Here is a 72,089-nt window from a genome sequence, read left to right as displayed (position 1 = left end):
TGTGACACAGCATTAATCCATAGGCCTGTTCCCCCCCTGAAATAGCATCCGCCTGTCCTGTGTGAAGGGACACGTGGAAGTGAGGTAATGCCGCTGACGTGTGCCGTGGCGGTCGTAAACCACTGTGCAGTCACTCATTGGTTATAATTGGGCCCTATGGAGTACAGTGGCCAATGGTAATCTACGCCGGCAGTGACGGTATGCCCCGCCGCGGACCTGACCCCCATTTTTCTATCATATGCACCATTTGTTTCCTGACCTTCCATAGGAGAGGACCTACACTGCATGTGCTGCTGTGACCTGTGTCTGGAACCTACCATGGCCCGTGTGACCGGGGAAAGGGACCCAGCCTTCACTTCTGAGGAGTTGGAGTGACAGGTGGATGGGGTCCTACCCCAGTACGGACTGCTGTATGGGTCTCCAGACCAACAGGTGAGTACACTGTGGGCACGATGCATGTGGCATGAATGCATGGAGTTGCGTGTTTGAAGGCCTCGTGTAAGGCTGGTGGGTAGCCTCTTGGCAGTGTACAAGTTGTGTGGTGGGCTACATATGTGCCAATGGTGATGGAAACTGGTATGGTGGGCCATTTGTGTTACCGGCTGGACTGTTTTTCTAATGGTGTTCTCCTGTCTGTATTGCCTCTGCAGGTCAGCAGTCATCAAAAGAAGGGTATATGGCATGCAATCGCCAAGGAGGTGCGGACCCTGGGGGTCTTTGGCAGGCGGAGCACCCACTGTCGCAAACGGACCCTGACCCCCCCCCTTATAGCCAGCATACTGCCAGTGGCCCATCCTGAGCTGCATGGGTGCTTGAGGGCATCACAGCAGCCTCAAGGGGGTGAGTACAGTGGCCATCATTGAAGCTTACAGCTGGAAAGGGTGGTATCTTGGTAGTGGTTGAGTGTCAGTGGGTGCCCCTAGGCCAGGCCAGACATATCAGCATAGGTCCTCTGGTGGCTAAGGGTCTGAAGCGGAAATACTGCTTACCTAGCTTGTTAGCATTCTCTACTTGTCAGGGCTGCGTGGGTTCCTGGTGGGCTGCTCTTGGTGGTCTGTACCTCTCCTCATTCCTTGTTGCGTATCCATTTCACTGGCACTGCAATGCATAGTGCGTAGACCTCTTCCGTGTGTGTGACGGTGCTGTGTATGCCAACGGTGGTGTTGGTGCAGTCATTGACCCAGTGTATCCTTTGTCTCTCTCCCCCATCTTGTTTTGTCATCCTGTCCTTATGTGCATTAGCATCATCTGGCAGAGGAGCAGAGGCACCGGCGACAGAGGGAGCTGCATCTCACAGGACCCTGGAGGCAGAGTCCACCGATGCTGAGGGCACCAGTGGGACGGAGGGCGAGGGGAGCACCACGGCAGAGACTGGAAGGGACAATACAGACTCAGATACCTCCTCCGATGGGAGGTCCCTGGATCTGGCGGACACCTCTGTGACCACCCCAGCTGCAGGTACATCCATCACCCCCTTACCAGCACCACCCTCCCAGTAGCCCTTCAGCGAGTTGCCCGTGCCCGCTCACCCAGGAGGGTGGGCATCTCCTTCGCCCAGGCCCCTCAGGCCCTACCCCAGTGAGCCCTGCTGCCTTGAGTGAGGAGGCTATTGACCTCCTGAGATCCATCTCTGTAGGGCTGTCAACCATTGTGAATGTCATCCAGGGGCTGGCAGCCCAGATGCAGCAATCTAATGCTTTCCTGGAGGGCATTCACACTGGATTGGCGGCCCAACAGAGATTGATTCAGGCTCTGGCCTCCTCTCTGATGGCAACCATTGTCCCTGTTTCAACCTTCCCTGCTCCAACTTCCACTTCCCAGTCCCATTCTTCTCAACTCAAACCCATCCCAAGCACACAACCAGACGAGCATACACCAAGACAACACCCAAGGGTGTCACAGGCAAACACAAGCACCACACTTCATCCCACAGGCACTCACATAAACATCATTAATTTGCAGTCACAACAACATCCACTATTTCCACTGCCTTTCCCTCCTCCTCCACCTCCCACCCAGTCACCTCCACATTCACACCTGCATGCACTACATCATAATCCCCTACCAGCATCATCACCACACCAAGCAGAACACACACCTCACTGGCAGACACCTCCACAACATCCAGGCACACATCCCCAGGTCCTCTCCCACCATGTCTGTTCCCCCTTCTAAAGTACACAAATGCAAGCACTCAGACACCCGACAGCCATACACCTCACAATGGCATACAGCCCATCCACCTGCACCCAAATCCAGCAGACAAACACCTCCAACAACCACTCCCTCATCCTCCACTCCCATTACTCCTCCCTCGTCCTGCCCCAATCTCCCTAAAAAGCTTTTCCTTTCCCAGATTGACCTCTTCCCTATCCCCCCACCCCCTGTCCTACAAGTATGGCCAAGGTAGCAAGGACCCAGCCAAGCACCTCAGCCAAACCGTCCACGGGCCCAGTGGTAGTAGCACCTACTCGTGGTGAAAAGACTTCCAGGCCACAAATACCATCCTGCACGTATGGCCAAGGTATCAAGGACCCAGCCAAGCACCTCAGCCAAACAGTCCACAGGCCCAGTGGTAGCAGCACCTACTCGTGGTGGAAAGGCTTCCAGGCCACAAAAACTGAAGGGGAAGGAGCCTGCACCAGCCACAAAGAAGGGGTAGGAGCCTGCACCAGCCACAAAGAAGGGGAAGGAGCCTGCACCAGCAGCTGTCACAGAGCCCCCACCGCCAGCCATGGTTGTGCAGAGAGTGCAGGGGCTGAACAGGAGCCTCCCACAACCACCACCACAGTGCAGCCATCGGAGGGTGCAGGGGCTGAGCAGGAGCCTCCCACAACCACCACCACAGTGCATCCATCGGAGGGTGCAGGGGATGAGCAGGAGCCTCCCACAACCACCACCACAGTACAGCCATCGGAGGGTGCAGGAGCTGAGCAGGAGCCTCCCACAACCACCACCACAGTGCAGCCATCGGAGGGTGCAGGGGCTGAGCAGGAGCCTCCCACAGCAACCACCGCAGTGCAGCCGTCACCGCCGGTGGACACCATATAGTCCAGCCTCCAAGGGCTGCTGTGCGGGCTGCCCCCTCCAGAACCAGTGGGCAAGTTACCTACTCGCGAGACTGTGGCCTTGACCTCCCCAGGACCAAGCACAGGGCATGGTGCCCCCTCCATAATCAGTGGGCAAGTCACCCACTCCAGAGACATTGGTCTTGCACCCCCCAAGACCAAGCACAGGGCATGTTGCCCCCTACAGAACCAGTGGGCAAGTCACCCACTCCAGAGACTGTGACCGTGCACTCCCCAGGACCAAGGACAGGGCATGTTGCCCCCTCTAGAACCAGTGGGCAAGTCACCCACTCCAGAGACAGTGGCCTTGCACTCCCCAGGACCAAGCACCTGGCATGTTGCCTCCTCTAGAACCAGTGGGCCTCCTGAGGCGCCTGCCTATTTGTCAAATGATGTCCCTGCAGTGTTCTCTCCGTATTGGGGCAGGATTCGGGTGGGGCCTTAGACTTTGCCCTTTGTCCATGTGGGCAATGTGAACCATGGACTGGGCAGTGTCCCTTTTTTATACAAGTGTACAGATCTTTTTAATGTGTAAATCAGATAATTGAATTTATTGTTGGACTGATTACAATAATTTTCATAAATTCCTGTTGTGTTCCCCTTATTCTTCAGATTTTCGTGATCAAATTGTTTTTGTAATGCATGTGGTTGTGTGTATGGTGTGTGTGTGTCGGGTGTGTGTCATGCATGTGTGTGTCACTCTCTTTTTCCTCTCCCCCCCTTGTGTGCTAGGTGGTTTTACTCACTGTCGTCGTCTTCGCCGGCGTTGGTGTTCCAGGTGGAGCATAACATAGAAGATCATCAGGAAAACTTGCATTTCAGGTTCCATGGCGGCGTGGTTCTTCCCTTTGTCTCTACTAGTGAGTCCTTTGACTTTTGTTCTCTGTTTCCGCCAGGCTTTTGATGGCATTGGTACCACCCCAGAAAAGGTGACAGTTGGCAGGGTCATTATATGGTGGGTGGTACTTTGTCTCCGCCTAGCTGTAGGTGACTATCGCTATGGTGCCTGTTGTTTCCACCCTGGCGGACGGTGTGGTACATTGGCTGTCTATCTGAGCTATCGCAGCCATGGTCATAATTTGGCAGTAGTTACCGTCAGCCTATTGGCAGTGTTACTGCCAATTTATCACCGATCGCCAGGGTCATAATGAGGGCCAAAATTCCTTACAATTTTCCATAGGTTTCTTTAAGCCGGGATACAGCAAAAACTGCTCTACGGAATTACACCAAATTTCGTAGGAACCTAAATCTTGGTCCGCAGATTGTGCTTTTTTGAGATTTGATGTAGATTGCTGAAGTCGTTTTTGAAAAATTAAAGGACAAATATTATTGTATATCTGGATGGTTGGGCTCGGGTGAGACTCAAGAGACTGTTGCAGGAGTGCCAGTTTAAAAATAGAGCATTCTGATTGGTCCATGGAGCTTTATTTCCCTTGGAACATCTCGCTCCTGTGGGAGTCAGACTCCGGTGGTGGTGAGACCTCTGACTGGCTACCAGCAACATGAGACAAATGTTGCTGGCAGCCATTAAAGGACTTGATGACTTAGGGGGTGATTCTAATCCTGGAGGGCGGCGGAGGCCGCCCGCCAGAATTCCGCCCCCATAATACCGCTCCGCGGTCAGAAGACCGCGGAGGGTATTATGAGTTTTTCCCTGGGCTGGCGGGCGGTCTCCAAAAGACCGCCCGCCAGCCCAGGGAAAAACTCCCTTCCCACGAGGATGCCGGCTCGTAATCGAGCCGGCGGAGTGGGAAGGTGCGACGGGTGCAGTAGCACCCGTCGCGTATTTCAGTGTCTGCAAGGCAGACACTGAAATACCTTGCGGGGCCCTCTTACGGGGGCCCCTGCCGTGCCCATGCCACTGGCATGGGCACGGCAGGGGCCCCCAGGGGCCCCGCGACCCCCCCTACCGCCATCCTGTTCATGGCGGCTTTCCCGCCATGAACAGGATGGCGGTAGGGGGGGTCAGAATCCCCCATGGCGGCGCAGCAAGCTGCGCCGCCATGGGGGATTCTGAGGGCAGCGGTAAACCGGTGGGAGACCGCCGGTTTACCCTTTCTGACCGCGGCCAAAGCGCCGCGGTCAGAATGCCCTGCGGGGCACCGCTGGCCTGTCGGCGGTGCTCCCGCCGACCCTCGCCCCGGCGGTCGAAGACCGCCAGGGTTAGAATCAGGGCCTTAGTCCCTTGTCCAGAAATTAGGTAAGTAACATAAGGAGCAGGGTAGGGAAACCCTGGACCCTTAGGCCCCAAGGCCAGTGGGACCACCAGGGTCAAAAAGAAAAGAAAATTGCAAAAAGTGCCACAATCCAGGAAGACACATGCAGGATTGAAAAAACAAAAATCAAAATGCCGTCCAGGCTGCAATTATTTACTATAAGCCCCGGTGAGCCCATCCTGGGGCTGTATTCATACATGGATGGAGGACTGTGTGACCTTCCCTGCCCTGAACTTCTAGAGGCCCTCAGATGCTCACCCTTGAGGCCGAAGACAATATTAATAGGGAGGGGGGCATGCAGACCACCCTCCCTGACCCTACACCTGGGGCTGAATATTTTATTTATGTTAAGGGAAGATGCATGCTTCCCTCTCTCAGCCTCCAGAGGAAGCATGGAGCCCACCCCAGAGCTGAGGATATTATGTACGGGGAGAGGGGATGTGTGGCCCTCTTCCCTGAACCATTAGAGGCAGCACAGAGCCCACCCCAATATCAAAGTCATTAAACAAAGGGAGGAGCGCTGCACAGCCCCCTTGCCCCCTCCCTGAGCCAATAATGGTCCAAGGGACCCCATCTACTGGGGCTGGCTCAGATGGTATGTCCCAGGGAGCCCACCCACAGGACATAGAGGTTTTCCTGCCTTCCCTGGCAAGCAGGGAAACCTGCATTTGCTCTCCAATGGTGGGAGCAGTTTCAAAACTCTCACCAAGGGGGAGAAAACACCAAGTCCTCTCTCAGCAGTTGGGAGCTTTGAAAATGCACTCATCTCTTAGGAGTAGACTTTTGATCTGTTTCCCTACCCACACTAAGGCGGGCAGGGATACAGATCAAAATATTGCTCCTGCACATAAGGAGCAGCATTAGTGCCTGCTCTCTGTGGGTGGGAGCACTGCCGGCTCCTGATGTATTCAGGGAGCCAGCTGGGGCTGCAGGGACTTTGGGGCTCTCCTGTTGACCCAAGCGACACTATGGTGGATACCATGGGTAGGCAAAGGGGCACCCAACTTTAACAGTGCTGCGCCCTGGGGGATGAAGTACCTGGGGCCGAAACCAGTCTGCAGATGGAGACCATGTGCCCTCGCCCCCCTCATAACCATGCACGTCCATGGGGGATGGGGTCCCTGGGGCTGAAATCAGCCTGGTGGGGGGTCATGCACCCCTAAAAATTATGCAGGGTCCCAGGGGATGATGGCTTTGGGACCAATAACATATGTGGGACACAAGCTTTTGCCCCTTTATTTAAAGAAGTGGCTATAGGGGATAGGGTGCCCAAGGCTTGGGAAAGGGGACCAAATGGCCCCACCTCCTCTTTAATGCAAAAAGCTGCCCTGAGGGATAGGGTTCTCAGGGCCTAATAAAGCTAAGGGAGGGGGCAGTGCAGGCCCCTCCCTTTTATTTGAAGTAGTTGCCTGGGGTGGTGGGAGTTCCAAGGGCCAATCAAGGCCAAGTGGCCATCCTCCTCTTTAATAAAAAAAAACATCTGCCCTGTGGGATGGGGTCTCCAGGGCTTACTGAGGCTCAGGTTGAGGCCCACTTACACCCTTCCCCTTTAAAGTAAATAAGGCCCTCAAAAAGGCCTGATAAGACTTGGGGAGGGGGCCACATGGCCCACCTCCCGAATTCATAAAGGCCATGGGGGATGGAGTCTCTGGGGCCAGGCCCTGTGGCCAACCTCCACCTCACATGAATGATGGCTGTGCGCAGAGTGGGTTTGGCTGCTTTTGGGGGTGTTGGTCACATGGTCTGAAGCTAGGCCTTGTGGCCAACCCCCCACGCTGCACAGTTGAAGGCTGTGTACCTTGTGGGTTTGGCTGCCTTTATGGGATTTGGCCACAGGACCTGGACACAGACAAGGCCTTGTGCCAACCCCCCACTGCACACAGTCGAAGCCTGTGCACTGCATGGCTGCATGTGGGAGGTTTGTGGCATGGCCTGACCACAGGGTGCTTGGTGTTGGATTATTGTATCTTAAATATATTTCACTTTGCATTATGAAAACCCTAGATTCAATGAGAAAAATCAAATATTAAGATAATGTTATAGTTAGGTGTGATTACAATATCTGTGGTTTTATAAAAACAAAAACTAGCACAGTAAAAAAACAAAGTTTAAATGGTGAATTTGTCAATGACAACATTAATGTTTTGAAGTAAAAATAACACAGAAATTCACCACTTATAGTTAGCAGCACTAACTATAACTTACACACCCACCATGCTTTTGGCCATGCACAGCCGGGGATTGCCTGCCGGCAGCCAGCCCCATGCTATGGGTTTGCCGTATAGTGTGGCCTGTGGACAACCACCCTGCAGGCAGCCAACCATGGGCTATGCATGGCCTTCGGCCAGGCCCTGTAGACAATCCACCCAAAGGCAGCCAAAACCCTTTTGAAGGCTGCATCACACAGCTTTAGCAACTCAGCAGAGGATCTGCCTTCGGGCCTCGGGGACCCCATTCCCTGGGCCTAAAACATATACATTAGGAGGCGGTGGGGAGTGTACCCCCTTCTTCAAGCTTAAATAGTCCCTGGGAACTCTGTCCCTTGGGCCAAATTAAACAAAAAAGAGGAGGGAACAGCACAGCACCCATCTTCAAGCCTTTTTAGGCCCTTGTGACCACATCACCCGGGTGGTATTCTAGGGGGAAGGGCCCCCCCTCTGATCCTTACCAAGCCCAGGTTTCCCCATCCCTTGTGGACGTAGTGATGAAAATAAAGGAGAGGGCACTTTCTAAAAATGATAATTTAGAGTTAGAGAAATGTATTTGAAATGTTCTTATTACTTTTCCAGTAGTTCACAGACACCTGCACTCTTTTTTAAAATACTTTTAATTTACAGTAATTTTTAAGTATTACCTCAGATCTCTATGTATTCTTTTTTGTGAATGTTTATTTATCTTAAAATTGTAAAATACACGGTAGTACATTAAATTGTAAATTATAGTGTAGTACAGGGTATTTTGATTTTTTGTGTCTTTTTTAAGTACTGTGGTACTCCCATGATAGGTAGGGTAAACATATCAAACCTAATTCTTACCCATATCTATTAGAGCTAATGTTTTAAAAACACAAACACTGTTGAAATTTGCCTCTGAACTAACTATAACTTGTGCCTCAGTCATACATTACCTATGACTTCAAATACTACATCACTCATGACATTGTCATTTGAATTGTCATAAGTGATTTTATTTACCATGACATGAGTGGTGTAATATATGATGTTAAATGCAGTCCATGATGGAGTGCTAGTTATACCGAGTCAATATACCTTTAACTGGTAATTTCCATTATTTTGTTTAAAAAAATTGTTTTAGTTACCTATACCTTATACCTAACTATAACACCACTTCAATATTAATTTTGTCAGTCAATTTACCTGTTTTTATATCATATTTTAAGTTGACTATATGCCTAACCCCTTGGGCAACCTGCACCCTGAGCCCTAGGGAGAGGCCAAACTCTCACTATGCTTGGCCCTGCATAGCACTCTCAAGTAACATCAAATACCAATGGAGCGGGCAACCATACCTGGATTAGTTGCAGTATCTGGACTGTGTACCCCTTCTGCGCATGCCTTTTATCTGAGCGCAATGGGTGTTGAACACAGGGCTTTGCCTGTGGACTGGCTCTGCACTGAATCCCCTAGACGTAGTCAACCCCCATGTTGCACATGGCATTTTCACTGCAGGACCTGGCCACATGGCAGACCCTTTGCCCATCCCCCTGGGTGTGGCCACCCCTTGCTGCACTTGCCAAAGGCCCTGAACCTAACATCTTAGAATTAACTTAAATTGAGGATCTCTCTGTAACATTCCTCCCACATGAGCCTGGGGATCACCGTGTGGCCACCCTTTTCCCTTAGGTGGCGTTCTATGTGATTTTTTCAAGATTAATCCCTGAGCCCTGTAATGGTGGCCACAGCATTTTCTTCAATTCTGCAGCACCAAATGATCTGATTGAGAGAGATTCATTCGATACAGCAGGAGCATCAACGGTACTATGGTCCAAAATGACAAACAGAAGAAAAAGATCCTTTCACCAATCAAAATAGGTATTTTTTACATTCCATTGATCCACATAGGTCCTGTGGGACACCTACAGGACCAACCACACAGATATACCTACATTGTTTTGCATGCTAATCCTTTTATACCCTGAGCCCTTCTTGAAATGTTCATTTCTTGAAAACAGCTAAACGGGGGACTCACCCCAAATCATGAAAAGTGTGCTTTCTGAGTTTGGTTCTAACATTTGCCAAATCTGAGTTATTTTGTTCACCTGTTTTTTTCTTGATCACGGAGCAAAGGTTTACTTTGGAAATTAACATGAGAAATCTTATTTTTGAGACCCCCTTTTTAACTCTGTTTGACAGATTAGTGATAAGCTGTCCATGGAGGAGCCAAACTAAATTTCTTTTAATGGTTTCATGCAGGTTCATCAAAAAGTGTCAAAAATATTAAAACAAATAAATGCTCTTCCTATGCAAACTGTGACCTAACTAAAACAACACAGTGACAACAGTCACTGTGTAAAACATATGTATATACAATTTCAATGTTGATCATATATACGATTAACTCCTCAGGGGTGTTAGTTAAAATCCTTCTGCCCATTGATTTCTATGGAAGTGGTTGGCTCCCTGTGATGCCAAAGGCTATACTAGTGTACAATTAAGTATATTTTGGCACTCTCAGGTCTGTAGTAACTTTGGACATATACTTTGTATATTACAATGCTCTTTTCTTTTAGGGGAGTGTGTTTTTATTAGCAGTTACCTCAGAAACCCCTCCTTCATCTTCCCTTAACCCATATCCTTCCAGTCAGAGAACATTTCAGGATATCGCTCATTAGTTCTCTAAACCTCCTCTCTATTGGACTTCATATAACAATTCTTGTCACTTAACTGTCTTTCACCTTTTACCAAATACTTGTCAACATCCAGAATCACCACATTCCCACTTTTATCAGACTGTCTGAAAACTTTACTCTTGTCTTGTTTTAAACTCAATAGAGCTTTTGATTGAGATTCAGATAAATTCCTTTTCGTGACATTTCTCGATTTATATCCAATACTCTTCAATTGTGTAATCACATCTCGTTCAAAAACTTCTATTGCATCACACCGTAAAGAAGGTAAAAATGTGGATTTAGGCCTGAATGGACTCAAACATATGGCATCTACCACCAGGCCCAATGTCTCAAAATTCAAAATCGGATTTTCATGCGGTACAAAATCATCATGTAGATCTGTCAATGTATGTAAGGTATCAATATCCGAAATATATATATATACCAGTGATATTCAAAATACAGCCCTGCGCCACATGCTGCCATTCTGATCTTTACATGCGGCTTCCTGATCTAAATCAGAACTGGACTCAACTCAGCACGATCATTAAAAAGGTGTTAAATAAACAGGCAAGCATTTATTTAAAGGTTAATTTAGGTTAAAGAAAGGATTTAACTAGGGTGTCTTGCACTACTTAAAATTTACAAACACCTTAATTTTTAATTTTTAAAAACATCTTGCAGGAAAAGTGAAGAAGTATGATAAAGTCTGTTAAAAATTCAAAAAGTATATATCATTAACATGCAGAACCATTTCACCTTGGTATATTAGATTATATCAGTGAATTAAGAAGCATTTTTTTAAGTGGTAGTTTTTAAACATGAAGGAATAAAAAAGAGGGAAAGTAAAATAACCATTGCCTTGGATCAAACAGTTTAGTTAAGTGAAGAACATGGGATTAGTCCCAGGTTTTTAGTTTCACATTGTGCAATTCAGACACTAGATATATATGCTTCACCTCTCCTACGCGCACCTTTCTGCCAATGTACCCTAACCTTCCTCTGACTCCCAATCTGCTGGCATCAGTGTGGCCCTCAGTTATATCACAGACCAAACTTTGTGGCCCCTGTGAAACTGTTTGCGGCTCTGTGCAGCTTGAGCTTTTAGGTGTTGTTTGTGCCCTAGTTCTAAAATTTTAATGTAAAATGTGATATTATTTGGCATCAAGATGGGTTTAATTAGGTGGAATGCTTGCTATATTCAATGTTCTAAACAGGAGAACCTGAAAAATATCTCTGAAATGGCACTGATCCTGCTACAAACTGTCCTGGGGTCTGATTAATGCCACACTAAATGAAAGTCTAGCAACACTTTGTTAACCAGTGACTATTGAAAAACCGAATTTGCCAATTGAAAATTTATGTTGCAGTCAGTTGACTTATTTGTGTTTATATTTATATTGGAATACATGTTCCCAAAGAGGAACAGAAAATCTACTGAGTAACACATAGTTGGAAATTTGTAAATATCAATAGGCACAAATAATGACTTTTGAGGTGTAGCTCAAATCAACTGAAAATTTCCATATTTCGGTTGTTGATATTCAAAACCCATGTTTATGGAATCAAATGGTGTGATGTGGTATATTATGTTGTGTTATCTACTCTGCCTTCAACTATGTTATGATATTGACATTCATTGAGTGCACAAAAACCCATAGGCCTCTTGATGCAAAAATGACTCAAATTACAACACAGTGGAGACTTCATATCAACTAGCGGAGCAGCTGAATTTCAAGCTTTTTCTGGAAAGTTAGATGCTCTGAAATAAGACTAAGTTGAATGGAGGGGATGGTTTTAATAGGGGTGGGTGAATACCAAGAAGTAAGGGTCTGCATAGACTTATCATCTACAAGTACTTACTTTGGTACAACTTATTGTCCAATCTGTAGTCTGTGGAGTTTCCAACTGGTGGACTTGGCCATTTCAGTACGGTCATTCCCAGATTTCTGACCTTCACCCTAATGTATTCTGAACATATGTTTGATGACTCTTTGGACTCTGCACACTTTACCACTGCTAACCAGTGCTAATAAGTTTGTGTTCTCTCCTTTGAACATGGTGACATTGGCTTACACCCAATTGGCACAATTAATTTCCTGTATGTCCCTAGTGAAGTCGTACAACATGTAACCAGGGCAAATACATTTAATGCTACTAGGAGGCCTGCAGCACTACTTGTGCCACCCACTTAAGTAGCCCTTTTAAACATGTCTCAGGCCTGTCATTGCCTGGCCCATGCTCCATCAAAGTCTACCTGAACTAGTGACTCTGTCCTGGTCCAGCATGACCAGATGACCACAGTTTGCGCTTTGTGTGTTTGGCCCTACTAATACATAAAACTTTGATTCCATATCTTCAGTTCTAGTGATTGAATTGTTGTCATTTTGTTTTCCAATCTTATTTGAATGGCAATCTATTTTTTCTAAATTAGTGTGGGATTTATCCTGTGTTGTGTGTGCACTTTATTACTGTTAGACCTGACAGCCTTAGGGTGGTCATCCCCCACCATCCTACCTGCCTCCCTCCACTTTTCTGACACTGTCTTTGCTTGTTTTAGGACTCTGCACACTTTACCACTGCTAACCAGTGCTAAAGTGCATATGCTCCCTCCCTTAAACATGGTAACCTTGGTTCATTCCCAATTGGCATATTTGATTTACTTGTAAGTCCCTAGTAAAGTGCACTACATGTGCCCAGGGCCTGTAAATCGAATGCTACTTTTGGGCCTGCAACACTGGTTGTGCCATCCACATAAGTCGCCCCTTAACCATGTCTCAGGCCTGCCATTGCAAGGCCTGTGTGTGCAGTTTACTGCTACTTCATCTTGGCATTTAAAAATACTTCCAAGCCCTAAACTCCCCTTTTTCCACGTATAAGTTACCCCTAAGGTAGGCCCTAGGTAACCTATAGGGCAGGGTGCTATGTAGGTAAGAGTCAGAACTTGTACATGTGTGTTTTATATGTCTTACAGTCGTTTTCCACTACTGTGAGGCCTGCTCCATTCATAGGATAGCATTAGGACTATCCTCATATACTGTTTGAGTGGTAGATTCTGATGAGAAAGGGGTATCCAGGTCATATTTAGTGTGGCCTGAACGGTAATAGAAAATACTGCTTATTGGTGAGGTTGGATTTTATATTACTATTTTAGCAATGTCACTTTTAGAAAATGAGAATGACTCTGTACTTAAAATCTATCTGTGCCCTACAGCTTGTCTCCAATTAATGTCTGGGCTGGGCTGGGCTGGTTTACACCTCCCTTGTGCATTTCACCCAGACAAACACAGGCCACTCAGTTACACCTGCACTCATCTGCATATTGAATGGGTCTTTCCTGGGCTTGAAGGGTGGTGGGCCTGACACTTACATTTTAAAGGCTAGTGGCCTGCCCTCACTTCAAAGGCATTTTTGGGTATATAAACTGGTTCCCTGACCCCGCCAACTCAGACTTCTGGACTGGAACCTGCAACCTGTCAAGGAGGAACTGCCTGGCTGCCCAAAGGACAAATCTGGACTGACTTAATGAGAACGACTGCTGCCCTCCTGTTGCCCTGCTGCTCTCTGACTTTGCTGAGAAGTGCACTTCACAGGCTTGGCTCCTGTTTTCTGAAGTCTAAGGGCCAGAAAGACTTAGGGGGTCATTATGACCCCGACGGTGAGTAGAAATGTGGCGATAGTACCGCCAACAGGTTGGCAGGGCATACCCTGTGAGTCTGCTTTCTTTAGAACAAGATCCCTCACTCACCAATTGGTGACATGCTTCATCATCGGGCTTTTGCTCCTCGTCAGGCCAGCACTGCAATGCCTGACAGACTCCTCACGGGGCTCTTTGCCGGAGATCTTTTAGATATAGAAATGCCGGTCATTGACTGCTGGTATATGGGATTGGTATAGAAAGATGTGAGTGTGTGAGAGTAGAAATGGCTAGAGGTCTGCAAAGCTCATATTTCATCAAAATCAGACCCCTGTCATGATTAAAAACCGTAATGTGGGGAAAGGATTAGTAGTAATGTCTAATCCACCCTCAAAGAACAAAAATTAAAGTTAAGTCTACAGTCCCTAGATTCAGAGAATGTTAAGAGTGTCAGTACAGAAATCCCCATACTGCTACTAAAAAGGACAACATGTTTCTCGCAAATAAAGTCATTTAAGATCAGTGCGATTCGTCAGGACCAAAACGTACCTAATCCACATGTTATAATCTAATTAGTAATCAAGTCATTTCACATGAACCTATAGAAGGAAAAAAAGAAATGCATAAACTTATGTCACAGATACAATAATGTGCATAGTGAGCCCACACAGGTGACTATTCCCTTGTGTGAAGTGTATCACACTGTAAAATATACATTGACAAGACATACAATCCTCTAAATTAAGAGGATATATCCTTACCCTCCTTGTATTAAAGGATAGGCCCCATCGGGATGGCAGCGAGCATCAGTGGTCCGAACTGGTCTAATTAACTAGGTATATGTGCAAATATAGATGGTTATTGACATGTTCTGCGTAAAAAAAACATGAAGAAAAAGGTGTTATTAAGAAAAGATATTATCCTAGAAAAACATGCTTAGAATAGTGATCAAAGCCAAATGTGTCCAGAAGATATCATAAAGAATATATATACATTAGTTGGAAAAAAACGTAGTATCCATCCCGTAGGCATTGCAGTTTAAATCCACCGGATGGTACTAGCGTCAAAGAGAGACTTATAAATTATGTGATAGAGGAAACTGTCCCATTAATGTTAGGTGCTCAGTTATCCACAACACAGAAAAAATTGCACAAATAGGCAAGCGTCAGAATACGATATGTACCATCAGTTATATATGTCAGTACATGGCTACAATGATGACAGCTCCCACCAAGCGTGGGTATGTAAAACTGGATGACGGTATTATGACCACTCGCGTCGAACAATACGCGAGGGCAAAGAGTAAAGCTCTCCCTATATCGGGAGCCCTTAAATCATTGCTGCAGTCAGGGTAACGAGGTAGAGAGAGGGACAGGGTTGAAAGACTTACCCCGCTCTTCAGATCCACAGGGTAGTAGGCACCTACCCCTGCTCCGCGTTCCTGGGAAAATAAGCTGGGACCGGAGTATGGCAAAAAAAAGGAGCCAAAAATCCATAGAAATAGAAAAGGGACTGGGCATAAACCATAGAGCAATTGCGGCCATTTTAAAGTGGAGTGTAACAACATAGAAAAGGGACTAAAAATCCGTCCCAAAGTGGCGGCCATCTTTAATACAGTCAATCAAGCTGGGCCAAAGGGCTTATCTCAATGGATGCATGTGCCCAAACAGTGGAGACAGGGTGGTTCTAATCTCACATGACCCCTGATTAATTAACTCGACAGGAGAGCTGCTGTTAGGAATTCTGTTTATTAAATCTGACAATTCCCTAGGATTAGAAAAGTGAGGATTAAAAATGTAAAACTGACCCAATAATCAGCGATTGGCAAATTCTAGCCAGGGTATGTCGTCATTTAAACCAGTCCGGTGTGTTTCTAATCTAAACACCCAACGTTGTTCTTTCTCAAAAAACCTTCTAGTGTAGTTTTTGTTATTTATTACACGTTCCAGTACTACCCATTTAAGGTTGTCAGGTGTATGGTGAAACTCAATGAAATGTTTGGTCAGCTTGGTTGCTACTCGCTGGCATCTTATGGTACTGCAATGTTCATTAATGCATGTCTTAACCATTCTAGTGGTCATTCCAATATATCGAAGACTGCATGGACAGGTGATCATATAAATGAAGTTCTTGGTACGACAATTCGTATATGCAAGCAGTCGCCAGGGTGTCCTCTCACCCAGGTTCACTTCCTGGGTATGCATAGAGAGAGTACAAACATTACAGTTACCACAGGGATAGTGTCCTACAACCGCTAGCCATGATATAGACTAAATATTATCTTGGTTTCTTTGTAGTGTTGGTCTATTGTGCACTACTAGATCTCTGATGTTTTGTGCGTGTTTAAAGGCAAATAAAGGGTGGGCTAAAGTCTCGCCTGAAATGTTCAAAATGGACCATATTCGCTGATTATTGGGTCAATTTTCAATTTTTAATCATCACTTTTCTAATCCTAGGGAATTTCCAGATTTAATAAACAGAATTCCTAACAGTAGCTCTTCTGCTGAGCTAATTAATCAGGAGTCATGTGAGATTAGAGCCACCCTATCTCCACTGTTTGGGCACATGCATCCATTGAGATAAGCCCTTTGGCCCAGCTTGATTGACTGTAATAAAGATGGCCGCCACTTTGGGACGGATTTTTAGTCCTTTTTCTATGTTGTTACACTCCACTTTAAGATGGCCCCATTGCTCTATGGTTTATACCCTGTCCTTTTTCTATTTCTATGGATTTTTGGCTCCTTTTATTTGCCATACTCCGGTCCCGGCTTATTTTCCCGGGAGCGCGGACCAGGGGTAGGTGCCTACTACCCTATGGATCTGAAGAGCGCGGTAAGTCTTTCAACCCTGTCCCTCTCTCTACCTCGTTACCCTGACTGCAGCAATGAATTAAGGGTTCCCGATATAGGGAGAGCTTTACTCTTTGCCCTCGCGTATTGTTCGACGCGAGTGGTCATAATACTGTCATCCGGTTTTACATACCCATGCTTGGTGGGAGCTGTCATCATTGTAGCCATATACTGATATATATAACTGATGGTACATATTGTATTCTGGCGCATGCCTATTTGAGCCGTTTTTTCTGTGTTGTGGATAACTGACCACCTAACATTAATGGGACAGTTTCCTCTATCACATAATTTATAAGTCTCTCTTTGACGCTAGTACCATCCGGTGGATTTAAACTGCACTGCCTACGGGATGGATACTACGTTTTTTTCCAACTAATGTATATACATTCTTTATGATATCTTCTGGACACATTTGGCTTTGATCACTATTCTAAGCATGTTTTTCTAGGATAATATCTTTTCTTAATAACACCTTTTTCTTCATGTTTTTTTTACGCAGAACATGTCAATAACCATCTATATTTGCACATATACCTAGTTAATTAGACCAGTTCGGACCACTGATGCTCGCTTCCATCCCGATGGGGCCCATCCTTTAATACAAGGAGGGTAAGGATATATCCTCTTAATTTAGCGGATTGTATGTCTTGTCAATGTATATTTCACCGTGTGATACACTTCACACAAGGAAATAGTCACCTGTGTGAGCTCACTATGCACATTATTTTATCTGTGACATAAGTTTATGCATTTCTTTTTTCCTTCTATAAGTTCCTGTGAAAGGACTGTTGTAACTTAATAGTGATTAGATTAAGCATTAGCAGAAGACATCCTGTATTTAGCAACTATTGTGAACATTTGGCGGAATCCATTTTGTATTCATGGCAGCCATTTTCTCTGCCATGTGCTCGCCATGTGCTCTGTCCTACCTTTCTGTTAACTACTCTTGAAAATCTGTCTAGTGACAAGTTATATTTAGCATCTCCCACTTTCGCACATGCCCAGTAAGATCTGCAGCTGTTAGTAATCAGTAACAGACAGTAATGTGTCAACTAGTCCTTGAAACTGTTAGCCCCTCCTACCTGTCGACTGTGCATTTCCATATGACCTTACATGTATGTAAGTCTTGCTTCTATAATTGTACCACCTTCTTTTAGCCCCTGCATGGGTATAAAAGCAGCATGCTCTCTTAGTTCAGTGTGCTACTTCAAACATTACCGAAGGGTGCTGTTTGAACTGTAGTACCACCTCATGAGGTTTAATAAACTTTGTCTTTTATTTCAGTTTCTGTGCCAACTTCTTCCTATATGGTCTGAGGACTTTGTGCAGAGAAGGATGAACCCCTTGCACTAGTAGGCCTTGCTGAGGCTAACTTCAACAAATTGGCGCCGAATAGGGACTCATCGGCGACTCGGATACCCGACGGATTGGTCGCGACAAAGGATTGGGATCTTGCTGCGGACGATCAATGCCTGAGGAGACCCGAGTCTTGGCAACCACGGCGCTTTTCCCTTCTTTCTGATTTGACCATCCAGGTGGCGCTGTTCCTCGACTGAGATCCTTTTTGTTCATTTGTCATGCAGTGACCATTTGGTCGATTTTAGAACTTGGCAGTTGGAACCTGGACACCCTGTGATTGGTAAGAGCCGTTTTACGGCACTTGCTGTGGGTTTTGATGCCTTTGTTTGGTAATGAAGCTTAGCACTACTTTCTGTGGCTCTCGTGTTTTGGGTGACTAGTCAATTTGTGTCCTTTAAATTGATATATAAATTGCAATTTATATAGGCAGGTAATGATGAGAATTTTCTCCAATTTAATTTTGATTTGAACAGCACCTTAAGTGCTACTTTGATTATAATATTGCATATTCTGCACTATTTTTGGCATGCCTGTTTTTAGCGCACTTCGTAGGATGTGTTGCTTTTGTAATGGTACCAATTTGAGACTGGAAGAATCGCAACCGGCACCCCCAGAGGGGACGCCCAATAGAGATATGTATGTTAAACATGGTCTTTCTTCTATAATGTACAGCACATTATGGAATAAATACACTTGTGCGGATCCTGAGTTACGTTGGCCTATGCATGGGTCATTTGATTTGCGAAAGATTGAATATGTGGAACAAGGTATGTGTAAGCAAAGGTCTAGGCAAGATATGTTTGACTGTGTATGAATGTGGGAGAAAGAAGTGCGTGGACGAGTGAAGCGTGAGCAAGCCTTGCTTGAGAAAGAGCAGCGGAAGAATGTATATGTGAAAGCATTGGAAATGAGAATGAATTAAAGGAGCTAGAAGAGAAAGAACATAAATTACAGGTAACTGGCCAATACACTGTTAGGCAACCTCTCTATCCTATCCTTTTATAAACCACACAATGATTTTTTGTTACTAGATTGCCCTCCACCTCCGTATGTTGTTCCTTCTGCCCCTCATGAGTTAGCTAAGGTCTCCGGTTCGGAGCAACAGAAGATACGAGACAGTCGCTGAATGTTGCCTGCTGACTGTGCGTCTGAGCTTAGATCTATTGCTCGTAAAACAATTTGTAGCCTTGTCTCTGCTTCTGAACTTTTAGACAACATGAAAGGGTGGACGGAAAAGGAGCAGCTATATTTTACTGAGGCATTTGGCACAGAAGTTATTGAACTATATCGGAAATATTCTGATGAGTTAGAGCCCGATGATGTAGCAGCTGATCATAAGCAAATGCGTGATGGTCTTTTTGTTTTCTCCCAGGTGGCTGATGCAGTCAGGCATTTGATGAAATTATGTGTTGTGGCAGTCCGTTTGCAAGAGGAGAAAAGGGCCGTGGACGTAGTTGCACGGACATCTCAGACCGGCGGGGTGCAAGCTTCTATCTTCGGAACAGAGAAGACTATTAAAGTTCACGCGAAACCAATGCAGGAGGCCGCACCTTTGTATGTTCCTCCTAAAGGATTGGGTACAAGTGATGATAAAACTTCTGTTGATGCCAAGGGTTATTTTATTTATAATTGGGTGTATACTCCTTGGAATAGGGCAGATGTAATGGCACTTAAAACAGCATTACCTGACCCGCGGAAAAATCCAGCCGCCTTTTATGAGGAAGTTGAGGGAGCAATTAGTTCTTGTACTATGACTTTGGCTGACATTGATTTATTTTTCGGATTGATATTACCACCAGATATGTGGATAACTGTTCGTAAAATTGATGATCGTGTAGTTTTTGGGGCGTCATGGAAAGAATTAGAACAGATGGACGGGGATAGGGAACCTGCGAAAAAGCCATATCAGTTGATTCTAGATCTTCCGCAGCCATGTTAGTTAAGTTAAAAATTATTATTCCCCCTAAAAAGATAGATTGGACTGTTTTAGTGTCTTGTAAGCAAAAGGCAGATGAATCGGTCTCTGATTTCTTTACACGCTTTGAAGAAGCATTTCCTGATTTTAGCGGCCAGTTATTGTCAGATGATACGGGCAGACATATGTTTGTCAATAAATATGTCACAAATCTGTTACCAGGAATAGCTAGTCGTCTAAAAGCTAGTGAAAGTTCATGGACTACCTCTACTCCGGTTTCTCTTTTGACTATGGCTCAGTATTATGAACGTCAGGAATTAGAAGCAAAAGGTAGCGAGGATAAAAAGATTAAATAATTAAAGACGAAGGTTATGTTGGCTCAAGCTTATGGTCCGCCTTTTAGAGGTGGTGATAGAGGTGGACGTGGATCTTATGGTTCTTCTTACACTCGTTTGAATTTGTCTTTTGATCAGTGTGCGTATTGTAAGAAATTTGGGCATTGGGCTGCCGATTGTCCAGCACTACGTGTTCAGCAGTGTTCACGTGGTCGGGGACAAATGAGAAATCGCTCAGAATATTCAGGGCCTAGAAGACGCACAAATTATCATGCTAGGGTTGATGCTAATGTACGAGGGCAGGATGGGTTTAACACTTTTGATAGACGGAACCAATACCAGATGTCTAACCAGGTGCAGCCTGATTTCCAAGATTCTGCTTATGAATAGGATTGCCTAGGATGGGGTAAGGAATCATTTGAAGTTCCAGTAGATCAGAGGGGCCCCTATGTTACAGCACATGTTTTGGGTTCTACTGATCAGTTTTTGGTTGATACAGGAGCTACTCGTAGCGCCTTGTCTAAACAATTGATTCCAAGGGCTCCCTGTCTGGCTTAACCATTACATCAATAGGTTTCGATGGAACACCTTCCCCTAGCCCATTGTCACAACCACTTGCATTCAATGTTGATAAATTTACTGCTCCATGTCCATTGTTGCTTTCTCCAAATACACCAGACAATATTGTGGGTCTTCATATGCTCAAGTATTTCAGGGCTACAATACGATGCTCTCCTGAAGGGGTGCGTGTTATTTTGAATGATAATCATCCTGTGATGGAAAGAGTTTGTCTTGTTAAAGAGGATATTGCATTAGCTTCACTCCCTAGTACTTTGTGGGCTACTTCAGATACTGATGTGGGACAAATGATTATTCCACTGGTACATATTATTGTCAAGGAGGGAGCTGTATTGCCACGTTTGCCTCAATACAAAATTTCACAGGAGGGCGAAGAAGCACTCACACGAATTGTGCATGATCTTGTTGCAGTTGGAGATGTTGAGGAAGTTCCGTATAATGTTTGTAACAATCCGATTCTTCCTATTCTGAAAAAGGATACTGATACTAGGATTTACCGATTCATTATTGATTTACGAGAAGTCAATAAGATTGTGATACCACAATATCCTGTGGTATCTGACATCACAACACTTCTTACTTTGGTTCCCCCGACAGCAACTACGTTCTCTGTGATAGACTTGAAGAATGCTTTCTTTTTGATCCCTATTCATCCTGACAGCCGATATTTGTTTGGTTTTACTTTGAATAAACGATCATTTGGATTTTGCAGAGTTCCTCAAGGCTATACTGAGAGTCCAAGTATTTATAGTCAAGCGTTAAAACGACAACTTGATTCTTTTGTTTTGCCTGAAGGTGTGGCTCTCATACAATATGTCGATGATATTTTGTTGGCAGCTGATACCCCTGAGCAATGTGAAAAGTGCACTTTGTCCTTACTTTCTTTCCTTGCTTCACACCATCATAAAGTGTCACGAAAGAAATTGCAATATTGTAGACCAAAGGTAACCTATTTAGGTCACCTTTTGTCTAAGGAGGGCTGTTCACTTACATCAGATCATATTCAAGCAATTTTAGACACACCAGTACCCTCTACTCAGAAAGATGTTTGTGCATTCCTTGGTCTTACTTCTTTTTGTAGGCAATGGATGCTAGGGTTTTCCCACATTGTCAAACCTTTGCTAGCACTTTTGACTAAAGATACTCCAATGCCTCTCCCATGGACAGATGAATGTGAGACTGCTTTCCGGCAGCTTCGACAAGCCCTTTGTTCAGCACCAGTGTTAGGTACTCCAGATTACATGAAGCCTTTTGCACTTTACGTACATGAGAAAGATGGATGTGCATTGTCAGTTTTAGTACAGACACATGGCGATAAGCAGCGTCCCTGTGCATATTTTTCAGCAGTACTTGATCCTGTCGCTCGAGCATTGCCTGGGTGTTTTCGTTCAGTTGCCGCAACAGCTGTGTCAATACGTCAGAGTGAAGGGATAGTTTTGTCACATAAGCTGTTGGTGTTAGTACCCCATGCGGTTGATGCTATTTTAAATCAAACAAAGACACAACATTTAACTAGCCCTCGCCTGACAGGATATGAATTGACATTGCTGGCTCCTCACATTACACTGAAGAGATGTGCAACACTAAATCCAGCCACTTTGTTGCCGTATCCGGTGACTCAGCCTCAGTCACAAGAAACACATGATTGTATATTCCTTACCGAAGAACAGACAAAGGGTCGTATTGATTTACAAGATACGCCCCTTCCAGATGTAGACGGGGAATTGTGGTTTGATGGGTCTTGTTTGAAGTTGCCAGATGGTACGACCTCAGCTGCATATGCAATCACCACAATACACACGGTAGTGGAGACAGCTCGTATACCACAGAAGTCAGCTCAAGCATTTGAACTAATAGCTTTGACACGAGCATGTGAGCTTAGTCCTGACTTATGTGTGAACATTTATACAGACAGCCGCTATGCTTTTGGAGTGGATCATGATTTTGGTTTGCTTTGGAAGGAGAGAGGATTTCTCACATCCCACGGGATGCAGATAATGCACGGAGAATTAGTGCATAACCTCTTGACTGCATTGACATATCCAAAGAAACTAGCTATTGTGAAATGTAGTGCACACAAGAAAGTGACCGATAAGATAGGGCAAGGTAATGCCCTTGCGGACAGCGTAGCACGTGAGACTGCGATGCAGCTAAGTACTACTTCTATGTATGTAGTGAAGTCACAAGCTGAACGTTGGCATAATGCTAGACAAGATGTATTAGATATACAGAAATCTGCTTCTGTGAAAGAACGTGAGCAATGGTCTGAAGAAGGAGAATTGGATGATGAGGGCTGTTGGCGGAATAAGCAGATGGATAAATGGAAATTGCCTATAGCTTTTGTACATCCTATGGTTCAGATGGCACATGGGCTTGCACATGTTGGAGCTTCAACAATAACAAAGTTGCTTACGCAAGTTTGGGAGCATCCAGAAATTTCCAGTACAGCTAAGAGAGTAGTACAGTCTTGTTTGATCTGTTTACAATACTATCCTGGAAAAGGGACACGTACTCCTGCGGGAGGGTTTGCTACACCAACTGCACCTTTTGAAGTTCTACAAATGGATTATATTCAGCTTGAACGCTGCAACAATTTAAAGTATGTCTTGATGGTGGTATGTGCCTTCAGTAAATGGATAGAGGCATACCCCACAAAGGATAATACTGCCATTACCACAGCGAAGGTGCTTTTGAAAGAATTTTTCCCTAGGTTTGGTGTTTGCAGACTTTTATGGAATGATAACGGACCTCATTTTGTTGGGGAAGTTGTTAAGTATGTCCTGAAAGGATTAGGGATCAAACAGAAGTTCCATGCGGTTTTCCACCCACAATCACTGGTTTGGTGGAAAGGTATAATGCTACTTTGAAGCTGAAGTTAGCGAAGATACAGGCTTCCACATCCTTAACTTGGCCGGATGCATTACCGTTGGCATTATTGTCTATTAGGTCAGTGCCACACTCTTGAATCGGCCTTAGTCCTTACGAAGTGGTGTTTGGAAGGCCAATGAACATTTGGGGAGTTCCTAAGCCAAATTCTGTATATGATGTACCTTGTGTCCTGATGAATGATTATTTGGCACAGTTAACCGACAATTTGGTTTCTATTCATCAACAGGTTCGAGAAGCACTTCCTGACAGATCTACAGGTGAAGGCCATGAACTCCGACCTGGTGACCAGGTGATGATTAAGTCATTTGAAAGATCAAGCAGCTTGCAACCAAGGTGGCGAGGCCCAGAACAGGTGCTCCTTGCGACAAGGACAGCAGTTCGAGTGACGAACCGAAATAATTAGGTCCATAGTACTCACTGCAAGAGAGTGCTATCTACCTTGGTGGAACCTGCTGTGCTGACCGATCATCAAGAGATTTTGACTATGGAGAAAGGCCGTGCTATATCACCTGACGAATCTAGGGAGGTCTTCCCGGACCATACGATTTCTGGAGTGTTGCGATATAATTTGAGACCGAGGAAAGACCCTGTAGTGCTGGAGAAAACTGGTTGAGCTACCGCCCTGGGTTAGTGAAATGGAGAGTCAATGTGGCAGGGGGGGGGATCAGCCATGCATTAGAGTAATGACACCCGTCTTGGCCTGTGGTGAAGAAATTAGCGGCTGCCCAGGGATAAGAGCTCCAACGATTGTTTTTAATTAATTTCTGAAAGGGTCGATTTGTTGCCACTACTCCAGTACCAGAGGATCACTATTACTTTACGCTTCCCTATCAGGAGCAGAAGCACCGTCAATCGTACTTCAATAATACTTTCATTCAGATGTTGCATCATACTCATAATGCTACAAATACTAACTGTTGGGTATGTGGAATGATACCTGTGCATCAAAAGAAAGGAGGAACACCTTTCATTCCTCTTCCTTTTTCACACAATGGTTCTTGTCAAGCTTGGTATACGCTTTTGTTTGCATCTGGAAAACGTACAGAGGGCGGACTTCTTTTTCCCCTTAATAAAGTATGCTACCAAGACAAAGATGGGTATCCCAAAGCCAAAGGAACTAAATGGGAATGGGAAGAGTACCAACCGGACAATGTTTCAATACCATATGTCTTCACAAATATAAGAGACTCTGACAAGAAAGAACAATTTGTGATTTCAGTTACAAAAACTAAAGCAGATTTATGTATACGTAGCATTGGGCGAATTCCAGTAGGGATAAGCGATTGTACCTTGATTTTAACTATTGAGGCTGTAAATAATAGTAGTTTCACAGCTTCACATAATACATATTTTGTTTGTGGTAACTATGGATATTACCAACTACCTGTTGGGTGGTCAGGTGTGTGTTATGTATCTTTTCTATTACCCCCTGTGTTTTTGGCCCCTGCATCATATCACGAGATTTTAAACTGTTCAGTTACATCATTAAAACTAGATATAGAAGGACAATAAGTACAAATGAGGTAGACCAAACGGATACTAGCCTGCAACAATATGTTGATTTTAATTTAGGGTTGTTCTCCTTTGTGGGTGCTGCGTTAAACAGTAGGAAAGTGAGACGATTGACCAGGGTTGTGGAAGCTGTTACCAATCAGGTAGCTCTGGCACTTGAGAATATTACCAAGGAGCTCCAAATTGCGAGGATTGTAGCGCTCCAAAATTGTATGGTACTAGATGTGATATTTGCTGATCGAGGTGGTGCATGTCGCATCATAGGTAGTAGTTGCTGTGTTTTTATTCCAGATCACTCACCTTCAGTATATGATGCAATATCTAAATTGCATAAAATTGCTGCAGAAATCCACACAGAGACTGGTACTTGGACTTTTTTTGGATGGTTTTGGGCTCTTGTTTCCGCTTGGGGCTGGAAACTACTGACTATCCTGTGTATAATGATTGCAATATTTTTCACATGCTGTATCTGTATTCAGTGTGGTCCAATGTTCTGCTCTATGTGTATTACTGCTTGTATGCCTACCAAAGGAAATATTACAGAAATGAAAGCACAACATGTGTTAGATAAGGAAATAGCTGAAATGATGAGCATAAATATACAAGATGAATATTTAGATTATCCCAGAAAGACGAATGTCTTCAGCTAATGCTGAAAGGGTCGTCTGTTGTAACTTAATAGCAATTAGATTAAGCATTAGCAGAAGACATCTTGTATTTAGCAACTATTGTGAACATTTGGCGGAATCCATTTTGTATTCATGGCACACATTTTCTCTGCCATGTGCTCTCCATGTGCTCTGTCCTACCTTTCTGTTAACTACTCTTGAAAATCTGTCTAGTGACAAGTTATATTTAGCATCTCCCACTTTCGCACATGCCCAGTAAGATCTGCAGCTGTTAGTAATCAGTAACAGACAGTAATGTGTCAACTAGTCCTTGAAACTGTTAGCCCCTCTTACCTGTCGACTGTGCATTTCCATATGACCTTACATGTATGTAAGTCTTGCTTCTATAACTGTACCACCTTCTTTTAGCCCCTGCGTGGGTATAAAAGGAGCATGCTCTCTTAGTTCAGTATGCTACTTCAAACATTACCAAAGGGTGCTGTTTGAACTGTAGTACCACCTCATGAGGTTTAATAAACTTTGTCTTTTATTTCAGTTTCTGTGCCAACTTCTTCCTATATGGTCTGAGGACTTTGTGCAGAGAAGGGCGAACCCCTTGCACTAGTAAGCCTTGCTGAGGCTTACTTCAACATGACTTGATTACTAATTAGATTATAACATGCGGATTAGGTACGTTTTGGTCCTGACGAATCGCACTGATCTTAAATGACTTTATTTGCTAGAAACATGTTGACCTTTTTAGGAGCAGTATAGGGATTTCTGTACTGACACTCTTAACATTCTCTGAATCTAGGGACTGTATACTTAACTTAAATTTTTGTTCTTTGAGGGTGGATTAGACATTACTACTAATCCTTTCCCCACATTATGGTTTTTAATCATGACAGGGGGCTGATTTTGATGAAATATGAGCTTTGCAGACCTTTAGCCATTTCTACTCTCACACACTCACATCTTTCTATACCAATCCCATATTCCAGCACTCAATGACTGGAATTTCTATATCTAAAAGATCTCCGGCAAAGAGCCCCCGTGAGGGGCCTGTCAGGCATTGCAGTGCCGGCCTGACGAGGAGCAAAAGCCCGATTATGAAGCATGTCACCAATTGGTGAGTGAGGGCTCTTGTTCTAAAGAAAGTAGACTCACAGGATCTATTTTCTATTCACTGCATTTATACATAATTCACAGTCTGGAACTGTGCACCCTTTGGCTCTTTTGAAGTTTGATGGGAGTGCTGTACACAGGACCAACTACCCTTTAACACTCCCGATGTACTAGCCCTCTCCTGTTTGTTTTTGACGGCAGTACATACAGCCACATTATAAGAATGGCAGGTTGGCTGCAGCCAACCCGTCACTTCTCTACTCATACTGCCATGGCGGTATCAGCCGCCGGGCCGGGGATGTCTATCTCCAGCCCGGCTTCTGGCATAGAACTGCCAGTGGCATTATAAGCCTGCCTACCACCATGGTTTTCGTGGCGTTAGCAATGCCACGAAAACCATGACAGTAGGCTCTACTGGTGACAGGGAATTCCTTTCCTGTCACCGGTAGGCAGCTCCCCCACACCCCAACATTCACCTGATGGCCCCACCACCCCTCCATCCAAACCTCCCAACCCCCTCTGATCCTCACACACACCTCCACCCCTCTGATCCTCACACTCCCCCAACCTCCCCTTTGATCCTGACACACACACCCCCACACCCACTCCCATACACGCACACACCCACAGACATGCACCACACATACACCCAATCACTCACACTGGCAAGCACGCATTCATACACACACTGGCATACACGCATTCATATATGCATACTTCCAGATATGCTCGCACATATTCTTACACAAAATCACACTGACATGCAGACACACACTCACTTCACCATTCTTACACGCATTCACTCACACGCATACACCCATGCAAACAACACAACAAACACAGACGCATTCACCAGCACCTGCCAGCAGAACACAGCCAGGCTGTATCACAAGTCATGGTTCAGCTGGTGGTAGTCAACTTGCATAGCTCCAGCTTACCACCGTCCACCAGTATGATCACTGCCGGATTTCCGCCCTTCTTGTGACGGACGTCCGGCAGAGCTCATAATCTGACAGATGGATGGTACCCCCGGTGATGGTATTTTGGCAACCGTCACCGGGGCGGTAGGCAGATTTTACCGCCATTGTTATAATGAGGGCCTTAATCTCTTCAGGAAACTCTTTGTGCTCTGAAAATCAACACACAGTCTGCTGGAAATGATGCCCAGCTTTTTTGCGACTGAGAAATTGCTGCACAGCTGAGCCGGAACAATGCAGCCCGACTTTCTGAGTGAAGATTCGACGCAGCGCCTGCCTTGCAACCATAAATTCGACACACAGCCCTACCGGATCGACGCACAGCTGAACCGGAATAACTCAGCTGATTCCCCGAGTGGAAAATCTAGACAGCGCCTGCCATGCAACAGAAAAGTCAATGCATCGCCATACAGGATTGACACAATGCATGTGACTCCTTCCCAGGCGTTCAGGATTTCCCTCCATAGTCCCGGGGTGCCAAAAAGATCCCTGCATCACAGTGAGGAACCAACACTACTCGCCAAAAAATGATGCGAAGCCCCTTGCAGCGTGGAAACAACGCATTGTCTGTGCCGGTGATACAACAGAATGTTTGAACCCCTGGGAGTCAAGCTTCACAAGCTTCCCAAGCCCCACCAGAATTGCATAAGTGCCCAAACCCCAATCACTCTCACATAAAAAATGACACAATGATATAATGCTCTCAAGCTATTCTCCTAATCCTAAGGATTCTCTTAATCTTTGAGTTTATTGACTGCTTCTATTTTTCATACACATAGACAGCATGGGCTGCTTCCTTAGAGTTGACTGGAGGAATGACTTGTCCAGATTAATAATGAACCGGCTGTCAGAGTCTAGTTATCAAGACTTAGTAGAAACCACAGTCGAGCAGGGCACACTGGAACCATGCAAGCTGCACCCATACCTAGCTGGACCGCTTCTTTGAAGACCAGGGCGCATACTCATCAGAGCCTGACTACAGCCATCACTGTCCTGCAACCCTTAGCCTGGGGGGGCACAAGCACGCTCTACTTAAGGGTCCTGGAGGTCCCGAAAATCCTGAAGGTTCTTGAATAGAGAATATAGTACTAGTGGTTCTTGAGGAAATTTTGAGGGTCTTTGGGGTTTTTGAAGTCTTTCCTGTTTGCGGACAGCTACCGGGTGAATCAGGAAAAACTAGGGAGGACCCGCACTCTCCCCAGAGAAGGCTCAGGGACGCTCTATAAAAAATGTCTGGGGACTGTAGGCCAGATGTTAGCTGGATTCAGGGGGGCTGCTGGGGTGGCCTGCTGTGGGAGCAAGACACACCAGCCTAATGGCGGTGGCTTCCGCTCCCCTCCATCGGGACAGCAGTTCTAAGCCTGCTCCCTCCCCCTATCTCTGGCTTCACTCACTGTGCTCACTGCTGTTGCTGAGCCATTGTATATCAATACTGGTGAGGAGCCCACAATCACTCCTCCACTCAAGCTCGCTAGTAGTAGGTAGTCACTCCTCCGCTCGGCCCCCGGAATGTCTCTGATGATCTCCGTCTAGTGCGGCCTGTTTCCCAAGGATCTCCTCCTGTCCTCCCCCAGCACCCCGTAAGATCCACAGGGGCTCAGGATGCAGGGCGCAGAAATCAGAATCAAGAGGAGGGGTTGTGGGAGAACTCCAAGTGACATGCTCCATGTCCCGCTCTTCTCCACCTCTTGCAACGTCCAGCGCACAACATCACTTCCTCTCTCCTGAATTATGTAATTGCTATTATGCACCATTAGTTTAGCATTGGTCCTTTGGCAATATTAAATTGTGTGATTATGGATATTGTGCAGATGCATGAGCACTTTGATCTTCAAGATGCATTGTGACATGTAAAGTGCAACGTCTGAAGTCTGAAGAGAGTATTCGCATGGATTGGTTGATGTACAGTTACCAAGTTGATCTTTGTATGAAATGTTCTCTTTATCTTTACACATGACGTCAGCCAAGAGGAAATACCACCGTCAGAAGGCAGATTAGCACAGGCACATACACAAGGTACAAAAAGCCTACAGAATATGGGGAAGACTTACAACCAAGAGAAGGCATCGGGGTCCCTGAAAGCATTTCCTCAAGGTGCTCCACAATTGAACAAACGTACCACCAACAAGGCTCGGGCGCAGGCAGTGTTGAGCCTGCAGGAACAGGACATTCCACATCCACCACCAGTCACACCAAACCGACAGTCTCTCATGCTCCATCACTAGTACTTCCACATGACTTTGAGCAGGATGTGCATAATGAATTGGCAGATTTAAAATTGACAATGGCTGGACTAGAGCTCAAACTAGACAGCATGCACATCCTGCTCCGTGAAATAAAGCAGGTGCTGCAGAGACATTGAGGGGCATGATGAGACCTATGTTAGTATAATATAAGTTATTATTATTATGTATTTGGTAGTTTATATTAGGGGTGGGTATATCTTTAGTTTTTTTTTTTATTGTTAGGAGGTGGAGGTTGATGTGTAGGGTATGTGTTTTGAAAAATGAAAAGAAATAGAAAAAATCCATTATAAAATACAGACAAATATATATATATTTGTTTTGGCGTAGTGTTTAGTTTGTTTATGTTTAGCTGTACTTACTGTTGACCTTGTCTGCAGATGTGTTTTAAGGGGGATGGGGTTGTTGTTCATCATGTGGCGTTGAATGTATTGAATAAGTTAGGTTACGTTAAAATAGACATGGGTATTAGAAATAGGTATTCAGTAGGATTAGATAGTGTATGTTAGGTTAGGGTAGTTCGAATAAGTACTTTAGGTATATTTTTAGTGACAGGTATTTAATGTTTATTGCATTTTGCTGTTAGCCACATATAAGCCTTCATCTTGATTTACTATGTAGAAGTTAACATGTCTGGTCAGGTATTGAAAGGGTACATGCCTTTGTATTTTCTAGCAGTATTTTGGTTCATGTGTGACTAGGTAAATTCCCTATGGGCAGGTACCTGTCATTTTAGCCATGAAATCACATGAACTATCTACAAACATTGCTGTGCAGTGCATGTGACAATCAGGTTGTGAATGGATACACATCTCAACACAGATATTTATATCTAGTTGATCTGTGTAGGTAAGTCATGGGACATGCATTGGTGGGATGTTGTGGTTCTTGTAGTCACCTCAATTGAAGGATTCTTTACTCACACGCGGATGCCTGCACCTTACAGTCTCACACTTGCATAATTTTCTCGTGACAGCAATGTTGTTTGTGTGCTACTATCCAGAGGTAGACCTACCGCCTCTGGTGTGAGTTACATCTGGTGTGAGTTACATCATCTTTAACAATGAATGTATGATACCTGTTGCACTGCATACTTGGGGACCTGAGGAACTGCTTACTAGTCACATCATGTTCATCAAGTATGTTTCACTGTGTGTCTTTGTCTCGGACTCCAATCCACACATGTCCCTTTGCTAAGTAGTCAGTGTGTTTTCTTCAAATAATTCAACATGTCCCAAATGGTCCTGCTTCAGACACATATACAACACACAGGTTGTAGCTAGTGGTTTTATTTACAGGTACAAAAGTTACATGATGTACTGGTATACATTTCATGAGCCAACAACCCCAACAGATGAATCAAGCCATTGGATTTCCATACAGAGTCCTTGGGGGGAACATGTCATGGGACATGTGTAGGAGAGGAGTGCTCTATTTAGGAGGAGGACAACATTGCCACTAGGGAATATTGGCCACAATGACAGTCCACAAATGTGAGAGGAAAACAGAGAGAAAGTCAAATTAAGGACAGTGCCAGGTGCTTGGACACTGGCATGATCTTAAGCACAGGGCAAAGGATAAAGTGGTTATGTGCCACAAGGAATTGCTACCGGACTGGTTTTCTGCTGAAAGGTGTGTATTCCACATCTTCCTCTAATACATGCTGTGCCTCCCATGGCAGGGGTGGTGTAGGTGTTGGAGTAGAGGGAGGCACACTCACATCAGAAGCAGAAGATGTGGATCCCATGTCCACTGCAGCTCTCATCTATGACAACACATAAGGCAGCACTGCATCAAGGAGGATCTGATGGTTTTGTAATACAGCAGCAACATCACAGTGGTAGGCACCCAAGCTGGCAATGAGGGGGTCCTGCTTCTGCTCCATGGACTCCAAGACGTTTTGTATAGCCTCCTGACTAATGGCAACCTCGCTGGTGCCACATTGGCTGGGCATGTGCTCATGTCTCTGCCTCATGACACCAGCAATGTCAGCCAGGGACTATTGGAGGCCATGGAGCGGGGAGTAGGTACCTCGTATGACAGCTGTGTTATCCTTATTCGGACATAGGCACCTATGGACTGCCTCTAGGTTCCCACTATTTTCTCCATCCCCATCGGCACCTGATCTGCCAGCTCATGTTGGACTTCTACAGCAGTCTTTTGGAATGTCAGTTCTAGGTCCTCAATGTCCTCGGAGACCAAGGTTGTGGGTGGACTGGCAAGTGGTATATGTTGAATGTTGTCAACACCAGAGCAATACGCGCTCTATTGGCGACAAAAATGCAAAAACCCAGCACTCTCAAAACAAAGTCATTTATGCATTGTGCTGATATGTTGTGGTTTAACCTTTTGCATTGCAGAGTTCAATCCTGAAAACTTATTTTTAATATGCTTACAAATACTGTTCCTTTGCAATGTATTGCTGCAGGTTTTCAGAGTGTGTTAGGGTGTGGCCCCTTTCCAGGGCCTTCCAGAGACTTTCCCTGCAACATGCCAGGGCGTGGTTCTGGGCTGGGCCAAGACTCTATAAAAGAGAGCCAGCCCAACTCCCAGTGCTCACTATTCAGAGGTCCCGGTGCAGAGCAGCAGCTTCTTCTTGACCTCCTGTCCCAGCGGCCTATTTGGATCTTCCAGTCTTCTGCCCTAATCCTTCACTGGTGATCATTGTTCCAGGCGGTAAGACGGTGGTTGAACTGTCCCAACACCATTATTTAGAATTTTCAAATTCTTGGCTTAAATTCTTAAATGAGTGACAGATTACTTGCGCGCTACCATTTCTTGACATTTATATGGTAGTTTACAAATAGGCAAGACGCGCAATTTATTTCATAAAGGTTTGACTTTGTTATTCATTGCGCGCTACCATTTCTTGACATTTACATGGTGGCTTAAGAATCGGCAAGACGAGCGATTCGTTTTATGCTGTTTATACATTGTTGTCCATTGCGCGCTACTATTTCTTGACATTTACACGATGTTTTACGAATTGGCAAGACGCACAACTCGTTTCATGAGCATTTAACTTTGTTGTTCATTGCGCGCTACCATTTCCTGACATTTTACATGGTGGCTTAAGAATCGGCAAAAGAAGCGTGATTCGTTTCATTGTACTTTGATCTTGTTATTTATTGTGAGCTGTTATTCCTTGACATTTACATCGTGTTTTACGAATCGGCAAGACGCGCGATTCGATTAATGATGATTTGACTTTGATATTCATTGCGTGCTACCATTTCTTGGTATTTTACATGGTAACACTCGAATTGGCAAGACGCACGATTCTCTCCTCTAGTTTAATTCATGTTGTTTATTGTATGCTACTATTCTAAGATATTTATTATGTAAAATTCGAGTTGACAAGTTATGTGATTTGTTTCCTGAATCCATATTGTGTTATTCATGGTGCACAATCCTTTTATGGTGTTTACTATATATATATATATATATATATCTGCAATATGCGCAATCTGTGTTGAAACATTTTAAGAGTACACAGAAGGCCAGAGTTTCTAGATGCAATATTGTATGGTCCTAGTATACATTCTCAAAACAGGATTTATATGACTTGTTTAAAATTTAGTCAGAATGTTTTTCTGATTCTCATGTAAAGGAAAGTACTTGAATAAGAAAGTTTTCATTTAATTAATCTAGATTCCCCTACAGGTATCTGGCCATCTTAAAACTTAGTAATTTTAAACTTAACTCTTAGATTGTTCATGTTTTCAGAGTGACTAGGCTTAGAATCATAGTCTAGTATTGATTTCAGGAGATATAATTTTCATATTTTGTGTTCTAACCTTTTTCTTACTACAGGTCTCCTTCCCAGCTGTTCCCTTCCTAATCCCCTCTTCCCCTCTTGGACTCTCTCAGTCTCTGTGATTTATCTATCAGAGTCTGGGAGCTGTTCAGTGGTGGACGTGTTGGGAACGTGCACAGACCCCGAGGATCTGGTGACTCTTACAGAATGATGAGCAAACAAATTATTATCCTCCTGGCTTGTGTATGTTCTCAGCATGGCCACGCTAGACGAGTTAGTCAAGGCTATCACCCAGCTCCAAACATAGGTGGTATCATCCAAAGAATTGACAACTAGCTTAGCAGAGAGAGTGAGTCAGTTGCAAGATAAGGTAGAGAAGAAGGAACAAAGTCCCACAGGTGTGTCTTGGCTAGGTACTTCTTCTCACGCTTCTGGAAGTAATCCAATTTCCCTAAATGTTCCTTCTGCAATTCCTTTAGCTCCCCCAGAACGTTTCTCAGGTGACCCTTTGAAAGCGCAATCTTTCCTCGTTCAAGTGGAACTACACTTCATCTGCAGACCAAATACTTTTCCCGATGCCCAGTACAAAGTAGCTTTCTTGTTATCATATCTGTCTAGGGATGCAGCTACTTGGGCAATTACTCTTGTGTGTAAAAATAGTCCCTTGTTGTATAACTGGAGAAATTTTGTTCGTGAATTTGAGAGAGTTTTTGATCGTAGAACTGTAACACAGTCAGCAGATCGTGAATTATTAGATTTACGCCAAGGAAATCAAGACCTAGTGTCGTATTTAGCCAACTTTAACCGGCTGGTTGCCGAGACATCCTGGCCTGAAGAAAAACAAGCAGACTTGTTTTACTAGGGACTCAACAAGGAATTAAAAGATAGCTTAGCGCAAATCGATCCACAACCTACAGACTGTCAAGAATTAATAAATCTTGTCTTGAGACTTGATCATCGTTTAGCAGAACGTAAAGGAACGCGCAAAAAGATTGAGAAATATTCATGGGGTGTTCTTGATAACAGAGACTCAAGAACTCCGAAAGAAAGAACGCCAGAACCGATGGAAATTGGAACTATCAGAAGACCTTTGACCAAAGATGAAAAGGACCTCCGCAGAAAAAATGGACAATGTCTTTATTGTGGGCGAAAAGGTCATTTTGCCAAGATTGTCCGATCAAACCAAAGAACAAGCAAGGTCCAGTTCAGAAGGTCGCAGCCAATGCACCAGTCGAGTTGGAAAACTAAAATACCCAAGATGCAGAGAAGGGTTGCTCTTGGGTGTCACCATGGACCCTTCACAATCTAGACATCTTAAACTGGAAATAGGAGTTCAGGTCAAGAAAAAGTTCTATTTCAAAAAAGCTCTAGTCGATTCTGCGGCTACTGGGAATTTTGTTGATGTCCAATTGGTTCGTGCATGGGGGATCCCATGTATTGAAAAGAAGACCCCAGAAATCATCCAGGCAATTGATGGAAAACTCTTGACTGGAGGGCCGGTAACTCTTCAGACTATCCCCTTGTCTATGATTTGTGAAGAGAAGATTCAAAGAAAGAAACATAAAGAGAAAATCATCTTTGACGTGATCCATGCTCCCCAATATGGGATTATCCTCGGCTTGCCATGGTTAACTCATCACAATCCGGAGATCAATTGGGCAGAACGAAAAATCGTGTTCTCATCTGCGCTATGTAACGAACAATGTCTCCAAAAGATTCAAGTACCAAAAGTTTGCAACTCTTACATAGCTACTACCGCGGAGAAAGAAATTCAGCTGCCCAAACAGTATTCATCTTACAAAGATGTATTTGATGAGAAAGGAGCAGAGACTCTACCTCCTCATAGATCTTATGACTGTCAAATTGATCTAGCCCCAGGTGCGATACTTCTCAACTGTCGTGTATATGCCCTGTCAGAACATGAAAATCAACATTTACGAAAATACCTAGATCAATTTTTGGAGAATGGCTTCATTCGCCCCTCTAAGTCTCCTGCAGCTTCGCCTTTGTTTTTTGTTCCAAAAGCTAATGGAGAACTTCGAACTTGCATCGACTATAGGGATTTGAACAAAGTCACCATCAAGAATAAATATCCTTTGCCCCTAATTCCGGTCTTATTGAAGCAAGTAAAGAAAGCAAAAATCTACACAAAGCTTGACCTTCGAGATGCTTATCATTTGGTCAGAATGAGAGAGGGTGACGAATGGAAAACAGCGTTCAAGACAAGATATGGCCTTTTTGAATACACCGTCATGCCTTTTGGCCTGTGTAATGCTCCAGCAGCATTTCAATTTTTCTTGAATGACGTTCTTGGAGAGTACCTTGACATATTTGCCATAGTCTATATCGATTACATTTTGATCTACTCAGACAATGAAAACGAACATGTCCAACATGTCAAGAAAATTCTTGCAGCCCTTCGAAAACACCATTTATATTGTAAACTAACCAAGTGCGAGTTTCATGTTACCACAGTTGAGTTTTTAGGGGTTATTCTTACCCCTCAAGGTATGGTGATGGCAGAAAAGAAAGTAAAAGCTGTATCTGATTGGCCCACCCCAAAGACTGTTCGTGATTTGCAATGTTTCCTGGGGTTTGCAAATTTTTACCGGAGGTTCATAAATCATTTCTCCCAGACAGTGACTCCAATCACTAAGCTACTAAGAAAGAAAGAAAACTTTGTATGGTCCCCAGAAGCTGATCAAGCCTTCTCGACTTTGAAAGAAGCCTTCTCCACTGCCCCAGTCTTGACTCATCCTGATGCAAATCAACCTTTCATAGTGGAAGCTGATGCTTCAGATGTAGCAATAGGAGCCGTCTTATCACAACGAAACAAAGACACTGGTCAACTTCATCCTGTAGCTTATATGTCTCGGAAGTTGAACGAAGCCGAACAGAACTATGTCATTGCTGAAAAAGAGCTTCTGGCAATTCGTGACAGCTTTAAAGAATGGAGACATCATTTGTTGGGTGCCAAATACACTGTTACAGTGTATACTGATCATCGTAATCTTCAATTCATGAGTTCCGCCAGACTTTTGACCCCTCGGCAATTACGCTGGATGCTTTTTTTGCCGAATTTGATTTTGTAGTAACCTTCTGGCCTGGTAAAGATAATCGCAAGGCTGACGCCTTGTCCCGTCAAGAGTCTACCACGTTGCCTGCATTTCAAGCCTCCAGAGCTATCATTGCTCCTGACAAGGTTCTATGTATCATAAAAACTGAAGATTTCTTTGAAGAAATTCGCCACTCTTTCACTGTTGAAAAATGGCAAACATGGGCCCAAGCAGATCCCAAAAGGTCAATCAAGCAAGGTTTACCCTTTCATGACGCTCGTTTGTTCGTACCCACTACCAAACTTCGCAAGACAGTGTTTCATTGGTTGCATGTTATACCTACGGCAGGTCACCCAGGTACTCCTAAAACTCTTGAACTGATCCAACGCTATTTTTGGTGGCCTACCCTAACAAAAGATGTAAAAGCAATGGTAAACAACTGTGAAGTTTGTGCTTGCATTAAAACAAGTCATTCAAAACCAAAAGGATTGCTACATCCACTTCCAACCCCAAGTCGTCCATGGGAGCACATTTCTTTAGACTTTATTACCGGTCTGCCAGTGGTTCAACAGCATTCAGTAATTCTGGTGGTAGTAGATAGTCTCACGAAATATGGACATTTCATCGCCTGTAAAAAATTGCCCACTTCTAGTGAATTGGCAACTATTTTACTGAACAGAGTGGTTCGTTATCATGGACTGCCAAAGGTTATCCTCTCCGATCGGGGGTCACAATTTTCCTCCAATTTCTGGAAGACATGGTGTAAAACACTCCAAGTGACATCTACGCTATCTACTAGTCACCATCCTCAAACAGATGGTCAAACGGAGAGACTAAATCAGACTTTAAAACAATACCTATGTGCCTACACTGAAAAGGCACTTCATTCTTGGACATGTATGCTCTGGTTAGCTGAGTTAGCTTACAATAACTCATTCCACACTTCTATTGGTGTTACACCCTTTTTTGGTTTATTTGGCTATCATCCTGACACCTTGCCCATCACAATTCCTCAAGAAAGTTCTCTTACTCCAGCTGTGTCAGAAACCATTCAGCATTAATATCAAACCCAGAAACTGATTCAACAGCATTTAGAAAAAGCCAAACAAAAATATAAAAGGCATTATGACAAGAAACATTGTGAGGGACCCCAATATCAACCAGGTGACAAAGTATGGCTTTCCACAAAACATATAGACTTCAAGAAGAAGCACATGTTTAACCCTAAATTCATAGGTCCTTATACTGTCCTTCAGCAAATCAATCCGGTGACCTATAAACTACAATTGCCCAGATCCTTACGGATTCATCCAGTGTTCCACACTTCCCTCTTGAAAAAGGCAGTCCAAAAGGTCCAGCCTCATTCAGTTCCTGTTCTAGTACAAGGGGAAGAAGAATACGAAGTCAAGAAAGTGTTGGATTCTAAACTGAGAGGGCATAATCTATGGTACTTAATCTCATGGAAAGGTTATGGTCCTGAAAGTAACTCATGGGTTTCCGCATCTGATGTTCATGCTCCAGTACTTATGAGATGCTTTCATTGTCTTAATCCAAGCAAACCAGGCCCTAGAGCACGTTTGGGAGAGGGGAGTACTGTCAACACCAGAGCCATACGCGATCTATTGGCGACAAAAATGCAAACACCCAGCACTCTCAAAACAAAGTCATTTATGCATTGTGCTGATATGTTGTGGTTTAACCTTTTGCATTGCAGAGTTCAATCATGAAAACTTATTTTTAATATGCTTACAAATACTGTTCCTTTGCAATGTATTGCTGCAGGTTTTCAGAGTGTGTTAGGGTGTGGCCCCTTTCCAGGGCCTTCCAGAGACTTTCCCTGCAACATGCTTGGGCGTGGTTCTGGGCTGGGCCAAGACTCTATAAAAGAGAGCCAGGCAACTCCCAGTGCTCACTATTCAGAGGTCCCGGTGCAGAGCAGCAGCTTCTTCCTGAGCTCCTGTCCCGGCGGCCTATTTGGATCTTCCAGTCTTCTGCCCTAATCCTTCATTGGTGATCATTGTTCCAGGCGCTAAGACGGTGGTTGGACTGTCCCAACACCGTTATTTAGAATTTTCATATTCTTGGTTTAAATTCTTAAATGAGTAACAGATTACTTGCGCGCTACCATTTCTTGACATTTAAATGGTAGTTTACAAATAGGCAAGACGCGCGATTTATTTCATAAAGGTTTGAGAATATGGCTTAAGAATCGGCAAGACGCGCGATTCGTTTTATGCTGTTTAAACATTGTTGTCCATTGCGCGCTACTATTTCTTGACATTTACATTATGTTTTACGAATTGGCAAGACGCACAACTCGTTTCATGAGCATTTAACTTTGTTGTTCATTGCGCGCTACCATTTCTTGACATTTTACATGGTGGCTTAAGAATCGGCAAAAGAAGCGCGATTCGTTTAATTGTACTTTGATCTTGTTATTTATTGTGAGCTGTTATTCATTGACATTTACATCGTGTTTTACGAATCGGCAAGACGCGCGATTCGATTAATGATGATTTGACTTTGATATTCATTGCGTGCTACCATTTCTTGGTATTTTACATGGTAACACTCGAATTGGCAAGACGCACGATTCTCTCCTCGAGTTTAATTCATGTTGTTTATTGTATGCTACTATTCTAAGATATTTATTATGTAACATTCGAGTTGACAAGTTATGTGATTTGTTTCCTGAATCCATATTGTGTTATTCATGGTGCACAATCCTTTTATGGTGTTTACTATATATATATATCTGCAATATGCGCAATCTGTGTTGAAACATTTTAAGAGTATACAGAAGGCCAGAGTTTCTAGATGCAATATTGTATGGTCCTAGTATACATTCTCAAAACAGGATTTATATGACTGGTTTAAAATTTAGTCAGAATGTTTTTTCTGATTCTCATGTAAAGGAAAGTACTTGAATAAGAAAGTTTTCATTTAATTAATCTTGATTCCCCTACAGGTATCCGGCCATCTTGAAACTTAGTCATTTTAAACTTAACTCTTAGCTTGTTCATGTTTTCAGAGTGACTAGGCTTAGAATCATAGTCTAGTATTGATTTCAGGAGATATAATTTTCATATTGTGTGTTCTAACCTTTTTCTTACTACAGGTCTCCTTCCCAGCTGTTCCCTTCCTAATCCCCTCTTCCCCTCTTGGACTCTCTCAGTCTCTGTGATTTATCTATCAGAGTCTTGGAGCTGTTCAGTGGTGGACGTGTTGGGAATGTGCACAGACCCCGAGGATCTGGTGACTCTGACAAATGTTAGACAAATCATCTTGAGACCCTGCAATGTAGTAAAGCTTCTCTGCAACTGGAAATGGTGTCTGGATGTCACCCAGGATTTGCTGGAGAGTTTCAGGGTTTATGGTTTGTAGCTGGTCATCTACATCATCGGAAAAGTCCAGAACTGACAGCCTCCTGGGGTTATGGGTTTCTCCTCTGCAATAAGATAGATATGTTAATGGTGATCTCTGCTAGATGTTGACATGAGTAATCAGGTTGACATTCAAGATTTCAGATGTAGAACTTTTAGCTCCTCATTTACGAGGCCCTAGCAGCACACTGCGCAACCACAGTGTAATTTCTTTTGACGCTCCAGTGGTACTGTGTCCCAGCCCATATTTACAAGCCCACACAAAGCCACCTTGTGTGGCCTTTCATGGCCTTGTAAATATGGAGCCCTTTCACACATGACACTGCATTTAGATTAATTCAATGGGTGTTGCTGTGGGTGTTCCCACACAGCACCCATGGAATCCAAAGCAATCTGACACATTCACAGATTTACAAGTCTGAGAATGCATCCGATTCCTGCACCACCTTAAGGGTTGCATTTAAGTTGTGTAATGGGGAGAAATAACACTTTTCTCCCCGTTTTTGCATTCTGCAGCACAAATTAAAAGTGGAATGCACCATTAATGATTGTTTGTGTGCAGGGAGGTGTCCCTTCCTGCACATATTCAATCATCTCAGCAACACAGGAACCCATGCACAATGGTGCAAGGGTGCCTTTGTCGGAGCCTGTGCTGAGGGACATTCAGAGATGCAATGTATTTCTGTAAATATGACACATCCCTGCACTTTGAGAATGACGCAGAGCCACACATCAAGATGGCTTGCTGTGCAGCGCTGTGTCATTTCCTCATATATGAAGCCCTCAGTTCAACATTGATATGTAGTGAACCTTCTAGGAAGGTGTTAGACCTGACATGCTTTAGAGTAGTCACCCCTAACTTTTTGCCTGCCTCCCTCCACTTTTTGGACTCTGTTTTGCTGGCTTTTAGACTCTGCACACTTTATCACTGCTAACCAGTGCTAAAGTGCATATGCTCTCTCCCTTTAAACATGGTAACCTTGGATCATACCTGATTGGACTCTTTAATTTACTTATAAGTCCCTAGTAATGGGCACTTTATGTGCCTAGGGCCTGTAGATTAAATGCTACTAGTGGGCCTGCAGCAATGGTTGTGCCACCCACTTAAGCAGCCCCTTTACCTGGCCTCAGGCCTGCCATTGCAAGGCCTGTGTGTGCAGTTTCACTGCCACCTCGACTTGGCATTTAAAAGTACTTGCCAAGCCTAAAACTCCACTTTTTCTACACATAAGCCACCTCTAATGTGTGCCCTAGGTAACCCTTAGAGCAGGGTGCTGTGTGGGTAAAAGGCAGGACATGTACCTGTGTAGTTTACATGTCCTGGTAGTGTAAAACTCCTAAATTCGTTTTTACACTACTGTGAGGCCTGCTCCCTTCATAGGCTAACATTGGGACTGCCCTCATACACTATTGAAGTGGTAGCTGCTGATCTGAAAGGAGTAGGAAGGTCATATTTAGTATGGCCAGAATGGTAATACCAAATCCTGCTGACTGGTGAAGTTGGATTTTATATTACTATTCTAGAAATGCCACTTTTAGAAAGTGAGCATTTCTTTGCACTTAAATCTTTCTGTGCCTTACAATCCACGTCTGGCTGGACTTAGTTGACAGCTCCTTGTGCATTCACTCAGACACACCCCAAACACAGGGTACTCAGCCTCACTTGCATACTTCTGCATTTGGAATGGGTCTTCCTGGGCTGGGAGGGTGGGGGGCCTGCTCTCACACAAAGGACTGCCACACCCCCTACTGGGACCCTGGCAGACAGGATTGAACTGAAAGGGGACCTGGTGCACTTCTTAGCCACTCTTTGAAGTCTCCCCCACTTCAAAGGCACATTTGGGTATAAAACAGGGCCTCTGCCCTACCTCATCAGACACTTGCTGGAGAAGAAACCTGAACCAGAACCTGCATCCTGCCAAGAAGAACTGCCTGGCTGCCTAAAGGACTCACATGACTGCTTTCTACAAAGGACTGCTGCATTGCTGTTGCCCTGCTGCCTTGCTGAACTCTTGTCTGGCTGTAAAAGTGCTCTCCAAGGGCTTGGATAGAGCTTGCCTCCTGTTCCCTAAAGTCTCAGGACCAAAAAGACTTATCTTTTTCATTTGGACTCTTCGTGCGCCGAAAATTTCGACGCACAGCTTGCTCCGCGCCGAGAAAATCACCGCACACCGACGCTGATCGATGCGACACCTCCGGGGCGACCGGAACTTCGACGCACGGCGCACGGCCTCGCAATGACAACGCCGCCCGACTTCCAGAGGGGAAATCGACTGCGGCCCTTTGCGGAGATTTTCCACTTTAAACCAGGTACTTTGTGCTTGAAAGAGACTTTGTTTGCTTTTTAAAGGCTTAAGACACTTTATATCACTTTTCAGTGATATCTCTACAATTTCACATTGCATCTTTATTCGTTTTTGACCTTCAATTATCCTGATAAATATTATATATTTTTCTAAACACTGTGTGGTGTATTTTTGTGGTGCTATATTGTGTTATTGTATGATTTATTGCACAAATACTTTACACATTGCCTTGTAATTTAAGCCTGACTGCTCGTGCCAAGCTACCAGAGGGTGGGCACAGGCTAATTTTGGATTGTGTGTGACTTGCCCTGACTAGAGTGAGGGTTCTTGCTTGGACAGAGGGTAACCTGACTGCCAACCAAAAACCCAATTTCTAACAGAAGGGTATTGATGCACAGTTTAACAGTATTTCTGTTACAAATGGCAGTATCTCTGCATTGTTCTCACAAGAATTGCACACCTACTCTGAGGGGATGGGCACTGTTCTACTAAGTAGTTTAGGCTCACTTACATTCCCGCAATTTTATCAGGATAAGAGTTCTTTATCTGCAGACTGTAAAATGTCATTTGATAGGGGCCCACCCCATTATATATGTCCATGCCTCCCCTGATTACCCAATTATCACACAGTGATCCTACCCAATCATACTTTACTTCTCAAGTGTCTACAACACATAGAATATGTGTGCCCATATAAACTGGTGCTGCATGTTGCTTTGTCATAGATCGCTATTGGTGCGGCTTCACCCCACATGGAAGTAGTGTTGTGAATAGTGGCAAGTAGCTGGACATGATTCCCATATCAGTGGACAAGCTCACTTCAGCCTGAGTTCTTCCACGAGTCTTGTAATTTGTGATGGCTATGTTGTTCTTGTTATCCCTTGTTAAGTCCTTGTTTGACATCCTACAGCTTTTACATGTGGCACCATGAGGCAATGTTGCATCACTCTCCCTCCTGGCACGTGATACATGTTCCCCCGAACCACATGACATGTAGGTTGTAGTCGCCCAATGGGCAGTTTACTGCAAATCTCCCCAGGTGTGCCACAAGTGTTGTACAGTCAGACCGAGCGGTGCATATGTATTTGTATAGCTACAATACAGCCACGTGTCCTTTCCCACCTCCTCAGTATACAGTCTCCCCATTCACAGCAAATATCCTTTGGACATGCACAGTCAGCACCTACACTGCACAGCAGCAGTAGTGACCCACCATGCCCACACATCCTCATTCGTTTGTACACACATGGGGGGTTATTCTGACTTTGGCAGGTGGAAAAGTCCATCTGCTGAAGTCTCGATTGGTAAGCTACTGCCAGTGTGGCAGTCTCCCTGGCGGGCCCATTAGTTTCCCGCTAGGTCAGCGGGCGGAAACACGTTTCCGCCCGCTTTGCCAGCAGGATAAAGCCTACAACCGGCAGCAATGCTCTAGGGTGTATGGTGGAGCAGCACTCATCGCAGTGTTCACTGTCTGCAATGGAATCTGATGCATTCCCAGATTTACAAGTCTGGGAATGCGTCTAATTCATACCCACTTCAGGGGGGGCTTCAGAGTGACTCAATGGGGAGGAATGTCCTTATTTCTCCCTGTTCTTTCCTATTTCTATATGTGTTGCATTCTGCATCACACTTAGAAAGAGGAAAACATCTTGTGTGATTGCTTTTGTGCAGGATGATTTCCCTTCCTGCACAAAAGTAGTCATTCCCCACAACGCAGGCACCCTTGCACTATGGTGCAAGGGGGCCTGCGTTGGCTTATGGTGACAATTTTCTCACCAGTGCAGCGGAAGAGGACAGATATGTGCCGTAACTTATATATACACTGCATTTCTGCCCTTTCTCAGTGGTGCATGGTGGCGCAGAAGAACTTGCTGCGCAAACCTGTGCCACAGGCTTTGTAAATGAGGCCCTAAGTTTAAGCTTGACTTTGTTTTTATCCCTTACTAATGTGTACGAGTGAAAATTGCAATTTTTTTATTATTACTATTTACTTTTAATGCAGGTGTACTCTAAGCCAAAGCAGTTTAAGACGGAAATTGTTTCAGAGAAGAACATTTTTATAGGAATAACCACTAAACACAATAAATAATTGTGTTATAACAACGAGTAAAACATTTACAGCGCTAAGCTCTATGGTGCACTTAAGATGATATGTTTGGTTCTTTATTCTGCCGATCTCAGAGGTTCTTTGAAACGTATAGGTTGGATATTCTGTTATTTTCCGCATTAATGTGCAGAACAACCAGGTGCGGGGTTTCTTTGCTCTTCTTCCTCTAGCATGAGCGCGCGCTCCATCATTAGCAATGCCTCGCTGTCATAATAAACCTTAGCAGTGTTTTATCAGAAAGTGAGATTGTAATGCTATCGTACTATTTTAGTTCAGCAACAATTAAGAGTATTTCACGCAAGTAATTTGCGTGAGTAAGAAACGTATAATGTTGTTATCTCGTATTGATTTAGTTCTATGCCCGAATTTCATTGTTTTGCGTATCAATTTCTTATTAGTTTGAGCGTACTGCTGCTGGTATATTCACTCATGCATGAGCATCAAAAACATTCACAATAAAAGAAAATAGTTCCTAATAGTGACCTCTCCAAAAACAAGGAATTTTCCACAGGCAGCTGCAAAACAACATTGTGCAGTAAGTAGCTCTTTCAAAAACAACATTAACACTGATACACCTGATCAAGATTGTATTGTATTGTATTGTAATAGTATTTATATAGCGCTTACTACCCCTGACGAGGCGTTAAAGTGCTTTTCAGTGAGTAGCACGCTACTCTGGAACCCAACAAAAATTAGTGATGGATTAGTATCGGGAAATAATGAGTACAGTTTTAGTATTATTATGAGTTAATTTGAGCCGCGGATATGAGAGTTTGTTAGTTAGATTGACTGGAGTAATGGAGGGGTGGGGGAGGAAAGAAATCCAGAAGTGTTAATGGGTTGTATATCCTTCATTTACTCAGCCCAAAGGCTTGGGATGAGTAAAGGGAGATGGAGGAGGGAAGAGTTTGTGGAAGGGTTAGGGAGAGCATAGTAGCAGGGTGAGTTAGATGTGGAAGCGGAGGGAAGAGCTTAGGCAGAGTTATTTAGGAGATGAAAGTAGTAGAAAGGATTTGGGATGAGCCAGAGTGGGAATGGAGGATAGTTTGTTAGAGACATGACATATGATGATGGGTAGATAAGTGTGATAAGATGAGAGCACAAATTCATAAATATCTAGTATAACAACCCATCCAGGAGCCATGCAATGACCCACGAACATGCCAAGCACAGAAACAACATATACACATGCATACATACATATATCTATATATATGTATATAGTGTATATATATATATATATATATATATATACATACACACATACACACACATATACAAGTTGTTTGAATATTGTGGTTATGAAGGAAAGAGCCAACTCTTGAGTAGTTTTCTGAAGACAAGAAAGTTATCTGTGGCTCTTATGGTTCGGGGTAATGAATTCCATAGTTTGGCTGCTTGAATGGAGAAGGATGTACCACCTATAGTCTTTTTCTTGTATGGTGGTGTTCTGAGGCGGGGTGCCAATCTTGAGCGGAGTTTTCTTTTTTGGATGTATTTGGTTATTTTGTTTCTGATAAAAAGCTGTCCTGTTCCATGTATAGCTTTGTGGGTGATACAAAGCAGCTTGAAAGTACATCTTCTGGCAACGGGTAACCAGTGTAGTGCTCTTAAGGCTGGAGAGATGTGGGCTTGCGGCTTTACATGTAATAGTAGCCTGGCTGTGGAATTCTGGATACATTGTAGTTTTTTTCATAATAGATAGAGATGATTCATGGTAGAGGCCATTGGCATAATCCAATTTGGACAGTACTAGCGAGATAGTAGCTTGCACCTTGTGTGGAAATTCGAGGTGGGGGAAGATGCGTCGTAAAGTCTTCAAGGTGATGAAGCTTGTTCGTGCTAATTTGTCCACTTGGGCATTCATAGTTAACTTGGAATCCATGGTGATTCCTAGGTTTTTAACTTCCTTGGATATTTGAGGAGGTGGTCCGAGATCGTCAGGCCAGACGTACAGAGGGTCATACTTTTTCCAGTCACCACATATGAGTATTTCTGTTTTGGAGGTATTTAGTTTGAGATGGCTCCAGGTCATCCACTGATCAACGGCTCTGAAGCAACTGAAGATTTGTGAGTTTTCAATGTTTTTGGGGCATTTTAATTTAAGTAGTATTTGTGTGTCATCTCCATAGTGGTAGCATGTGAGATGGAAATCATTGATCAGTTCTGGTAAAGATATCATGTAGATGTTGAAAAGCAAAGGTGAGGTGATTGATCCTTGGGGGACCCCTGCTTTTGTGAGGTAGGGTTTGGATGAAAAGGGGGGGCGAGTGGATGATATTAGATCTTTTTTGAAGATAGGAAGTAATCCAGTTGAGAGCAATCCCTTGTATGCCGGCTTCGTGGAGTCTTTGAATTAGGGTTTCATGGTCAACCGTATCAAAGGCAGCTGAGAGGTCCAAGAGAAGTAGTGCAGCAACTCCATTGTGGTCGACTGTGTTTTTAAGATCATCCCAGATTGCTATGAGTACCGATTCAGTGCTTCTTCCTGGGCGGAATACAGTTTGGAAGTCTGAAAGTATAGAATTGTCTTCAATGAATTGTGACATCTGGGCGAATGCTGCTCTTTCTATCAATTTGCCCAGGAAAGGTCCATTTGTGATTGGTCTGTAGTTGTTGGGGTCTTGCGGGTCTAGGTTTGTTTTCTTTAATAACAGTCGTATGTATGCCTTTTTCAGGTCTACAGGAAAAATTACTGAAGTTAAAGAGTTGTTGATGATTCTTCTTACAGGTGTGGCAGCAGAAGTAGATAGAACAATGTTCTTGAAGATTTGTGGTGGGCATGGGTCAGAAGGGCAACCGGAGGGTCTGCTTGCTTTGATCAAATCCATAAATTCACCTTGGGATATTTGTTTGAAGGACTGTAGAGGTTGGGTTGGTTTATTCTTAGAGGGTATTTTAGGAAAGGGGTTGGTGCTGATGGTTTTCTTCTGTTTTAAATAGGAGTCCAATGTGTCTGCCTTGGTTCTGTAGTGAATTGCCAATTTGTTTGTGAAATCCTGAGTAGTGGGATGACTTCCTTCCATGCATGTAGGTTTTCGAAATTCATTGAGAAGTTTATAAAATTCCTTGGTTGTAGATTGAGCATTTTGAATTCTGTCTGAGTAGTACCTTTTTTTTAGCTTTTTTGATTGATGATTTGTAAATTCTGTTAAGTTTGTGTAGCTGCAGTTTGTCTTGTCTGTTGTTTGTTTTGAGCAAGGTCCGCTGCAACTTTCTGATTTGTTGCTTTATCTTTTTATGTTCTGTGTTTCTCCAAGGTGTAGGTTTTCTTTTGTTGTGTTTAGTTTTTCTGAGTGATATTAGCATATAAAAAGCTTCCTGTAGCCACTCAGAAAGTTTTGGCACAGAATTAATTGTATCTAGATCTGTGTTGGCTGTTAGTTGTGTTTCTAAGTCATCCAAATTGAGTTTGCTCCATGGTCGATAGGTGCATGTATGTAAGTAGTTGTGGGGTGTGTTGATTTGTGGAGTTGTATGTCGGAAAGTTATCAAATGTGGTCTGACCAAGTGATTGGCGTGATGCTATGAATAGTAACTAGTTAAGGCTTAGCAAAAATGACATCTATGATGTGTCCAGTGATGTGTGTGGGATTGTGTACAATCTGATGTAGGTTCAATGCGACTAGGCCAGTGGTGATAGCTTTTGGATGGGGCATATTGGGTTTGTCAAACCAAATGTTTAGATCCCCAAGAATGCATAGGTTGGAGTATAGAGTAATAAGGTTTGAGACTGTGCCCAGAAAAGCATCTGGGAATGTGGAGTTGTTAGGTGGAGTTCTGTAAAGGAGGAGAAAGTTACAGGAGGAAGTTGGAGGAGGGTGGCATCTGGTAAGGAGGGCTTCACATCCTTGTATGGAGATGTTGTCTGTTTTACTGAGGTTCAATGCCTGTTTGAATATAATAGCTAGTTCACCTCCTCTCTTGCCTGGTTTTGTGTGATGGTTTGATAGCCTGGAGGAACGGCTTCGTGCAACACTGGGGCCATGTCATCTCCCAACCAGGATTCATTTATGAATAGTAAGTCAGGTTGTGTGTCTGTGAGCAGGTGGTAGATGTGGTGCTTGTTTTTTGAGAGTGATTGAGCATTTATGAGCTGGCAGTTTAGAAAAGGTGTGCGTGGAAAATGGACACACAGCCTGCATCACGGTGAGAAAATCACCGAACACCTAACCGGATCAATGCAACCCGACTTCCTAAAGAGGAAAACGACGCAGCATCAGCGATGCGACCGGAAATTCGATGCACGGCCCACTGGATCGACACAAAGCTGAGCTGGAACAACACAGCCCAACTTCCTGAGAGGAATCGATGCAACGCCCACCAGATCGACGAAGCCCCTGTTACTTTGTCCTGCACATCCAGGATTTCAACGCATCGTCCCTGGGGCGTCCGAAAACCCCGCAACCCGAAGAGGATCCCAGTATCCGTGCTGGAAATCGATGCAAAGCCTGCCCTGCGTGAAAACTCAACGATGCATCGTCTGTGTACGCCGGAAAAATTGACACACTCCTCCCCGTTTTCCATGCAACTCCTCCTCTGCGGTCCCTTGTGTAGAAATTGAATGCAAACCAGGTGCTTTGTGCTTGCAAGGGACATTTGTTGGTTTTTAAGAACTAAAGACTCTTTATATCATTTTTCTAATTTATATTTCAACATGTACTTATGGAACCTTAATTGTTTTGACCTGCATCTCACCAGATAAATATATATTTTTCCAAACACTGTGTGGTGTATTTTTGTGGTGTTCTACTGTGTTATTGCATGATTTATTGCACAAATACTTTACACATTGCCTTGTAAGTTAAGCCTGACTGCTCAGTGCCAAGCTAACAGAGGGTGAGCACAGGATAATTTGGACTGTATGTGTCTTACCCTAACTAGAGTGAGGGTCCTTGCTTGGACAGGTGGTAACCTGACTGCCAATCAAAGACCCCATTTCTAACACCTGTTGTTAAAGATTTCCTAGAGGGTTTGAAGAAGGTGTTCTCTCCTGTATGTTCCCCCTCTCCTCCTTGGAGTTAAATGTGATACTTTCAAATCTCATGGGTCCACCTTTCAAACCAATACATATGGCTTCTTTACAGCACCTTACCTGGAAGACTGCTTTTCTCGTGACAATTACTTCCACACGCAGTCAGTGAAATTCAGTCTCTCTGTGCCAAAGAGCCTTACACAGTTGTTCATGCCAACATATACCAGCTCACACTACTCTTAGATGTTTCATAACTCTTTCTCTTATGGGCCTGATGCTAATCCCTACATAGCTCATACCACAAGTACATATTAACAAGTATACAACATACTTCATCTATCAAGTAATATTCGTATAGATGTTATATTCAGCACTCCCATTGTACCTAAATGTTGTCTTCTCTTCAACTGTTTATTTACTTAGGCTACATTTTCCTCATTTGAAGAAACCCTCACTTAACAAACTCAACCAATTTGTTTGCAAATAAAACTGTAATCAGGTAGCCTGGAATAAATAGATTCTTCAGTGTTCTCCCCTCATAGTACGTCACACCAAGGTGCTTACTAATGCATTATTGTATGACCTCATCCTGCAGAAGTAAGTGTCAGTATAGGCATGGTTCATGACCAAGACCTCATTTCGTACTCTCTTTACCAGACAAAGGTCATAACCCGACATAGGAAATCTGTGTTTCATATCCACCAGATTGTTTTACAATTTTAAGCCATCATTGTAGTTTCTCCTTGTTCTTATCAATTCACACAAGTGTATAGCACTAATCTGATTCTGTGGATGTGAGCTCTCAGCATGTAAGTTTGAACTACAATTTGTGTATCTGGGGCTCTGCTACCTTCACGAGGGGCTCGCTGTCCCATAATCATCTGTGGACTGAGGAGGAGGGGGCCCACATCCACGCCTGACTACCGTGCTATAAAGCGCCTGGGTCTTTCCTGCAGCACGGGATGTGCACAGGATGCGCCCAGGTGAAGAAAGCCAAGAGCCGGCTCTTCTGCACCGATCCATGGCCGGACAAGGTTGGCCAGAGCAATCCCCCTAATAGCTATTTCGGATTAGGGTTCATGCTCTCTTACTCATCTGAACTGTGTTGTTGGATATTTACCAGGACTTGGTCTCAACCAGCGGCGTGAAGCATTGCCCCATTTGAGGACACTTCTTTGTATGTATAACGCTGGTGACATTCCTTAGAACAGAGGTCTTCAAACTGGGGGGCGGGCCCCCTTAGGGGGGCCTCAAGTAATCCCAGGGGGGGCGCCAGACTCTGGCCAAAACAAGCATTATACAGTTAACAGGCCTTTGTTTTAAGCAGAAGCATGTTACTGAATTTCAAAAAAAGTAACAGTACTTAACAGCAATGTTTAAATAAGTCTAGACATATTTAAACATTGCCATCTTTATAGAATAATTGTAAAAAATTCTGAGGGGGGGTCCAATGATTTTTATTTTTCAACTAGGGGGGCGCAGCATTAAAAAGTTTGGAGACCACTGCCTTAGAAGGAAGCTTATCTAGATCCAGACCTCCTGGAATCTAACCCAGGGACAGATCAAGTCGCTCAAAACTCCCACATCTTTTTCTGAGTACACTGCGTCCATACAGTATAGGCCCTAGGGGCAAGCGGAAATGTGTTGGAGGGCCCACTGCACCCTCCTCCTAAAACTACCTCGATAGACTGGATACTGCAGGGGGCGATGGGTGTGATTTGAACTGAGATTCAGCTGACGGAAAGAAGACTGTCCCATGGGCGCATGTCCAACTCCGCAAGCATCAAATAGTTCATCCGATAATGCAACTGCATTTAGTGCTGTCAATGTTGCTTCTTGTGGTGAGGAGGGGGACCAAGACCACCTGACTCGTGCATATATTGCATCGCCCACCCCCAAAGCGCGTGCCATGTGGAACTTCATCGTACCCAGGCAGTAATCAAGAAGCCCAAGAGAATGGCTCAGACTAAGTACATTGAGACTGGCACCCGAGTGGATTTCCATTTGCCAACCCCCCATGGATGTACAGCTGCCTAGTAATGCAACCGGAAGGGGCACAAATAGTTAGCCCTCATGGATGGCCCAAGTAGTGGATTAATTCGTTTCTAAAGGCAAGGACACTATGTGCTCAGAATTAACCCCAATATTGGTGCGTGTCTCTGTGATGGAACAAATGCTCAATGATAATTTCAAAACACAATCACAGTAGCTAAATGGGCGAGTCTTTCAGTGTGGGACGAGGGGTACGAGCCCCACCGTTATTACTTCACCTCAGCATAGAGATGTCTCACTTCCAGTAGGCCAAACTAGTAAAGGAAGCCTCCAGGGGTATCAACTACGACAGATGAAAAGTAGTAATGGGTCCCCTGGATTTGGCAGCCATCCCTAAAGTTGAAAACTACCTGTGATTATCTACCCCCTGCTTCTTGCCCCAATGTGGCAATTCTGTCTGGAGTCCCACCACTGCACAAGGAACAGAGAGAATCACAAGATGAACTTGCAAATAAATCATTACATTGGCTTATCCATAACAAAAACTTCCCCTTCTCAATGGTGAACACTATGGGGGTCATTACAACTTTGGCGGGTGGCTACCGCCGCCCGCCAAGCTGTAACCGCCGGGCTGCCACCAATGCGGCCGCACTCCCGCGGTTCCGCCCGCCGGCCCAGCGGGGATGTGGGCCGCAACATGGGAGCCGGCTCCAAATGGAGCTGGCGGTGTTGCAGCTGTGCGACGGGTGCAGTTGCACCCGTCGCGCTTTTCACTGTCTGCATAGCAGGCAATGAAAAGCCGCATGGGGCCCTGTCTGGGGGCCCCTGCACGGCCCCACGACTCCCCGTACCGCCAGCCTTTTCCTGGCAGTTCAGACTGCCCGAAAAAGGCTGGCGGTCAGGGACTCGTAATCCCCTGGGCAACGCTGCTGGCGGATTATCACCGCCGGGGCAAATCTGGTGGAATACCGCCGGCCCCGGCGGTGCAACCGCGCCGCTTCCGCCACAGTCGAAATAGGCCAGGAAGCACCGCCAGCCTGTTGGCAGTGCTTCCGTCATTTTAGCCCTGGCGGTCTAGTACCGCCAGGGTCAAAATGACCCCCTATAATTTTTACTCAAGGGTGGGGTGGATTGGTCCAAGGCCTGTAGATCATCCAAGGGATTGTTTGATTATTCATTTTAAAGATGCACATTTGGTATGTAGGCTGCTTCCTGGCCACGCAAGCAATGTGGGGGGGAGCAAAAAAAATGTCTTCTACCTTTAGGGTATGTCTACAAACCCAGCTTTGTTGTTAAGCATAATCACCCAAAACCCAGTGTTTCACTGCCCCCGTCACAGTGACAGCTCACACTGGATCACATCTCAATAGTGTGGTGGATAGTGTCCCCATTTCAAATTGGTTTGATGGGATAGATGGGCTTGATTGACTCAATGGTAAAGGGGACCCTGAACGAAACCCCAATTCTGTGGTATTTAGTAAATGGTGCCGTAGGTTCTGGCACTGCCATGAGCAGGTTTTCATGAACGTACGTCTACCTTTGATCAGGTGTTTAGGTTCCAGTTGTCACTCTGGGAAACTAATGCCCTTGAAGGAGGATGTTTATATGTGGTGTTGGTAGATCTACAATCAGCCTTCAACTTGCTACCCAGATACAGACTGTGGCAAGTGTAAGCTGATATAGAGGAACATTATACCTCCTTAAAATTACTGTAATGGTCCATGAGCAGAACCATGCCCAGGTCAGATTTGGTCGTTTAGGAGAAGTGACCAAGCATTTGCGAGTAATGAGAGGTGTTAGGCAGGGCTGCATTCTTGCCCCAATCATTTTCACACTGTATGTTAATGACTTGGTTGTCCGCCTGAATATGTGTGAGACTGACGCCCCAAGACTAACTAACATGAAGGGTTCCACCCTGATGTTCTCAGATGATACACTTCTTTTATCTCAATCGCTCATGGGAATTCAGAAATACTTCACAGTTTTAGTAGCTTCTGGAAGCAGAAGGGCCTGGACATTAATGTGGCAAAAACTAAATAATGGTGTTCAACCTGTGTCGCACAACGAGATCCAACCTTACCATGCAAAGAATTCCTCTAGAATGGTTCCTAATCTTTGAATATCTTGGGATTATCCTTAACAAGCATATGGACTGGGCCACACATGTTGCAAGGTGTAGACTTAACTAGAAGCATCACAGTGGGGGCTGTCAAAACTTCATCGGGCTCGTTTTTTTAGGCCTATTTCCATGGTACTCAAAAATTACAAACATCAAGCACTCAGCAGTGCACTTTACGGTGAACGGGTTTTCGGGATACAAGGCTGTTAAAACCCTGGCAACATCTCAGAGCAGATTTCCGAGGCAGTTGTTTGGTCTCCCAGTCAGCACTCCCTCAAAGGGCAATTCTGTACTGGAAAGGAGTTTGTGTAACTCCTGCGGTTCATTCTTACCGACAAGGGCTAGAAGAGATACTAAATCTCCCGGGGTCAAGTAATCTTCCCTGGATTAAATATGTCAGAAAGACCCTGCAAAAGATGGGAGCGAAAAGGTTGTGGGTTGACCCTAGTGGGGCTTCCTCTACTATTTCCAAAGCAGCCCTCAAGAGGAATTTTAAGCAGTACAAATTGAGTACTCTACTGTCTAGGCCAACCCCAGGTTCGCTGACAGACTTTTTCCTGGAGTTAAATGATGACTACAAAGCAGATTAGTTTCCAGACCATATAGAACCTGCTTTGGCTAAGAAGCTTTACTTGCAATTTAGATATGAGACCTTGCTATTGAGCCAGTTAACTGGGACTGCACCACCAGAGTGTTACAGCGGGCCTGCCTGTCATGTGGTATAAGTGAAGGAACAGTTCAGAATGTCCTGCTTTTTTGTCCAGAGTACAGTGAGGCAAGGAGGAAGTGGTGAATCCCAATATGCAGGAATCTGGGAACCTACTAGCACAGGGAGACCTGTCGAATTTCAGTCTGATACAAGCCAACACAGTGTATTCGCTGTTTCAAGGTACCTTCATGAAATGTGGTGAATCAAGCAAACAACAGTTCCTCAAAGGTCTTCTCCAGAGCTACCAGGGCAGAGACACCTCTTTGTTAATAACTTAATACACTATGCCCATTTATTGTATTTTATTATGATGAACCTTCAGCCATTTTTAATCTGCCCCAACTATATAGCCTGTTTTGCACTTTATGACAAGGTCTATATTTTGGATGAGGTATGTATAACTTCTCTTGTTCTTACTTAATTATAATAATCATAATAATTACTGTTATTATTATTGTTACTTAATTATTGACTGTTTGACTGTACTATGGTACTTTAAGATTGTTTTTATTATAGTTAGAATTTTATCAATTTGATCTGTTCTTTTATGGCGATTCGCCAAAATAAAGGGTATTGTATAGGTGTTTTTGCGGAAAACCTACTGTGTAGTTTTCCCTCTTTCACCTACAGTTCAATGTCTATAAAAAATATTTTCTCTACTGTGAGGGTACATTTCATGTATTGTCTTTTTTATTCAAATACTGACCTGTTTAAATGAACCATTTTTGATAGAAGAAATTGTAGGAGGCTGGCCTGGCTTATAGTGGGTACCTTGTGGTACTTACACCCTGTGCCAGGTCCAGTTATCCCTTATTGGTAGAATAGAGGTGTTTCTAGCAGCTTAGGCTGATAGAAGGTAGCTATGGCAAAGCTTAGGCTGAACTAGGAGACATGCAAAGCTCCTACTGTACCACTTATATCATATAGCACAATATCATAAGAAAACACAATACTCAGAGGTACTGAAAATAAAGGTACTTTATTTTTATGACAGTATGCCACAAGTATCTCAGTGAGTACCCTCAGTTAAAAGGTAAGTAATATACACAAGTTACATGTACAAAAACCCAAAACAGGTAAGTAATAGTAAGAAAAGTAATGGAAACAGTGTAGAATTACAATAGAATGCAATAGGTGAACATAGGTCTAGGGGCAACACAAACCCTATATTCCAAAAGTGGAATGCAAATCACGAATGGACCCCAGACCTATGGGAGCTTGTAGAGGGTCGCTGGAATTGTAAGAAAACAGTCAGGGTGTCCAAGATACCCCAACCCAAGACCCTGAAAAGTAGGGGTAAAGTACCCCTACTACCCCAATAGGACACATTAGTTGTGATAAGGGGATTCTGCAAGAACCACAAACACCAGCAAAGCACTGAAGACTGATTCCTGGAACTGAGGATCTGCAAGGCAAGGGGGCCAAGTCCAAGAGTTGCGATAGTGTCCAGGGGGGGCAGGAGCCCAGGAAACCCCAGATGAAGGTGCAAGAAGGCTGCCTCCGGATGGAAGAAACCTAGGATTCTGCAACAACAAAAAGGGCTAGGAACCTCTCCTTTGGATGGAAGATGTCCCACGGCGTGCTGGATGTTGCAGAAGTGTTTCCAACAGAAATACCGCAAACAAGCCTTGCTAGCTGCGAGGGTCGCGGTCGAGGTTTTTGGGTGCTGCTGGGGACCAGGAAGGACCAGGATGTCGCCCCTTGGAGGAGGAGACAGAGGGGGTGCTCAGCAACTCAGAGAGCCCCCGCAGAAGCAGGCAGCACCCACAGAAGTACCAGAGCAGGCACTTAGAAGATTTGTGAACCGGAGCTGGCTCAGAGTCACAAAGGAGGGTCCCACGACGTCGGAGTCCAACTCAGAGGGTTGAGCACTGCAGGATCGAGTGCTGGGGACACAGGCTAGGCTGTGCACAAAGGAATCCTTGGAGAAGTGCACAGAAGCAGGAGCAGCTGCAAATCACTCAGTACACAGGTTTGCAGTCTTGCGTGGGGAGGCAAGGACTTACTTCCACCAAACTTAGACTGAAGGATCCCTGGACTGTGAGGGTGTCAGTCAGTGCACTGGTGCAATTTATGCTATCTATACACAAGCAGATAAACATACGGTTGAAATGAGTCTGCACTCACAGAGGGCCTGATTCACAAAGAATGTACACCCTTGTGTAAGTTTACATTTTTTTAGTATTCAAAACACTGCATTTTTAATAGTAAGTTTACAAGTGCAGAGTCCACAGTTGGGATGGAGAAGTCCAGACATTAAGAAATGAGGACAGGTCTATCTTTTTATGTGCAGAGTTCAGAGTGCAAAGTCTATCTATCTATCTATCTATCTATCTATCTATCTATCTATCTATCTATCTATCTTTTATATATATTGACATACTCTGCGGTAACCACTAGATAGTTATAGTCAGGACCTAGGGCCAGATGTAGGAAACTCCGGCATTGCGACTCGCAAATTGCGAGTCTGAGCGACTCACAACTTGCGAGTCACAATGCTGGATGCAGGATGGTGTCCCTGACACTATCTGCGAGTCGCAAGGGGGTCGCAAAGTCCCACCTCATTAATATTAATGAGGTGGGTTGCAATTTGCGACCCCCTTGCGAGTCGCAGCACTCACAGGGGTGGTGGCCTGCTGGAGACAGCAGACCACCATGTCTGTGACTGCTTTTAAATAAAGCAGTTTTTTTTTTTGTAATACAGCCCGTTTTCCTTAAAGGAAAACGAGATGCATTACAAACGAAAACATGAAACGTGGCAGTTTCACTTTTTCAGAGCAGGCCACTGCCTGCTCTGAAAAAATATTTTCAAGGCCATTCACAAAGGGGAAGGGGTCCCATAGGGACCCCTTCCCTTTTGCAAATGGATTACCACCAGTGTGACACTGGTGGTAACTGCAATTGCTTTGCGACCACGTTCGTGGTCACAAAGCAATCTTACATCGCGCTGCGACTCGCAAATAGGAAGGGGAACACCCCTTCCTATTTGCGACTCGCAGTCCCAATGGGAATGGGCATCGTGATGTGGCTTTTGCGCCTCACAAACAGCGATTTTCGCTGTTTGCGAGGCGTAAAAGCCTTGCTACATCTGGCCCCTAGTTTCTATAGAAAGAACGTTTTCTGTTTCGGTATTTGGTGTAAATCCATTCAGCAGTTTTGGAGAAATGTAAGGAAATACAAATTTTTATATACAGGGATGCGAAGGATTCGTGATCCCTCTCGATCTCGTGCTGAGATCTGATTGGCTGCCAACACTTCAGAATGGGACTGTTGGCAGCCATGTTGGGACTAAGCTGAAGCTGAGTCCCTGAAAAAAGGTTAAAAATAATAAAAGGGGCAGGGTACAGACACCCTGACCCATTAGCACTGGTGCTGGGGTCCCAAAAGGACCCCCCCAGGGCCAAAAAGCATTTATTTAAAAATATTTTGCCATGATTCGCGGTAGATCTCGCAAAAGGAAAAAAAAAAAGAAAAAAAGAAGCACATCCTCCCGGGCTTCATAATTTTGAAGCCAAGCCTGTGGGGCATTTTTCATTGTAATGCAGGTGGATACCTGGTCCTTCCACAGCCCCAGGCACCACCACCTCACCGGGGCTTTCATTACATATAACGTGGGTGGCTACCTGGCACCCCCGCAGCCCCAATGACCACCACCTCCCTGGGCACAAATTAAAAGGAACTGGGGGATGATGGCACCCCCCTCCCCCTGCAGCCACGGGGACCACCACCTCTCTGGGGCTGTAATTAAATTAAATGTTGGAGGGGACACCTGGCCACACGCAGCCCCAGGGACCCCTTCCTTATTGAAGAAATTGGTTGCAGGGGGGCGGCATGCCTACCCGCAGACCTGGGTACCACCACCTCCCAAGGACAAATAGTAAAAAATTTAAAGGGCGTCCTTTTCAAGCCCCCATAGCCCTGGGGACCACAACCTCCCTGGGGCTAAATACAAACCTTGGAGAGGGCCATGCACCCCTCACCCCACCCCTAGAGGAGCCAACAATGGCGCTAGGGACCACCAGCCCCCCGGGCCAGCTCCTGCTATACCCCAGGGTGCTCACAATTTGACAGCTCCGGCCAAGTCAGAGCAAACACAACTCTGCTCCCAGCAAGTGAGAGCTGTCAAACAGATCTAGCTTGCTGGGAGTGGAGATTTCCTCTATTTCCTCACTCACAGACCTGCTGTCAGGAAAACAGAGGAAACGATTGCTCTCACAGACAGGGAGCTGCATGTTTAGCATGTCTGCCACAGCAACGCTGGCTTGCACAGGAGGCAGGGAGCTGGCTGGGATGGTAGTGAGTGGGTACCCTGGAGGTCACCCAGGTGACATGGCCAGGCTCTGGGGAATGAGGTCTCCAGGACAAGAAATCAACGTGAACGGGGCTGTGAGGCTCCCCTCCCACAGAAAAAAAATATTTTGAGGCCAGGGCCCGGGGGATGGAGTCCCTGAGGGCACAATTGGACAGGGGAGGGTGGCCATGCACCCTCTCCCCCCAAAAACTCAATATAATATAAGGCTGGGGCCTGGGACATGGGGACCCCGGGGCTGAAAATGGCCAGGGAGTGGGGACTGCATACTCCGTCCATTGATTGTAGTGGTCCCTGGGGGATGGGGTCCTGGGGCAGAAAATGAAGAAGCCCAAGCAGAGGGCCCCGTGGCCACCCTCCCCCATTTGATAGTGATGGGTCCCAGGGGATGGGGTCCCCGGGGCCAAAATCGGCATGGGAAGGGTTCCCCCTCCACCACACTGGCCATTCACCCAACGAGCAGCACTTACTCACTAACCAGGAGAAAGTACTCCAGTTGCTTTAGACATTTTGTGCAAAACTGTGGACTCTTGTTGGATAAACAAGCAGGTGAGCTTCTGTTCTAGATGTGATGCTCATTTCACAGAAATTAAACCTCAACAAAAAGCACTTATAAATACAAACACAGCAGGTGCCCCAATTGAAACTCCACTTCTAGAAAGCACAAAAGATCCTAACTCGTGGGCTTGGTGAAGGCAAAGCAAGTGTGTTTACTTTGTGATTCCATAATGCATCTTTCATCTATTGGAGCACAATAGATCACTCTCACAGCCAATCTCACACCCACATAGACCCTCTCACACTCAGACAGACACTCTCACAGCCACTTTCACACCCAGAAACACCCTCTCACACATATTCTCACACCTATTCTCACACCCGGAGAGACAGACTCTGCGGCAACTCCCACTGCACTTGCCCAAAGTCTATGCGAACTGTGGGGTTTGATGGTTAGTGGGTTTGACTGCAGGACCTGGCTTCAGGCCCTGCAGCCAACTCCCGCCATGAATGGCTTTTGGCCGTGTGCAGCATGGGGTTGGGTGGCTATAGGGGTTGGCCACATGGCCTGGCCACAGTCCAGTCCCTGTGGCCAACCCCTGCAATGCATGGCCAAAGGCCATGCACGGCAGGGGTTGGATTAATGTATAGTAATTAAAGTTAATTTATGTTAAAAAAATTGAAATTCACTGAAAAACCAAAGGTTACAGGGATGTTATAGTTAGGTTCTAAATTTACTCACACAAAAACAAAGAAATTCAGGGGTGTTGGAGAGTGGGTCATTAGTTGTGTGGCCTGCACAAGTACTGGGTCCGCACTCGACCACCACTGGTAACCAAATACCCCATTGTAGCGCTTGACTCTTATAGGGTAGCATAGCAGAGCAGTCCAAGGTTTACTCAAGATATGCGGTGTGGGCTAGTAATCACCACTCAGGAGCAAACAAGAATAACACTCAATAAATGATTGTCTAGTCTGTAGTTTTTCTTTTGATAAAGTAAAAGTACATTTATTCCACAAACACTACTCAATACTATGCAACTATTTACAAATATACACAAGTTGACAGAATTACTTTTGGGTGACATTGCGTAACCATTCTTGTCGCTCCCAAGGGGAGATATAAACAAACAACCTATGTGGCAGAACATTCTCCTGTAATCTAGTGCAATATTTGACTGTAACTTGGGAGTGAGGGCACCTGATACTGGCAATAAAGTACATCTGCTATGATGAGTGGTGGCTGTCAGAGTCATTACTCAAACATCCATTAACAAGGAACATGTCTAAGCAGGCTGGAGTGGTTGGTGTTACTAGGACTACTCTCTGCATGATCTATGCAGTCATAATCCACATAGAATTATTCAATTTAAAAATGATGCGAATTTTACACAGTCCCTAAAGCACATCACTTGGTGGTTAATCATGATGTAATACCCTCTTAAACGCCTAGATGGTGTCTATACATTTTAAAACACATTTAGCAGACCATGCTATCATTTTAGCTTTGGTCCATAAGGGATTTCATTATTGTAAAAACACCTGTAATTACAGCTTTTCACCCCTAGAGGGTGTTCACCATTATAACAACCCTGCTATCATCATCAATCAGGCCACAAGGACTACAGCCATGATCTTCGCCACTAAAGGGTGCAGTTCCAGCACTCTAGAACAAAGTTTCCAGCTGGGACATGGGTTAAAATAATTTGAGCCCTTGGGGTGATATAATTTTCATGTTCCACCCAGCCTAGGGTGGGGACATTGGGCAACTCCTTGGGGGGAGGCTGCACTCCTCCTTAAGCCCCCCCCATCCATTGGTGACATGTTGGTGGTAACCCCATCTTCCTGGGGCCACCACAAGCCAAAAAAGGGCATCTTTGGGGTTAAAACATGGTCCAGATCCCACAGGGCTTTAAGGGGTGCTCCTCGCTGCTTATTTATGAGCCGCTTTCCCACTATGCTGGGAGAGCTGATTTGCTTTTCTGGTGAGATTCCATTGGTGGCCTTGCACCGCATCATCAGGCAACTGGGAGCCTACTCTTTGGGGGTGTCTGGTTCCAACCAGACACCCCCTCTATGTCAGTTGAGTTTCTTGTTGGGGGAACAATGCACGGATCTCACCCAGGGCCACTTTCACCAATCCCCCAAGTGGCCGGCACACTCCAGTGCTGCAGTGGGAGCGGGCACTCAGCACCGTTCTGCCCAGGACTGCGGGCAGACCACTAGGGGTCAACCACAGGGGCGGGAAGCGCACCAGTGCTCCCCCTGTCTCATCATCTTCTGTCTGCCCACTCCTGCAAACAGATGTGATCCTGGCGATGGCCAGCCTGGCCACCTGTGGGAGTGTGACATCACTACCCTCACCGCTTTTTGGCCACAGGGGGGCCAGGGAGGGGGTCCTGGTCCCCCCTCCCCTCAAGGCAAAATCTTCACTGAGATTGCTACGGTGGACCCCGGCTTGGCTTTATTGCTGGACCCCCGGATGGGGTCCATGGCCCCGCTGCCACCATTGTAGGGGATGCGATGGTGCCCCCAGCTTATCTTCTTTGTGGAACCGTGGAATGGGTTCCGGGGCCCTTCTCTTCATCTTCGTGGAGGTGCAACAGAACCCCCTCAACTTTACTTCCTGGTAGGGCCTTGGATGGGGTCTGGAGCCCCTGATCTTTGAGGGAGCATGACCGTGCTTTCTTGTAACCATGTTTTCCTTTCTGGGGATGTTCAATGGTGCTCCCCGGCTCATTTCTTCCCTGCAGCAACCCCCAGGCACTGGCCCACCCCGAGGGCAGCATCAGCGGTGGAGCTCCATGGGGCATATTTATACTCCGTTTGCGCCGAATTTGCGTTGTTTTTTTCGACGCAAATTCGGCGCAAAACTAACGCCATATTTATACTTTGGCGTTAGACGCGTCTAGCGCCAAAGTATGAGGAATGACCGTCATTTTTTTGCGTGAACGCCTTCCTTGCGTTAATGAGATGCAAGGTAGGCGTTCCCGTCTAAAAAAATTACTGCGACGCAAATGCGTCGTATTTATACTCCCGGCAAAAATTACGCCCGGGAGTGGGCGGGGCAAAAAACCCCGCATTTGCGCCTCTTTTTAACGCCTGGGTCAGGGCAGGCGTTAAGGGACCTGTGGGCTCAAAAGGAGCCCACAGCTGCCCTCCCATGCCCCCAGGGACCCCCCTGCCACCCTTGCCCACCCCAGAAGGACACCCAAGGATGGAGGGACCCATCCCAGGGACATTCAGGTAAGTTCAGGTAAGTATACATTTTTATTTTTTTAATATTTTTTTGGGCATAGGGGGCCTGATTTGTGCCCCCCTACATGCCTCAATGCCCAATGACCATGCCCAGGGGACATAAGCAAGACAGGAGTCATGTAAATGGCGTCTGGGCGTCGTTAAAAATGGCGCAAATCGGGTGGAGGCGTTTTTTTTGCGTCAACCTGACTTGCACCATTTTTAAGACGCCCTAACGCCATTTTCCCCAACGCCGGCGCTGCCTGGTGTACGTGTTTTTTTTCCACGCACACCAGGCAGCGCCGGTCTGCTAGCGCCGGCTAACGCCATTCAATAAATACGGCGCCCGCATGGCGCTTCAGAATGGCGTTAGCCGGCGGTAAACTTTTTGACGCTAAACTGCGTTAGCGCAGTTTAGCGTCAAAAAGTATAAATACGGGCCCATGTGTTTAACTGCTGGTCCTCCCTGGGGCGTTAAAGGTCATATACCTTCTCCCAGGGATACCTTTATTCTTACTATTTCTTCCTTTTTTAAATTTATAAAGAGCATGATTACCCACAGGTGTTTTGATGCTAAGAATCCAGGAAAACTGTAGCCAAAGTTGATGCAGTGATAAACAAGGAAAAGCCGTGATTTTAGCAATTTTTTAAAAGTGAAAAAATTTGATTGTTTTTTTAAGGTGTGAAGGCAGTCTGGTCTACCGCAAAAAGGTGGCATGTACAAAGCTGTAACCACCCCAAAAAGTTCTATGTATTCTAGTTACAGTGAAAGCATTGATGATGATGATCCGAGGTGTTTGTTAGGTCAGTACCACTTATTTTTCCTGCCAAACCAGTCACCTTTGTGCTACACAGAGTCTTGTGGTCCATACAAAGAGCTTTAAAGGTCACTCTTACCTTCACTGGAAGCAAGTGAAGTTCTTTCAAAGCACTTGATGCTGATGAATGTTTTGGGAGTTTCTTTGGAATTCAGGCGGCAGAATCTTGCACCACTTGAAGTTTCTTTAGAACAGATTGCCGCAAGCCCATGTAAAGGGCATTACAGTAATCTCAGAGAGGATAGGGGTAACAATCACAGTTTTCTTTAACTGGAACAGAATATATGGTAGTACTTTCCTTATTGACCTAAGAAGCAGGAAATATGCGGACACCTTGTTTACCTGGTCTTTAAAGGAGAGATCACCATTGAAAAAAACACCAAGATTTCTCACTTTAGACACCAGTAAGAGGATAGATCCAAGAGAATCAGGACACCATGAATGACTCTAAAAAGTGGGTTCTTTGCAAAAACACAAAAATGAGTACTTCAGTTTTATCGGAATTTAATTTCAGACAATTAGAGGTAATCCTTGTCAAAATGGCATTCTTACAACTACTGAACCTGTCAGCCACCTCATACATGTTGCCAGGAACTGATACCATTATCTGGGTATCATTGCCATATGCGACAATAGTAACGAAACAGGACTGAATCAATTTGGTTAAGGGCGCTAAACGGATACTTAAAAGTGTGGGAGTTAATAATGACCCTTAGGGTACTTCACAAAGGAGGGAGAAAGGTTTCAAACTGAAATTCAGTACAATCTGCTCTCTGCTGCTTAGGAAAGAGGCGATTAGATCATAGGCTGCTCCCTGAGACCCAATTTCTCACAAGTGCTGCAACAGAACTGAATGACTCACAGTATCAAAAGTGGCAGAAAGATCCAAGAGGACCACTGCAGTTCTCCCTCCTTTGTCTTTGTTCTCTTTGATCTCCTTGGAGACCACGATTAACGCTCTCAGTACTGAAGCTTGCTCTGAAAATCAAACTGTGCTTTGTCCAGCACGTCAGCTTGGCCATGAATGGAAGGTGCAAAATCGGACAGTAGTTTTTCTCAGCAGTTGCATCCAACGTGCGTTTTTTTAAATTTTTAACAAAGGCAAAATGGAGATCTTTTTCCACTCAGTTGGCAAAGTACCCGATGAAATTATAACATTTAGCAAGGTTCCCTGCTAGTTCATGTACTATCTTAGGTGGGCAAGGATCAGAAGGTGCCCCTGATTTTGCCTGGGCAATGAGCTTAGTGGTTATATCAGCAATTTATAAATGCAAATTAGCAAAAACGGACTTACATTCTAGCATATTAGTGTCAGCTTGTGAAGGACAAACAGCCATATGAAATTCACAATAAATAGACTCGATCTTGAAATTAAAAATGGTTGCCAGCCTCACACAAAATTCCTGACTCTGAGGATTTGTCCGAGGAGAGGGTGGACTAGAGAGAGATTGGGCAACTTTAAATAATTCTTTTGAAGAATTAGATGCTGTTTCAATTTTATTGAAGAAATATTTAGATTTAGAATTTTCTTAACAATGAGACATGTGCATTCCCAGATAGCTTCTCTGCAATGCTTCCCTGAGATTCACTATAGTCTGTCCGCCACAGCCTATCGTGTTTGTGGCATTTGTGTCTCAGATCTATAAGTGCTGGGGAAAACCAAGGGGCGTGGGGACGATACCTATGAGGATTGACTTTTTTTTAGTAGAACATGTTTCAAAAGTTCAGGCAATCATGATATATGGCTGCTGCTGTGTTAGTTGCGTTACCTGAATCAGGCTCTCAGCCAGGTTCGGCCTATCTAATTTTTTCCATAGTCTTACCGACTTGCATTGTGTATTCTTTTCGTGATGAAGGGTGGCCTGTGAAAAACAAGGTTAAACTGAATCGCTACATGATCAGACCAAATCGAGGGTAATGTGCCCCTGCAGTGAAGATTGTGGTTATTTGAGAAAACACAATCCAAAATACGACGGGCTCTATGGTTGACCCATTTTACCTTCTGTTCCAGCTTAAAGCACTTTTACAACTCCAAACGTGCAGAGGTATCATGATCATATAGGTCCTCTAAATGCAAATAAAAATCTCCAAGAATAGTCTAATTTAGGTACTCGACTATAACTTCTAGAAAACTGGCCGTTGGGCACAGGGGCCTGTAAATTAGCAAACCATGCATAGTATAACTGTCTGTGATTTTACAACTAAAAGAAAGGGCTTTGCAACAAGCAACCATGGACAGAGTGCAAGTAATGTTCAGAGAAACATGATAAACTATTGCTATCCCCCTACATTAGTCAGGCCTGTTGAGCCTGCTAATGGCATATCCCTCAGGTAAAGCTAAAACTAAATCAGGGTTTAGAGAATCTTAGGCCCATATTTATACTCCCTTTGCGCTGGATTAGTGTCATTTTTTTGCACTAATCCAGTGCGAACTTAACACCATATTTAAATTTTGAAGCTAGACCAGAGTTATATTATTACATGTTTGTTTGTGGGTGGATGGGTGGGTGATGATGTTGGGGTTTATGTGTATTGTAAAAAAAATATTTATATGTGTATATATATATATATATATATATATATATATATATATATATATATATATATATATATGTTTAGGATTAGTTAGTATGTGTTTAGGTTAGTATATGTTGTCCTTCACGTGTCCCGTCATATAAGGGGGGTGGAGTGTTGATGTTTAGAGTGTTTAGTTACATGTGGTAAGTACGTTTAGATTAGGGTAGTTAGGGCCAGTTGTGGGTAATGTATAGTTCAGATAGGTTAGGATAGTTTAGGTGTTTGCCATAGTTTAAGTTTCCTTTCATATATATATAATACAGTTTGCTGTACTCCTTTACAGTATGTGTCATATGCTTGGGGATCAGGGCCTTTGCATGAGTGCACAGTGTCAAATTTGTGTTTGCCTGTGTGTACCATCCTGCATCCACATCCCATTCTTGACATGGTTACTCCCACTTCCAAATGAGCTGTCACATTGGCAGCTACAACAAAGCTACTTCTCTATGCATCTGCCATCCAGTGCTCCCACCACTCAAGGTAACTATGGTTCCCAATGTGTTGTAAAGGTTGGTGTGATTTTCAAACTGTCATTGTTTGAGTCCTGTGTTGGAATCTTGGGCACTGTGGGACGTCTGCCTACAGCCTGATGTTCATGTGAACTCTGATAAACTGAGTGGTGTCATAATGGTTCAACTTCAGAAATAAGCCAAAGGCAGCACAGATGTTGATAAAATCCAGACCCTTGTGCATAGATATCAGCCAACATTGTTTCTACACTATTGTATTGACATTCTGTGGCCATTGACATGTTACATGCATCACAAACCTACACAGTTGATGTGTCACATTACACAGAGACAAAGCGGTTGTGTAGGTGCTGTTTATTTTAACGTGCTGTAGATCAATATTTACATAGTTCAGGATTGTAAGTCCATTAGTGTGATGCCTTCTATTGTGACGCAAGACAAGTGCAATGGTGAGGGACATATCATTGGACATGCTGTGATGGAGTGTCATTCAGTGCAGAGGAATATAAATTGCCAAATAGGTAGTGACCCATCTCATAAGGCCGACTCCAGGTCACCATCAACTCTGCATGGTCCCTTTTGCGCCAGGCTACCTAAGACCAGTCCTTGGGCTGCACTTCCAGGAATCCTCCTCGAGCAGTCCTCACACAGCTGCACACATGTGTGCACACATGATCATGTGTAACCAGCGCTGGGACTCCTACACTTGCTGCCTCACAACAGCCTTTACTTAACAAGGGGGCCCCAGTGGTAAACACGGTAAAAACTCTCAGTTTACTGTTGATGAGTCCCCAGCTATGAGGCTCCCTCATCATTTCCTCATACACATGTGACTTATATAGTATCCCATTTTATCTATAAATTTATTCATGCACCCATACAGTCACTGGCTCACCAACTCACTCAAAAAACACTCACTAACACTACCAATCACTTACCTACATAAGCACTCATGCACCCACTTACTCATCTATCCAGGTACTCATTTACCCACGCACTCGCTCACCTATGTACCCACTCACACCATCATTGCTACACCTAGTCACTAAGCCACCCACTCTGAAATAAAGTCACTCAGACATTGACAGACTTATGCAAACAGATAGTTATACACCTAGTCACCACCTCATACACTCTGTAACTCACCCATTCTCTCACTAACACAGTCAATATACATTCTGTCATTCATCCTTACAAGCACTCACACACCCACTCACTTGTACCGCCACTCACACCACAAGTGACTCAGTCAGTTCACACACTCACTGACTCACTTATTCACCAATACAGATACTTACACACCCACTCAATTTTCGATACAGTCATGGACTCAATCACAGACTCACCCATAGACATTCTGACACTCCCATTACACATTCGTAGAGCTACTTATGCTCAGTGGATGATGTCATGTGATGTCATCAATGATGTCATTTCAGATGTCATCAGTGATGTAATCAGTGATGTCACTGACAATGTAATGAGTGATGTAATATGTGAGGACAGAAGCAGTACATTGTGAGGGAGTAACTTGGAGTTAGCTGAAATAAATATAACTATTTAATTTCTAAGTTTTTGTACGAAATAAATGTGGTCCTAACTATAATGTCCCTTTAACTTTAGTTTTTTTGTGTGAATTTCTAAGGTTTTGTAAATTCCATTTCCTAACTAAAATGTCCCCATAACCTTTGGTTTTTAAGTAACTTTTTACATTTTTTTACTCCATATCCTAACTAGAATGTCCATATGACCTTTGTTTTTTTCAGTGAATTTCTATGTTTTTTTAAAATCTACTTTCTGACTACAATCTCCCTGGAACAATATTGTTTTTCATTGCGTATGTATGTTTTTTTTTTTTTTTGTAGTAAAAAATGTAGATGTTCATGTATTTTCTTTTTTTTTTAAAGATGGCTATGATCTTTTTACTTTCATTTTGTAAATATAACATCTCAGTAACATTTGCTGTTTTAAGTTATTTTGTTTGTTTTTTAATTTTACTACTTTAAAACTATTATTTGTAGTTTTTTTTATAACATATTTGTGAGAGGCATCCAGATATGTGCATGCAAATTTTATTGACATAAACTTTAGTATTTTAATTTTTTTTTTATTGGAGTCACACCCCCATCCCGAATATTCACTCTGAAGTTGCGTCTGTATCGTATTTACGATATTGTTAAAACATATGTAAACAGATTTCATAAGTATTAATCACATTAAGAGTCTTACAAAATAGAATTTTATATACAAAAGTTATTTTACAGGTGGTTTCAGTACTGTTTGTGGAGTCACAATGGATACACAAACCTTGCTGCACCATATTTCCAACATATTAACACTCTGAATTACTATGTAACTACAGCTTTTAAATATGTTTTGAAGTTAGAGATTTACTATTATGTTAGAAAAACTATTATAAATATAAATAGATATCTCTAAAGTCATGTTTTTAGATTAATTTGCGGAGCCTCAATGGAGACGTGGTGTGTACGCGATCCCTTCACATGACAATGTGACTGAAAAAGAAACAATTTTATTGGTTGAGCAGGCTTCACTTACTTGTACAGGACGGCCCCACCCATTTTTCAGCATCTTTTGTGTTTGCTTCAGGTGGAGCAGACCTGTGTTGGTTTAGAACAAATTTGGTTATTATTTTGGGGTGTTTCTGTGTCTTTTTGATGGAGAAGAAGTTGGCAGCTGCTTCACCAGCAAACAATGATCTCTCCAGCAGTCATGTGGAAGACAAAGAAGCTCCTAGAAAGAAGAGGACGAGTATTGTGTGGAGCTTCTTTACTATTTCAGAGGGGGAAAAGAAAGTTAATGTCAGAAAGGTTACTTGTAGCCTGTGTAAGAAGGTTTTGTCTCTAGCGCTGAGCGTAAATACTCATGCGAAACACCTTCCATGCTAACACACCTCATAAACATGCACAGTACTAGGCTTGCTATAGCTCAACAGGAAAGAGAACTGGCTCTTTGCACTGCTAGAAGCCAGGCCCTGCAACCAGGAAAATCTCCTGGGTCCACATTGCCTACAACATCCTATATGATTGTACCTGAGTTTGCTGTAATTGACCAACATTGCATTAAATGAGTAGGAGAACAATCCATACAAAGCATCATAAATGCCCTCAGTGCATAAAATGCTAGTTTTTTCCAGATTGAAAACAAAGGTTGTGTTATTTTTTTATATAACAATACAGTTTAACATGGTTTGCAACTACAATGTTTTACAATAACACAAAAAAATAAAAAAACTTAGAAGAACGAAATAAATGGCTCTTTTCTGAACTATTACACTGATGAAAAAATTCTTTATATGTAATATCTTTGTAATTTGCATCAGTTAGGGGGTGCCTGGGTGTGTAGGTAATTGAGTAGGTGCATGTCTTACTCTATGAGTGTGTGTGTGAGTGATTTCATCAGTGGGTGAAAAGGTGCAAGAGTGGCTGTAAAGGGTAAGTGATAAGGTGCAGGAGTGACTCTGTAGATGAGTGGGTGCATTAGTGAGTGACTGGGCACCAGAGTGCCTGTATGGCTGAGGGACTGGGTGTGTGAGTGACTGTTTGGGTGAGTGACATGGTGCATGAGTGGCTATATGGATGAGTGACTTGATTTGTCAGTGATTGTGTGGGTGAGTGAGTGGCTGATGAGTGGCTGTATGAGTGAATGACTGGATGCATGAGTGGATGCATGGGTGAGTGAATGGGTGCATGCGTGGCTGTATGGGTGAGTGACTGGTGCATGAGTGTCTGTATGGGTGAGTGAATGGGTGCATGAGTGGCTGTCTGGGTGGGTGAATTGGTGCCTGAGTAGCTGTATGGGTGAGTCACTGGGTGTGTACGGGTTGAATGGGTAAGTGAGTGGGGAATGAGTGGTTGTATGGATGAGTAAGTGGGTGTATGAGTTTCTGTATGAATGACTGATAGGGTGCATGAGTGACTGTATGGCTGAGTAACTGAGTGCCTGCATGGCTGTATCAATGACTGATAGGGTGCATGAGTGGCTGTACAGGTGAGTGACTGGGTACATGAGTGACTGTATGGGTGAGTGAGTGGGTGTGTGAGTGGCTGTATGGGTGAGTGAATGGGTGCATGTGTGGCTGTATGGGTGAGTAAATTACTGCATGGGATGGAGCATGGGTGAGTGACTGGATGTGAGAGTGGCTGTATGTGTGAGTTACAGTGTGCATGAGTGGCTGTATGGGTGAGTAACTGGATGTGTGAGTGGCTGTTTAGCTGAATGACTGGCTGCAGGAGTGGGTGTATGGGTGAATAAGTGGGCGCATGAGTGACTATATGGGTGAGTGACCGGGTTTATGAGTGACTGTGTGGGTGAGAGGGTGACTGTGTGAGCGGCTGTGTATATATATACATTATATATATATGTATATATATATATATATATATATATTTATATATATATATATATATATATATATATATATATATATATATATATATATATATATGTGAATGGGTGAGTGAATGGGTGCTTGAGTGCCTGTAAGTGTAAGTGAGTGGGTGCGTAAGCATATTTATGGCTTATCTATTAATGAAGCAATGTTTCATTACTTGCCTGCATTAATGTTAAAAAGTCTTTTGATCTGTATTTAAAGAGAAAGAAGGAAAATAAATTAAACTTTGATATAACTATTATATCTATTAAAACATGTTAATCTGTAATATAAAATGCAATATTAATAACAAGCACATGCAGCTTTTGTATTTTATATGTCAATTGTACGTGTTATGTAGACATGTTATGTTCCCTTGTCCACTGTTCTCAGCTTCTCCACTTTTTCACTATAAAAGAAGTCTGTATACCTGCTCATCGTTGAACAGTGGAGTGAAAACCAGTCATATGAACTTGAAAAAACCCATAAGCATAGTGCACCTTATTTAAAATTAACATTACTAAGCATCACAGTCATAACTTGACGGTATTTCACTCCAAGTAAGTGTTACTGTGAATTGCACTCACTACAAGTCCTAAATAAAATTACTTAAGCTACAATTACTAGACTAAAGAAAAGTACAGATGCTAAAAACTTGTTGCTTATTATTACACTTGGACAAAACTATGAACAGATGTAATCCACCATTTAAATGTTTCTTTTCCTTTTGTACACATGAGTCCCAGTTGGCTGAATATTGGCTTCAAGAGTTATTATCCATGTACACAGAAGACCGTATAGGTATATTTCCATAGAAATAGCATGAACATATTCATCCAGAGTTCAGTTTTCCATAACATTTCTTTACATCACGCTTGATAGGTCAAATAATCTCTTAACTAGAGATTAACGACATATAGGGAAGGCTGTATACCCATTTTTTTCTGAAATTTTTTTGAATATATTTCATGCACATGACCCTTTTTGACATCCATTTGAAGACATCTCCCTTGTTAGGCCGAATGATGTCTTAAGTAGTAAAGATCCAGATAGAAAAATGACTGTATCCAATATTCTCCCACTCATCTGCCTTTAACTTTGGTTGAAGAAACAATAAATAAGAATTATGAAATTTGAAAGGTACTTTTTGTAAGGCTTTATGGAAGATGATAGCAAAAGTACAATCTGTTCTACCAGAAATTGATAGAATACATCTGAT

The sequence above is a fragment of the Pleurodeles waltl genome, chromosome 5 (assembly GCF_031143425.1).
Source record: "Pleurodeles waltl isolate 20211129_DDA chromosome 5, aPleWal1.hap1.20221129, whole genome shotgun sequence".
Classification (NCBI taxonomy): domain Eukaryota; kingdom Metazoa; phylum Chordata; class Amphibia; order Caudata; family Salamandridae; genus Pleurodeles; species Pleurodeles waltl.
This window is presented reverse-complemented; position numbering follows the sequence as displayed.